This window comes from Camellia sinensis, chromosome 12 (assembly GCF_055761805.1).
Source record: "Camellia sinensis isolate YWXY chromosome 12, ASM5576180v1, whole genome shotgun sequence".
NCBI classification, from domain to species: Eukaryota; Viridiplantae; Streptophyta; class Magnoliopsida; order Ericales; family Theaceae; genus Camellia; species Camellia sinensis.
Window position 1 is genome coordinate 108,889,430 of NC_138972.1, and position 72,089 is coordinate 108,961,518.

A 72,089-nucleotide genomic window follows, 5' to 3' on the forward strand; every position below is an offset into this window, starting at 1 on the left:
ATTTAATTATTAGATTAGAATAGCAATACCTTGGATTATCCTGTCCACGTCCCTGTTGCTCTCTGCCGCCTTCTTTCTCTCTCCTCCTCTGCTTCTCTTTCTTGTACTTTTGGCACCTCTGCACGTAGGGACGGATCTACGATTATAACTTTGGGGGCCAAAGTACGTTTAACCTCTAATCAATAAAATTTGAAATTCAATACCAATTTCTACTAGTATGAAAAAAATCAATAATGTTACGATAAAATATTCAACTATATATTCCTTGTCAACATAGTTGAGTACCAAAAGATGATCATATAATTGAGAATATTTTTTTGCCCATATTCACTTACAAAAGGTAGTAACTATTTATACATGCATTTATTTACTAAAATTAGGCATCTTCAATTGAGCTCGACACTCTTTCATAATATCAAAAGCATCGATGATAAAGTCTACATCAAACCCTCGAGCAATGTGTACGTAATCAAGTAACTAGCCAGAAAACCATCTTCCATCCTATTGTGCAATTTAGACTTAACGAGTTTCATAGCTGAAAATGCACGTTCCGATGTAGCAGTTGAAACAGGTAAAGTCAACACAAGATGGATCAATCTATCAATAAGAGGATAACTTGTCGACTTTTTTGTTTTTGCCAACATTTGACACAACTCAGAAATGGTTGACAGCTTCTGAAACTCGGGAAGTATGGAAATATCAAGCTTATAGTTTTCCAACTGATACTTCAAATGTAATTTTTCTTGCTCGGAGAAATCCATGGGATAAAATTTATTTGCAAGTTTGCAAATATCCTCAATGTTGAATGATCTATAACCATCCCTAGGATCCAAAGCTAAGCTAAGAACAAGCAATTCTATTACATCTTTCTTAAACCTATTGTTTAATTTTTGTAACTGAGAATCAACTGTAACCATAAAAATATCAACTCGAAAATGATGTTCTATGGTGAGCTGATCTCTTTCAAAACGAGACCGACCTCGGCCTCCTTTATAAGGACAACTCATATCAGGAATCTGTATACCATGATCATTAGAAAATAATTTAATTTTCTCTAACAATGGAACCCATCCATCTTCTCTAAATTTTTGAATAAGTATCTTCGTTGTAGACACCAAATGCATTGCATTTAATATATCTTGAGATTTGCTTTGCAAAGCTTGGCAAAGATCATCAGTAATCTCCATGATATCTCTCATAAGATGTAAGATGAAGACAAACTCAAAAGATGTAATGGAATCATAAACTTCATCTGCCTCAGCTCGTTGATTCGATTTGCTTCCATCATTAATTATGTTTCTTAGGACTACACATGTCACGACCCCAAGCCGCCCCTAGTAGTTTGGTGCCGTGATGGCCAGTAATCTGGGATTACCGAAGGCCAATCTTCAAAATCCACACACAATCAGAGTATAATTATATATGGGGCTCACAAGTGCGGAAGCAATAATTTAAAAATACAAGTGATCCATAAGAGCAGTGCGTAAGTTACATGGAATGGCATACAACTCTACATAATATTACAACTTGAATATAATTACAATAAAGTACAAAATACATTGCACATCTTGATCAAAAGGCTTCTTCAGCCGATATGTGTAATTTACAAGCATTATAAGCCGAGAAGCATAGTTTTCAAGACTGCCGACATGTAAACAAGTTAAGCCGACGTAAACAAAAACCCAAAACGAGCTTGCGAGTCACACCTAGGCGTCATCGCCTTCCTGCTCATCACCTACATATATATAGAGAGGGTGAGCTTGAATACTCAGTGAATGGTATAAGAAATAAAGGGGTTTGCATGGCTGGTATTCAAAATCTTTGTTAAACAATACGAAACATAATTAGTGCAAGTCAAAGGATGAATCAAGTCCATCTAGCAAATCTGTCAAGTTTCAAAGGATGCTTACTAACATCATTATAATACAAGTGATGACATCTCGGCAAACAAAACCCACGCGGTAAACCGTCAGTGGCAAACAAGACAAGACATAGCAAGACAAGGGAGATATCTCAATTCAAAGGTGTCGTTGCATTATAGTCCCCGGACACTAAGGACTTGTGCTACTAATGCTTAGAGTCCCCTAGCATGTACGGACTTCCAAACTTTGTGCTACAAACGCTTATAGTCCCTTAGCACGTACGGACTTCCAAACTTTGTGCTACAAACGCTTATAGTCCCTTAGCACGTACGGACTTCCAAACTTTGTGCTACAAACGCTTATAGTCCCTTAGCACGTACGGACTTCCAAGAATGTCATCAAAACAAGAATATATATATATTTTCCAAACTAGGAATAACCATTCATGCTTACAAATACTTTCTCAAAACGGAGCAAAACAAGACTTTATCAAAACATTATAACATAGCTTTATTAAAAATACCACTCACTTAGTTCTTGAGACGTCGGGGTCAAGGCAAGTCCAAACCCTACAAACACATGGCAAAGTCGGTTGAATGCACTTTCAAACAAGTTTCACATGCACGCAGATGATCTCGGCATTCCCCAAGACTAAGTCAAATAAAAACGAACATAATTCTCCATCTCGGAAAACATGCTGGGCAACTACCAGGTCTAGGCCGAGGTTCCACATCCCCTGGCCGAGGTGTTGCCTCGATGGCCACATTCAAAGGAATGAAGTCGGGAAAAATCTGGGTTTCCCCTTTTTGAAGATCATGATGAACATGAAGAACATGAACATGAGAAGATGAATACAAAGATCGTGATTTGCTATTTCAAAATCTGAGATTTCATGCTATGAGTTCAAAAACATGGATCTGAATACCCTTATTCAAGAATCTAGTGAGAACGAACACAAAACACGAAACTTAATGCAAACTTTCAGATCGAACAAGACTTTTCTTTCAAGAATACGTGAACACCATTTTCTCTTTCCAAAACCAACTTTAAATCGATGCATGACATGCAAAACAGGTTCGATCATGCAATGCAGCTAGATGATCAATAAGAATGACAAGAGTAGATTAAGAATCTAACCTCAATACGCGAATCTAATCGTTTGATCTCTAGGAATCAAGCTCAAAACTCACTCTCTCACTCTAAAATTCTTCTTCTTCTTCTAGAGCTTCTCTCTCCTCACAAACAAAGACATATAGCAAATGATACATTTCTAAGCCTGCTGGTTGACTTAACCCTCTACAGAGGCACGTAGCAGCGGCTGGTTGGTGCTACACAGAAAGGTGGCTGAGTGACAAGACAAAACTATGACAAAGTGTGTTCGACAAGCAAGACGGTATGGGCACTCTGGCGAGTAATGATCTCGGCTAAGAGAAATACATCGGCAAGCAGGGAACAATGACCTCGGCTAGGAAGGACAACACTTGACTAAGTTGTGCCACACCTTAGCCTAGATGTGCCACACCTCGGTCTAGGTCATACCTCTCCGGGACAAGATCACTTGGGTGCAAAGGTAACATCTCGGCCTTGGTGATGAACACCTCGGCCTAGATAATGACATCTCGGCCAGTATGTCAAAGCCAAGGTAAAGGTCAAACAAAGTGGTTCCAAGATAACTGAAAATGACCTCGGAGAAACTCACACAGCAAGATACAAAACATGTTGTAACGCTCAAACGAATAGGGACAAGACTCGAAATGCAAGTTTACAAGACGGAATCACATGAATGCATATGAGTATGGTTAGGATAGCATGAGGGTTATTACAACACAAGTAGCACTAAACATGTTTATCAAACCACAAATGGAACCCAAATGAGAACCCCATCAAGTATCTCCAGCCCGTTTCAATGTTCCAATTTGATTTTTTCCTTTACCAGTCTCGAATTCATCATTAATGGCAAGCTTTTCAGCAATATCTGTAGCCTGAGCAGCTCTTAATTAATCATGTCTTTTGCAAGATGAGCCAACCATATTAATTGCTCGAGTCAAGTAAGAGAAAAATTGATTGATAGATATTGTTGGAAATGGTAGAAAAATTCTGGGTAAAACCAGAATTTTTTCTCAAGTTTGGTCTATTTTTAGGTGAGCCCCGAGCGTCGATTTATTCGGGTCAAAGTGGTAACGCGTTCTATGCCGCGTTGTGATTCACGTGGTATATTTGGTTGCTCAAAACCATTATCGAGTGAATGAGAAATTGAAGCCAAAGTGTGCTCCATGGAAATGGAGTTTTTGTGGAAATTCCTTAAGGTTGTAAAATGGCTTGTCCCACATTGATTTGGTGGGAAGTTTTGAAAGGGTTTATAAGGCATGGGTTTGGTACTTGGGGTGTGCCCCAAGGGGTACCCAGGTGTTTTAGAGGGAGAGGTTATGGGCAAAATGGGCTAGACCCATTGGACCCAAAAACCACCACACACGCGCGCGCCGTCGCCGCCGTCCGTTTGGTCGGGTGGGCTGGGCTGGGCTTCGGCGCGGGTGCGTGGTGTGTGGTTAGGTTGGGCTTGTTCGGCCCAATACTAATCTTTTTGGGCCAAAAACATTTGAATTTATTTTTATTTTTTGGTAAAATAAAATCCATAATTCAAATTAACCGGAAATAATCTGGTTCGGTTTTTTCTGTACATTCAAATAGGGCCCTTCCGTTTTGGACCCAACAGCTCTAAATCTGTTTGAATTTCAAACCAAGTAGTGCCTAAACAGTTTTGTATCTGTTTAATTCAAATTGAACAGGTACAGTACCTGTTTAATTCAAAATGGAAAGCCACCAATCTATCTATAAATAGACTAAGCCCCCCCATTTGGAAAAAGACTCCAATTTTCGTACTCCATCTTCTTCTATAAATTTATTCTTCATTTTGCATTAAGTTCTTGTTACAGAGAGTATAAACACTTAGTGTGTTCGACGAACGAATAAATTGTAGTGCTGCTTTTATTCGTTGATAGATCATTTTATCTTGGGAGATAGACGTCCAGATTCTGAAAGCACCGTGGAGAGGACGAATCTGTCTTAAGGATACAGTGTTAAACACTGGACTTGATCAGATAGTTACTCAAAAGAAATTAACCAAGTAAGTTGTTTAATTTTTATTTTGTTTTTTTTTTTGTTTAATTAATCAGATTTTAATTTTGTTTTTGTAACAAAATAAAATCTGTTTTATTTATTTATTTTGTATTTCGAGTTTGATTTTTGTAATCAAAAAAATTCTCTCATTTTCTTTATTTCTTTATATTCTTGTTGTTGTTTTGTACACAACAGAATTTAATCTTTTTAAATACAGTGAAGATTGTCCAACAATCTTAAGACAGAGTCCTTTTTTGGTATCTTCATTGTATTTAATTTTCTGTGTTTTCAAAGTAATATTCTGGTTAGAAAAATAAATAGTGATTTATGCTATTTGACAGATAGTAGTAATATACTGTCTCTTTTCTTTGATAACTAGTAGTTATATACTGGTGTCATTAACAATTGCAGAATATTATTTGGTATTACAGAAAATTATTGTGATATTTTATTTTTCTAGTTTTAGTCACAAGGAAAATAAATTTATTTTGTTGTTATAATTTATTTTCTGGTTTTAGTAACTAGAAAATTAATTTGTGTTTTAATTTTTTCTGATTTTTGTAATCAGAGATTATGGCTACTACAACTGAAACTGCATCTGGCAGTGGTACTCCTATTGTTACACTTACATCGGTCCCTATCCAGAACCATGTTCATGTACCAATCAATCATGGAGAAAAATCGAAAAAATTTAATGGTACCGAGTTTAAGAGATGGCAGCAGAAGATGATGTTCTATCTTACGACTCTTAATTTGGCCCGGTTTCTCCATGAAGAGGCTCCAGCACTTAAAGAGGGTGAAAGTGATCGGCAAGTTGTTGCCACTGTAGATGCTTGGAAACATTCAGATTTCCTGTGCAGAAACTACATCCTAAATGGCCTTGACAATATGCTGTATAATGTATACAGTCCTCTGAAAACAGCAAAAGAATTGTGGGATTCTTTAGAGAAGAAATACAAGACAGAAGATGTCGGCACGAAGAAATTTGTCGTCGGTAAATTTCTTGATTTTGTTATGGTAGACTCCCAAACGGTAATATCTCAAGTTCAAAGTTTTCAAATAATTTTGCATGATATTCATTTAGAAGGTATGTCTCTTAGCGAGTCATTCCAAGTCCCTGCTTTAGTGAAAAAGTTACCACCGGCTTAGAAAGATTTTAAAAATTATTTAAAACATAAATGCAAAGAGATGACCATGGATGAGTTGATTGAAAGATTAAGAATTGAGGAAGATAACCGAAAGGATGAAAAGAGGAATGGGAAAAATCCCATTGAGTCCAAGGCTAATGTGGTTGAACAAGTTCATAAACCACATAACAAAAAGAGGAAGTTTACTGGAGATGGTCCTAAACAAGACGACAACAATGGCAACAAGAAGTTCAAAGGAAAATGCTATAATTGTGGCAAGACTGGACATCGAGCTTCTGACTGCCACCGCCCTAAGAAGGATCATGAAAGTACAAGTAAGAAGACCACCAATCAAGCCAATGCAACAGAATTGGATTACATCTCTGACGGAGTGAATGATATCAACCTCTCTACTGTGGTGTCTGAGGCTAACATGGTTGGAAATCGCAAAGAGTGGTGGGTTGACACTGGAGCAACTCGTCACATTTGTGCGGACAAGAAGATGTTCACTACCTACAATGAGGCTGCAAATGGTGAACAACTTTTCATGGAAAATTCTTCTACTTCTACTGTGGCTGGACAAGGAAAAGTTATCTTGAAGATGACATTAGGGAAAGAACTGACCCTCAACAACGTACTGCATGTACCTGACATCCGGAAGAATTTAGTTTCTGGTTCTTTGTTAAGTAAAAATGGTTTTAGGCTTGTCTTTGAGTCTGATAAATTTGTATTAACAAAGAGTGGTATGTATGTTGGTAAGGGATACATGAGTGATGGTCTCTTTAAGTTGAATGTAATGACAGTTGTACCAAAAATTGCTATGAATAAGAATAACACATCTTTTGTTTATATTCTTGAGTCAAATTTATGGCATGGTAGATTAGAACATGTGAATTTTGATGCTTTGCGTAGATTAATTGGTTTAGATCATATACCAAAGTTTGAAATTAACCCTAATCATAAATGTGAAATTTGTGTAGAAGCAAAACTAACTAAGGCTCCATTTAAATCGGTTGAAAGAAAAACCGAACCTTTAGAATTAATTCATACTGATGTATGTGATTTAAAATTTATTTAAACTAGAGGAGGCAAAAAGTATTTCATAATATTTATCGATGATTGCACAAGATATTGTTATGTTTATTTACTTAGAAGTAAAGATGAAGCCTTAGAAATGTTTAAATTCTACAAAACAGAAGTTGAAAATCAACTTGGTAAAACCATTAAAATGGTCAGAAGTGATAGGGGTGGTGAATATGATGCACCATTAAATGAATTTTGTGTACAACATGGCATTATTCACCAAACTACAACCCCTTATTCTCCACAGCAAAATGGAATTGCTGAAAGGAAAAATGGAACCCTCAAAGAAATGATGAATGCCATGTTACTAAGTTCAGGTTTACCATAGAACTTGTGGGGGCAAGTAATATTGTCTGCTAATTATGTTCTTAATAGAATACCCCACAAGAAAATCAACAGCACTCCTTATGAATTGTGGAAAGGTCGACCGCCTTCCTACAAATACTTAAAAGTGTGGGGGTGTTTGGCGAAAGTTGAAGTTTTTGTTCCTAAAAAGACTAAGATTGGACCAAAAATAGTAGACTGTGTGTTTATTGGTTATGCTCAGAATAGTAGTGCATATCGGTTTCTGACTTATAAATCAGAAATACCTGATATAAATGTGAACACTATTATAGAGTCAATGAATGCTGTGTTTTTTGAACATGTCTTTCCTTATAAGAAAGGACAGGAATTAAGTTCTAAGAAAAGAACTTATGATTGTACACAAAGTCAAGAGACTAATGACAATCAAACGCAAGAGACTAGTAATGGTCTCGACCAACAGGATTTAACTGATGATAAACCAAGACGAAGTAAGAGAGGGAGAACATCAAAATCCTTTGGTTCAGATTTTCTGACATATTTGTTAGAAAATGAACCTCAAAACTTTAAGGCAGCAATGACAGGTCCTGAAGCACCTTTGTGGAAAGAGGCTGTTAATAATGAAATTGAATCCATTATGCAAAATCATACTTGGGAATTGGTGGATCTTCCACCAGGTTCTAAACCTCTTGGATATAAATGGATATTCAAGAGAAAAATGAAAGCAGATGGTTCAATTGACAAGTATAAAGCAAGACTTGTAGTTAAAGGTTACAGACAAAAGGAAGGTCTGGATTATTTTGACACATATTCCCCTGTGACAAGAATAACATCTATTCGCATGCTTATTGTTATAGCAGCATTGCTTAATTTAGAAATACATCAAATGGATGTTAAGACAGCTTTCTTAAACGGTGATCTAAATGAAGAGATCTATATGGAACAACCCAAAGGGTTTGTAGTATCAGGGCAATAAAAGAAAGTTTGTCGACTTGTAAAATTCCTTTATGGATTAAAACAAGCACCTAAGCAATGGCATGAAAAAATTGATCATGCAATGCTTACTAATGGGTTTAAGATAAACGAATGTGACAAATGCGTCTATGTTAAAAAAAACTGACCAAGGATATGTCATAGCTTGTCTTTATGTGCATGACATGCTTATCATTGGAAGCAGTCAAAACATGATCAAATCAACTAAGCAGATGCTTAACAAAAGATTTGATATGAAAGATATGGGGGTTGCAGATGCTATATTAGGAATGAAAATTACTAAAACATCTGACGGATATGCATTATCTCAATCACATTATATTGAGAAAATTCTTGGTAAATTTATCAAGGATGATATGAATTTAGCTAGAACACCTGTAGACGTCAATCTTTATTTATCGAAAAATAAAGGTGATGCAGTGTCTCAGTTAAAATACTTTCAAATCATTGGAAGCCTAATGTACCTAATGAATTGTACTCGTCCTGATATAGCTTATGCTATCAGTAAATTGAGTAGGTACACTAGTAACCCCGGAGAAGACCATTGGAAAGCGATCATTCGAGTTCTTAGATATCTAAGATTCACCCATGATCATGGTTTGAACTTTACTCGATATCCAGCAGTACTTGAAGGTTATTGTGATGCAAATTGGATATCGGATACTAAAGATTCAAAATCCACAAGTGGATATGTCTTTACTCTAGGAGGCGCTGCTGTTTCTTGGAAATCCACAAAACAAACATGCATCGCACGATCCACAATGGAATCCGAGTTCATTACTTTGGACAAAGCAGGAGAAAAAACAGAATGGCTTCGTCATTTCTTAGAAGACATTCCAATGTGGCCAAAACCTGTGCCAGCTATTTGCATTCATTGTGATAGTCAATCTGCAATAGGCAGGGCACAGAATCATATGTATAATGATAAGTCACGACATATTCGTCGTCGACATAATACCGTAAGGCAATTGTTGTCAAACGGAATAATCTCAATAGATTATATAAAATCTAAAGAGAATATTGTGGATCCGTTAACAAAAGGTTTGACAAAAGAGCTAGTGTATAGTTCATCAAAGGGGATGGGATTAAAGCCTATTACATAAGAGTCGTCATAATGGTAACTGTCACGCCCTCAAAATAAACCCATTATATATATCATTGACATGCCATATTTAAAGAAAACAATTCATTATCTCATTCATCAGAGTATCACTAAATAAAAGCATTACATGTAACATCAAATTAAATGCCCTACGGGCTTACATCTTTCCAAGCCAACACTTGGACACAAAAGTATGAGTTCTAACTCAAATACAAGTATAGCCCTAGGCTTGAATGTTTACATGTACTACCAAATAAAAATAACTAACTAAAGATAGTCTTCAAAATCCAAAAAAAAAAGTCCAACCCTTCCAAGCTAAGTCCTTGTAGGTAGCTTATCACCTGAACCTGAAAATGATGTTCCCATAAAGGGTGAGCCACAGCCCAGTAGAAAAATACTAAACCAAATATAAGCATTGAATAAAGCTATAGCATTCAATAGATGGTTAACCAAGATAATCAATTGTATCATTATACAGTCTCATGACACTAATGTCTAAGACACATTTCACTTTCCATTATTATCAACATGGCTCAGAACCTGGCCAAACTTACAACAGTGAACTATATATCATATTCACATTACTTTCAATATCAACAAAAACAAATGAGACTCAGGCTCATATCAAAACACTTCATACTTCTCGTTTGATACACATTGTAGTGCTGTATCAATAACATGTAAAAACACTTCAATATAATAAGCACACATAATAGTGATGCTAATGGAGTCTATCCCCTATCTCCTCCCAAACAAAATCCGGTTTAGAGGTCCATCCCCTATCTTCCCTTAAACCGTGGAGTACATCCCCTATCTCCTCCCAAACAATATGCATATGCAATGCTCAATCAATACATGTAATTTCTGTATTAATTCAATAGTCTAAATTTATGACTTAAACAAATTGATTAGTTTCAATTTTCCCTAATCCACATGCCATGTCTACAACAAACACGACTATCCTCCACCGATAGCCCAAAACAGTTATTTCTAGACTGGAAATAAATATATCAACAATTCAATAGGCGAGTGATTTTAATTATCCAACTACACCATTTAATCAATGAATTCCTCAATTTCATGCATTTAACCAATTTTCCCAATTTCCTTAAATTAATTATACAAATTAATTTATTAATACAACTAGGGTTTTTCCCAAAATTACCAAAGTACTCCCAACATATCAAAATACCAAAACTTAGAACAAAACTTATAGGATGGAGTAGGAAATCCCTACCTCGAAGAAAATAACCCGAATGGAGAAGACGAAGATGAATACCCAAATTCCAAAGTGCTCCAAACCACCAAACGTTCAGATTGAATGAAAGCCCTTGACTCACTCTATCTTTTTAATAAAGGACCAAGGTTAGATACTCACCCTAGGTAGATCAATTCTTAGAGAGAAGGCAGGTTTAGAGAGAGAGAAAGAGAGAGAGACTCTCAAGGGGCGGTTTTCTAAAAGTTAAGAAAGAAAAGTAGGTCAAAAAGTGATCCAAAAAGTGAAATCTCGGACTGATGTAGTCGACTCCCCGCTCGAGCGTCCAAACTCCCGCTCGAGCGTCGAATACGCACTTCCAGTACTTTTGCAGAACCAGGTCCCCGCTCGAGCGACCAACTCCTCGCTCGAGCGGCACTCACGCATTTCTGCTCGAGCGTCCAATCCCACGCTCGAGCGTCCAATCCCACGCTCGAGCGTCCAACACTGCACAGGAAATATTGGATGGGTGATAATCCCGCTCGAGCACCAAAACCCTCGCTCGAGCGTACAAGCAACAAAAGAATCCCCGCTCGAGCGTCAAACTCCCGCTCGAGCGGACAGGTCAAAATCTGGGCAACTAGTTTTGGCATCTAAACTCAACCAACCTGTAACAGACCCGCCCAACACATCCTATAACTCAAATACAAAGAGATTAAAGGACGACAACAACCAATATATACTGACAGGATCCACGGAACCTAAGTCCGGATACAATAATCTAAAGGAAAAAGACCGGGGTTACTATAGTAACCCTACTTATATGACTGGAGATCCCAAGAACTAAGTTCAAAGGGACAACTAAGTTATGTATGGCTCACCAGAAATCACCAAGGGATTAAAAATTCCTTATCTATTCCTATGGTGAGAGTGATATCTGCAACATATGTTGTATGTAGGGGTATAAGGATAAGCTTTGCTTTTAATGATTACTTATATCTTGATTAATGTATAAAATCAAGACGAGTATAAGGAGATACTCACAATAAGAATCACCTATATGAGTGTTGAACTGGGGCCGGTTCTATGAGAATGAAAAGGCTAAATTCTCTAGAAACACTTATGAAAACCAGGCGCGTTCAAGGCCAAAATGAACACAACAGTGAGAATCACGATGTGTTAGAAGATATTTTGTGTGAAATCTATTGTCTTGGCTTACATAAACGGCTGAACAATTCAAGGCATCGCGTCCATTGGTTAGCCAGTAAGTCCAATAGGTTATCACTAGGGAAGGTTCAAGGCCAAAAACTACCTATCCTGATGCAAGATATTTTCGACTTATACTCTTTCGTTAAAGTCTGCATATTGTTGCATTTCCGTTGTCATCAAATTCCATTCATGTGGGGGATTGTTGGAAATGGTAGAAAAATTTTGGATAAAACCAGAATTTTTTCTCAAGTTTGGTCTATTTTTTAGGTGGGCCCCGAGCGTCGATTTACTCGGGTCAAAGTGGTAACGCATTCTATGCCGCATTGTGATTCACATGGTATATTTGGTTGCTCAAAACCATTATCAAGTGAATGAGAAATTGAAGCCAAAGTGTGCTCTATGGAAATGGAGTTTTGGTGGAAATTCCTTAAGGTTGTAAAATGGCTTGTCCCACATTGATTTGGTGGGAAGTTTTGAAAGGGTTTATAAGGCATGGGTTTGGTACTTGGGGTGTGCCCCAAGGGGTACCCAAGTGTTTTAGAGGAGAGGTTATGGGCAAAATGGGCTAGACCCATTGGACCCAAAAATCACCACACACGCGCGCGCGCGCCGCCGCCGCCGTCCATCTGGTCGAGCGGGCTGGGCTTGGGCGCGGGTGCGTGGTGTGTGGTTGGGCTTGTTCAGCCCAATACTAATCTTTTTGGGCCAAAAACATTTGAATTTATTTTTATTTTTTGGTAAAATAAAATCCATAATTCAAATTAACCGGAAATAATCTAGTTCGGTTTTTTCTGTACATCCAAATAGGGCCCTTCCGTTTTTTAAACCCAACAGCTCTAAATCTGTTTGAATTTCAAACCAAGCAGTGCCTAAATAGTTTTGTATCTGTTTAATTCAAATTGAACAGGTACAGTACCTGTTTAATTCAAAATGGAAAGCCACCAATCCATCTATAAATAGGCTAAGCCCCCCCATTTGGAAAAAGACTCCAATTTTCGTACTCCATCTTCTACTATAAATTTATTCTTCATTTTGCATTAAGTTCTTGTTACAGAGAGTATAAACACTTAATGTGTTCGATGAACGAATAAATTGTAGTGCTGCTTTTATTCGTTGATAGATCATTTTATCCTGGGAGATAGACGTCCAGATTCTGAAAGCACCGTGGAGAGGACGAATCTGTCTTAAGGACACAGTGTTAAACACTGGACTTGATCGGATAGTTATTAAAAAGAAATTAACCAAGTAAGTTGTTTAATTTTTATTTTGTTTTTTTTGTTTAATTAATCAGATTTTAATTTTGTTTTTGTAACAAAATAAAATCTGTTTTTATTTATTTATTTTTATTTCGAGTTTGATTTTTGTAATCAAAAAAATTCTCTCATTTTCTTTATTTTTTTATATTCTTGTTGTTGTTTTGTACACAACAGAATTTAATCTTTTTAAATACAGTGAAGATTGTCCAACAGATATAACCTGTTTAGATGCTCTTACTAAAGCCAATTGGAGCCGATGAGCAAAGCAATGAACATAATATGCGAATGGACACTCAGCACAAAATAAATCCTGCAACCCAGTCCATTCTCCAGACATGTTACTGGCACTATCATATCCTTGACCACGAATATTTTGCACACTAAGGTTATGACGAGAAAGGACAATACAAATTTCTTCTTTCAAAGTTGCCGACGTGGTATCTAACACATGAACTATGTCAAAGAAACGCTCTTTTGTAAAACCATATTTATCAACAAATCTCAAAACAATTGCCATTTGCTCTCTTTTCGATTCATCTTCAGATTCATCAACTAGAATGCAAAAATTCCCATCATTAATCTCCTCACGAATGAATTTTTGTATCTTATCAGAGAAAATACTAAGAATCTGCTTTTGAATCCCATGGGAATGATATGAAGCATTTTGAGGAGCATTTTCCAAAACCACTGCTGCTACATCCTCATTATAAGAAGCCAAGAGCTTTATCAACTCAATAACATTCCCTCGGTTATTAGATTCGTGGCATTCATCACGATCTCTGAAAGCGCAGGTTTGGAATGTTAACCATTTAATCACATCTATCGAGGTCTTCAATCGCAAATGATTTCTAGCAATTTGTATGGAAGTTTGTTTTTCAATAATTGCCTCAATATGTTGTGCTTGATTTGTTAAATCACAACAACAACATTTGATAGCAACTCTATGCGATGAGTTAGGATCCTTGCCCATATGCGATAACAAAGGACAATTCTTCCCTTCATTGACTTTCTTCCAAGAAGAAAATCCCTTGACTGTAAAAGCACTAGATCCAGGGCATCCAATTGGCTTAGTAAAAAGAAAACATGGAAGGCAAAACGCACGATTTTTTGTTGGAGAGTATTCCAACCAATCCGGAAATAACTTGTACCAAGAATCTAAAAAACGACACCCATTCTTATCAGTTTCAAAAGGTTGATTGTTCGGAGCCTTGGGTTGATATGGCCCGAATTTGATATAAGCACGTCTGATCTCATTACGTTCAGATACCGAGTAATCCCATATTTGTTGACGCAACCCCGGATCCCTCACCAAAGAAGATGTATCAACATCTTTAGATTCGACTCTTGGAAGTTTAGAAGGACGTTGTTCCAGAGGAGTTGAAGTTTCAACATTATTGGTGGAACTTTAAACGATATTTTCAGAACTTCTTTTCTTAAAGAAGAAATCAATTTTTTTGTTCGCCATGATTAACTTAACAATTGTACCTGAATCACAAACTAGCAGACAATTGGACCACCCATATTCAAACTTCAATCAACAGACATAAATATGAAAACAATCACCTCAAATAAGCCCATTAATTCTTAGACATAAATAATAATTGTATTTGAATAAAAAACTAACAGACAATTGGGGCACCCATGCTCAAATTTACAAAATATCCTACTGAAGTAAAAAACAAGAAAACATATTTCATAAATCCCAATTAATCTCTGACATAAATTATTGAAACTTCAACCAACAAAGACAGAAATATGTGTATATTATAAGCTCAATCCATCACTATCTCACAATTGAGCCAACTGTATGTAAATTTATTTAATACCCTTCACTCTAAGCATCCAAAATCAACAAATTAAAGCAAACCCATTTATGATATAACTTTAATCCCAAAAAGCCACAAAAATCAAAGATGAGAATATTAAACTTGAGAGCAAATTTATTTGATTACCTTATTGAGGACAAGGGCTAGGTGTCGTTGCACTCCGTAACCGTATCACTCGTCTCGTCTCTTTATGCTGCCTCTCAGTTGTTTTGTTTACTTTATTTTAATCTTAGTGCTTCTTTAAAGCTTCTCCAGCAAGTCTTAGCTTATATATATATATATATATGTAAAAGTTTCATTTTTACACTTTGACCCACTAAAGTGTCTAAAATTTTGCTTTCATCTTGACCTAATTTAAAAAATACATATACATGAAATTTAAAATAGATTATTATATATGTTAAATAATTCAAAAAAACAAAAAATCCAAATAGTTTAAAAAATTGGGAGGGCTACTCTATATAATTTTGAAATTATCTAAAAAAAATTTGGGGGTGCGAACTCCTATAATTTTAAATTATTTTAAAATTTCTAGTATAATATATGATATTTTTCAAATTTTTGGGGGTACGGCCGCCCCCCCCCCCGGCGCCCCCCTTAGATCCATCCTTGTCTGCACGCACTCTTGTTTTTGCCCCTGGCCAACTGTTTTTGTTCCCTGCACTTTTGCTTGCATTGTTTCAGCTCTGGGTCTTCTGTACCCAATGTTGCAGTGCCTAACACAAAAAGGAAACACAAAACCAAAACAAGTAAACCCAAATTTTGTGTTTTTATTGCTGCCATTTTTCATTGTTTCCAAGTTGTGTTGTGTATGAAGAATAGATAACTAGTGTGTGTGTATATATATATGCATGAGAGAAGGGCATGCATGAAGACGGGTGTCCCTCTTACGTGCCGATCGTAGGAAGAGAGATATCGCCGCGTAAGTGTACCAACAAAGGCAAAAGAGTACCCTAGATTAGAATGAATGAATGACGACAAAATAGACACTAGTGAAAGATCATGAGGACCTATGAAGCACGGGTACGGGTACGAGTCCAGATTTTTGTTCTTGGCACTCGAGCGTCGTGTTCTCCGCTCGAGCGGGTCATGCGTATATGAGTTATCCGCTGGGTGATTTCAAATCACTTTTTGCTTTTCTTTCTCTCTCCTACTTTTTTCTAAAAGCCATTTTGAGAGCTCCTCTCTCTAAAATCTTGCCTTCTCTCTAGATTTTGATCTAGCTAGGGTGAGTTCCTCACCTTCGGCCTTTGTAAAAGTCGTGTTGATCATCGAGGGCGTCATTTTCATCCGAGAATCTTGGTCTTTGGAGCATTTTGATTTTGGTCTTCATCTCCTTTGGAGCTCAAACTTTGAGGTAGGGATATCCTACTCCTCTCTATGGATTTTGTCCTTAAATTTTAGTATTTTGAGATGTTAGGGTTGGTTTGGTAATTTTGTGAGAGTTTGGGGCTTTTGTGTCATTTTTACAAAAGTTGGGGTTTTATTTATAATAAACCTAGATGTATGTTTGCATAGAGAAATGGAAATTAATGTTGAATCATTGATGAAAATGGGACCTAAGGGTTGAAATGTTAATCATGGAAAGTGACCTAATTACATTGTTTGATTAATTGGGATAATTAATTGTGAGAAATGAGGAAATGAAATGGAATTGTTGAGATTGGGAATGTGTGGGGAAAAAGGGTGTAGTTGAATTATTTATCACTCACCGAATTGAAATGTTGATTTTATATCCATTTGTTGCATTTATTTTCTGTATAGAAATAACTGCTTTGGGCTATCGGTGGAGGATAGTCGTGATTGTTGTAGACAATGTATGATGATTAGGCAAACTGTAACTAATCATTGGAATGTGTCATTGAGATTGACGGTTGAAAGAATACATTAAATTTATGTATTGTGTGATGATGTGTATAATTGTTGTTTATATGCATTGTGTTGTGTTGGAGGAGATAGGGGATGTACTCCACGGTTTAGGGGAAGATAGGGGATGGACCTCTAAACCGGATGTGTTGGGAGGAGATAGGGGATGGACTCCATAGATAGAGCTCATATGCTTATCTAGTGATGTATTGACAGAGCTCATATGCTTGTCATTGGAAGTGTGATAGTGGTCATATGCATATCTGTGGAAGTGATGATATAGCTTGTATGCTTATCTGTTGTTGTGTGATATAGCTAGTATGCTTATCTAATGTGAAATGGGAAGTGTTTGATATGAGTTACTGTCTCATATGAGTTGTTGGCCAGGTTCTGAGCCATGGTTATAAAAATGAGAATTGAAAGGAACTGGAAAATGAATTGTAAATGAAACTGTAAAGTGTGATAAGAGAAAGTATCACTGTTGACCATCTATCAACTGCTAATCTTTTAGTCATTGTTCATATTTGGTTTAGTGTATTTCTACTGGGCTGTGGCTCACCCTATATAGGAATATCATTTTCAGGTACAGGTAGCATGCCACCTCCAAGGACGTAGCTTGGGAGGCTAGAGGCGGACACACTTTTGTTGTCTTATTTTTGATGTATTACATGTAAATTCAAGCCAAGGGCTTAATGTGTAAACGAGTTAGTATTCTTTTGTTGTAACCAAGTGTTAACTTGGAAAGCTGTAAGCCTTTAGGGCATTTGCTTTTGTCGTTAACATGTAATACTTTTGTAATGAAACTCTGTTAAATGGAAGAATGTGGAACTTTTACATATAAATGCATGTCTTTATTGATGGGTTTAATGTTGTTATTTTGAGAGCGTTACAATGAGTACTGGTACTGATACGATACGGGTACATCGATATGGTAAAATTCAAAAAATGTAGGGTACGGGTACGGCTTGGTACGCTTGTAAAAAAATATTTATTTTTAGTTTATAGTAATGCAAAAATTAATTAAATGGTTTAATTTGTTAAGATTCAACCTATAATTAACATTTAATGCCAAAAGTAAAGGCATAAATCAAAATTAAATGTCAATATTTTTTACAAACCATAGTTTAATTTTAAAAACATGCTAAGTATAAAACTAAAAATAAAAAAGAAGTCTAGTTAAAGGAGTTTTATCTCGATAGTAGAAGATTTTATTATTTCAACTGAGGTACGACACGGCTTGAGTATATAGTAGAGACGTCTGGGTACGCCAAAAATTAAGAAGAAAAAATTTGGGTACGTGTTTCGTGTATGCAGAAGTACCATACGAGGTACCATACGCCGGTAAGTACCCGGTACGGGTACGGCATGTTTTTCGAAGTACCCATACTTCATAGATGAGGATAGAATGGTGTCGTGCTGATCTTATTTTGATAATCTGCCTTATTTATTTTATAAAATTATATATATATATATATATATTATTTATATAAAAAATTAATTCAATTTGATATTTATAACTTATTTAATTTATTATACTTATATTATAATAAAAAATAAACAAGTAATATATTTTTAAAAATAAATAATTCATTTTTAATGACAAATATAATAAATTAAATAGATTACAAATATCAAATGGATTTAATTTTTTGTATAGATTATATACACAAAACAGTCGACAAAATAAACTGTTCAAATTATTAAATATGATTCATAATATGCCCTTTAAGCCTAAACAATGCCTTCCAAAATTATTAAATATTTTACATAATAATTACATGAATATGGGTCCAATGTAATATGGATCCTACACCAATACAAGTATTATCTAAAAAATTTAATATTTTTGTCCATTTGATGACAAATGAGTGAACAACAACAAACGTGGTGGTGTGAAAAGTTGGGATGCAAAACAACGCATCGCCGTGAATTGATGCAGGTGTTCACGTGGCAGTGGTAAAGTAGAGGACAAAAGTTCGTGGCGTTCAGAGTTGAAAGATGATCAAATCTGTTGTTTTGTCGTGTTTTCGTGGGTACTATGTAGATATTTGCCATTTGGTGACCCATATGAGATTCAAGTTGAGGTTCCATGGAAGCCTCAAAGGTGTAATGTTTGTAAAACTTTTGGTCATACCACTAATTTGTGCCCTCAGAAGCCAAAGATCTTGAACCCTCAATCTTCCAAACAAGAGTGGAGAGTCAAGGAGACTAACATACAAGTTCCAACTAAGTGGGAAGTGGTGAAGAAAAAAGGGAGAGATAGTGGGCAAGGTTCAACGACAATGATAAACAAAGAGGAAGAGACGCAGCATTTCACCCCATCAATATCTAATGCTTTTGATGTCCTTGAATCACGTGATATGGGAGAGTTAGGGAATGGAGAATTAAATCAAGAGTTGTTGTGTCCAACGAAGAGCCTAAAAAGTAGAGGGAGTCCATCTCCAAGTGATCCCATTAATGGGGAGACTACAAAGGAGGATAACACAAGAAAATTCAAAGCGAAACTTCATTACTTGAAGAGTGCTAGAGGGAAATTTTGAATCCTTTGTTGTGTATGTTGTGTTTGTCGTCTATAGGCTTAGTTTGTTTTTTTTGAGGGAGTAGTTTGTTTTTTGTTTATGTTTATTCTCCTTACAAAAGATGTATATTGAACTTCATTGTATATCTTTCTTTTTTTGTTATAATATGACTTACTTATCCAAAAAAAAAGAGGGACAAGGATATACAGCTAATGTTTGGCTGTGTCTCTCAATAGCAGGAATAGTTGATAAAAATCCAAGGAAAATCCGAACGATAATTTTATTTTTTCATTTGATAATGCCATGATAAAATAATGTAGAGAGAAAAGTTAAACTCTATATGTATTATTGTATTCAATCAAGTACAAGGACTCTTATATTTATAGGAGGAGAGATTGTACACTGAGTAGGAAGGTTACACTAAATAGGAAGGTGTATCGATCACACACACTAAATATGACAGGTACACTAATTACTACCAAGCAACATTATATAACTATATATACATTAACAGCCCCTTGCAAACTCAAGGTGGATATATATCAACCAACATGAGTTTGGAAACTAAGACACTGGAATGACCAGGGGGATGAGCGTTGGTGAAGATAAAAGCAGGCTGATCAGTAGAGGCAATAGAATGGAGTTGGACTGTGCCACGAACAACATGCTGGTATATAAAATGACAGTTGATCTCAATACGTTTAGTGCAATCGTGGAAAACATCAATATGAGCAATTTGAATGGCATTTTGGTTGTCACAATAGAGAGCGGTAGCATCAGTAGAAGAGACGCCCATGTCAGCAATGAGCCATCGGAGCCATAGAAGTTCCTAGATAGTATCTGCAAGAGCTCAATATTTAGCCTCAGTACTAGAGCGAGCAGTGAGACTCTATTTTTTACTGTGCCAAGAAATAAGCGAATCCCCTAGGAAGAAGCAAAAGCCAGTAGTGGAGCGACGATCAATGGGATCCCCAGCCCAATTAGTATCAGAATAAACATGAAACTTGAGAGCAGATAGAGAGGAATAGTGAAGACCATGAATTAGAGTGCCCTTGAGATAACGAAGAATGCGAAGCAGGGCATCATAATGAGGTGTGCAGGAGCCGACATATACTAACTGACAATGTGGACAGCATATGAAAGATCAGGAGAAGTAACTGTAAAGTAGATAAGACTGTCTACCAACTACCGGTAGAGGATAGCATCAGGAAGAAGAGTGTCATCAAGAAGAGCAAGACAAGTTTGAGAAACAATGAGAGTAGAAGCAGTTTTGCAATCAGTCAGTGTAGCTCAAGCGAGAAGATCAGAAGCATATTTGGCCTGAGAGAGAAAATAGCTAAATGAATCATGGGAGATTTCAAGACCTAAGAAATAATTGAGAGTACCAAGATCTTTGATTTCAAAGTGGCTGCTAAGAAACTGTTTGAGGTGAAGAATACCTACCTCATCATCACCGGTGATAATCATATCATCCACATAAAAAAGAAGGAGAGTGGTGCCTTGAGCAGTGGTGCGAATAAATAAAGTCGAGTCATATGAGCTAGAAGTGAAGCCAAAGTAATGTATAGTAGCACTGAACTTAGCAAACCAAGCACGGGGAGCTTGTTTGAGTCCATATAAGGCTTGCTGTAGTTTGCAGACTTTATGGGCCGGGACAGTAGACCTATGAGGAGGTTGCATAGAGACTTCCTCAAAAAGATCACCATTGAGGAAGGCATTTTTCATATCCATCTGAAAAAGGCCCAATTATGAGCAGCAGCAACAGTAATCAAGCTATGAACATAAGTGAAACGAGCAATAGGAGCAAAAGTCTCCTGATAATCAATACCATATTCTTGAGTGCAATCATGAGCAACTAAACGAGCTTTGTAGCACTCAATAGATCCATTAGAATAAGTCTTGATTTTATAGACCCGTTTACACCCGATTGCAGTCTTACCAAGGGGAAGATCAACAACATTCCAAGTATGAGTTTTTCTAATGTCTGCAATTCATCAATTATAGTTTGCTGCCAAAGAGAGTTAGAACAAGCCTCACGATAGGAGGAAGGCTCATAAATTGAAAAGACAATAGAACTAACAATATAATCACGAAGACAAGTATTAGGTTGTGTTACCCTTTGTGGACGACCGGAAGAAGGAGGCTGAATAGGCGAAGGAGCCAAAGAGACATCAGGAGGACCATCAGGGAGAACAGGCTCGATGGAATCAGGCGTAAGCAATGGCGTGTCTGGAGAAGGAAGACCTGCAGCAAAATCATTCAGAAATAAATCTATAGAAGGATCAGTAAAGTGAAGAGTGGAAGCTGGAGAAGATACGTGAAAGGAAGAAACGAGGCAAACATTTTATGTTCACAAAAGACTACGTGGCGAGAGATACGAAGCCGCCTAGAAATCGGATCCCAACACCGATAACCTTTATGTTCAATGCTATATCCTAGAAAACAACACAGATGAGAACGAGGTTCTAGTTTGGTGTGTTCATGAGGTTAGAGAAGAACAAAGCATACAGACCCAAAGACCCGAAGAGCAGTGTAAAAGGGAAAGGTACCATACAATCACTCGTAGAGTGTGTAATTATGAAGGACTGGGGTTGGAACATAATTGATGGTGTAAACAGCAGTAAGAGCAGCTTCTCTCCAGAAAATGTTCAGGTCATGATGAAAAAATGAGAAAAGCCCATGTAGTATTAAGAATATGCCTATGTTTTTGTTCAACACGTCCATTTTGTTGGGATGTGCCAGCACAAGAACGATGAGGCTAAGTACCATAACCTTAAAGAAAAGATAAAAAGTTAGAATCCATGTATTCCATAGCATTATCAGAACATAAGATTTTTATAGTTTTGGAAAATTGGGTTTGAACCATTTTGGCAAAACTGCAATAAAGTTGTTTGAGTTCAGAACGATTTTTCATAAGAAATATCCAAGTACAACGAGAAAAATTATCAACAAAAATAACAAAATAGCGTGCTCTTCCCATGGTGGGTGTAGGAGATGGGCCCCAAATATCATAATGTATAAGATCAAAAGGAGCACAAGAAACAAAAGTACTTTTATTAAAGGACAAAGCCGGTTGTTTGGCAATTTGACAAGAAAAATAATCTAAATCATCTAAAGAGACATGACCTAACTGATCACTAGAAATTAAAGATTTCAATCTATTAATAGAAATATGACCTAATCGACAATGCAAAATATGAAAAAGTGATAATGTAGAGACAGATGAAGTAGATGTAGGGGCAGCCAATGGAATGGAGACTGGGACATGAAAATGAATGAGCTCATAGAGACGTCCATCTTACGGCCGATCCCAAGGGTCTGTCCTATTCAAGGGTCCCGCACCAAACAACCATTAGCAGAAAAGGTGACAGTTAAACCATGTTCACATCATTGACTAATGGAAATAAGGTTTAAAGTGAGACTAGGAATAAGATAGACATGTGATAAGGACAAGTGAGATGTAGAGACAGAACCAATATGACTAACAGACATAAGAGAACCATCAACAGTACGTATGAAAGTGTTATCCCAGGTAGGCAACCCAAGAAGAGGGGTGAATTGGGTTATTAAAAAAAACACAATATTAAATTTTATAAACACAATATTAAGAATTTTAATAAATAAAAAACATAATAATAATTATCAATATAAAAGTAAGAAAGATAAGGAAAGAAAATCAAATACTGAGATTTATAGTGGTTCGGCACGCCAGGCCTACGTCTACTTCCCAAGGAACTTCCTTGAGAATTTCTTTACTATCAAAATGAAATAATACACCACCAAGTCTTCATCAAGCTTGTGGATTTTGCACAGGACTTACTTTTACCTGTTGAGTTTCACTCAGCAATAAATGTCTTACCCTTACAAAAATCTCTTACAAAAATAATGAATAAAAATAAGTGGTACTTAAACCCTCTTTTACAATAATTCTCTCACAAAGAGTAGATATGAAAGTGTAAGAACAAAGGCTACACTTAGATCTGAAATTGAAATAGCAGAATACAATATACTCAAAATTTTGGAGCACACAAAAAAAAATTTGTCTTCAAGTTCTTGATTTTTCTCCACACACAACACTTCTATTTATACCAAAAAATATACCTATTGGAAGAGACAGACACTCCTTAAGACGTCAGCTGAATCAATTTGGAAGAGAATCGTGTGGAAGGAAAATTTTAACACTTTTAGGCTTTAGTCAAAAGTGTACAAAAAGTAAAAAGAAAAGTTAATTGAAATTATGTCATGTATGACTTTCCACGTGCTAATATATATGATACAATCAATGTTGTATAAAAAAAATCTAATTACTCCCATGATGTATGCTATTTGTATTATATGCATTATATATATAATGTTCTAATCAAATATTTGCATACACAGAAAAATCTCTTTAAATAATATTTATGATGGATCTAAAAATATATGCTCTCTTTAAAATATTGTATATGTTGTAGAGATTTTAAACTAAATATATTCTACCACTCCATATCAATTTTGTCAAAACAAGACAACCCATTAATATCAAATTTGTCAAAATAATACAACCAATCAATTTGTCAAAAGATAAATAGTGATCAGCCTAATTTTTCAAAAAGTGAATAGTAAAGTTTTCAAAATATTTCCATTTAAATAATAATTATAAAAAATATATCATACAACTTATATTTTAAACATATAATATTTTGTGTCAAATCATATAGAGTACGTGTATTAAAAATCCAAAGTTTTCAAATAATATTTTATACATCATCAAAATTAAACAATATGATTAACAATCTCCATTTTTTTGATGATAGCAATATTTGTGTAGATTTAACACAAAATAGAAATCAACAAGTTATTTGATAATTTTGCAACATAAGATATTTAGCTATTTAAAGCACATACAGGCACAACAGTTCAAAATCATATTTTTTCTCCGCCTTTGACATCATCAAAATAAAATATGGAGATAGAAAACAAACACATTTGATACAATAATCTGAGATGCCAAAAATATAATAATGGTCCTTAGGTCTTGTCGAGATCATTGTAGGGATTTTGGAGCATCTCTGGCGCACAAAATGTTGACAAACAAAAGATTTGAACAGATATGCATCGAGTATTGGATTGATAAAGTTTATAAAAAGTGACAAGGATGATAGGCAATGATACGAAATTATCAAGTGTTGGAGAAAATTTTGTTTACCTTCTCATGTAATCATGTCATTTCTTACCTTAGCTATCAATGGTTTGGACATGCATGAGGTGCCTGTAATTGTAACGCCTCAAATTTCTAGCCCAAATGATAATACAACAATCATGGCTCTTTTAAGGAAAACCGAATATAAATCTCCAAACTTACATTACATGATACAATAGTTCTTCATACAACAATACATTAATCCAACAACAAGTAAATAAACAAATAAATACCCCCAAGGGTTTACAAGTTTCCAAGGCTTGAGCCTGGTTACACAAAACGGTTATTCAAGCCCACACATATACAACCCTTGGCTTACACATAGAGTCACAATAAAATGAGAGTCCCGTACTCTCAACACACATTTCCTCGCCTTTAGTTAGACGACATCACCACATCTTTTCCTATACAAAAATCCTGTAGGGTGAGCATAAAGCCCAGTAGGAAATCCTTAACAGAGTATATACATTTTATACAAGTCTCAAGAGATGAAATGCACATGCCATGATATGACCCTTTTTGAAAATAAATAACATTTTCATCTTTTGAAAACCATCATGCTTAATGATGTCATGCAATTTCAATTGTTCAAAACTTAACAATTTATTTCAAGGGCGGTAAATACGACTCTAGTAATCCCTAGGTCTGTGTCTGCAAGTAAACTATACAAGTACTACCAAATTATCATTTTTACCGGTATTAACCGGAAGGCTCGGCACCTATCCGCGCGAGTTTTCAGTCTTTCACCCCGGACTCTCAGGCCAACTTATTCAATATCATCTACACCACCTATCAAGACTTACCAACGTATTTACCCTAAAACCATTTCATGAAAACTTATTTCTCAACATTCTTTTCTCAATGCAAGTTTTTAAATCAACTTTTAAAGTTTAATGTAATCAAATGAATTGTTATGCCAATATCACAAGATGAATATGAATATTTTTATTCCAATTCATCATCCAAGGAAAAACACAATTCCCTCTTCTCAAGCATCCTCAACAATTAGTCATTTCAAGACTATTTCAACGTTTTGAACAATAATTTCCAAAATGAACAACAATTCTCATATTCCCTGAAATTCATCATTTATATAAATATAAATAAGAAATTTTCCAAACATCCATTTCTTTTGACACACAAAATAAATACAACAATATCATTCATGGATTTTCAGTTCTTTTTTTTTAAAAAATCCCTAAATTCTAGGTTTTCTCACCAAAATTATACAACTCAAATCTTTTGAAAGAAAACTTTTCAAAATCATCTTTTCTTCAATCAACGAAGATTAAAACCCTTAAGATCATTTTAAAACAACAAGAGACAAACCCACTTTCAAAATCGCTCAACTTCTTGAATTAACAATCATTTTTCAAAGCTATCGAAGGATGATTTAAAAAATCACCTAGATCTTGCAAAAATATATATATAACTCTAAGAAAATCCCTACCTCAAGTTTTGAAGAAGAAATGAGATGAAACCCCAAAATCAATGGTGTCGAAACTCGATCTTCACCGCACACAACGAAGCCCTTGAGATGATAATCAACTTTGGTGAAGAACTTAGGTCTAAATCCCAATGGATTTGGAGAAATCAAAGAGAGAATATGACTTCTAGAGAGAGAAGCTCCCGATCTGGAATTTTGAAGAGTTTTAGAGAGAGAGAGGACTGAAAAAGTGATATGAAATATCAGATTTACGAACTGATATAATATGGTCCGCTTGTGCGTGGAATGCCCCGCTCGAGCACAATTACACTAACCCAGTACTTTTGCAGACAGGTCAAACTTCTAAAACCAAACATTCTCCGCTCGAGCGCATAAACGGCCGCTTGAGCAGACAAGCAACTTTGAATGCATTTTGCATTTTTGCTTCAGGGGCGTTGCCCTTCGACCCTGCCAGGGTGCTGCCCTCCGAGCCGCCAAGGGACGCTGTCCCTTGGACCCCCGCGAGCTGACTGGGCAGCTCGATCCCCGATCGGCCCAGTCGAAGTGGCTAAACATGAAAGAATGATTGAAACCGGGATCGCTACAATAATTCAGGCAAATGAGAGGTTACCAGTGGTACAGGCAGATGTTATTCCTATAAATGAGGGTCCTAGTGTTATTGGTAATCGGAATGATATCAATGCTATTAATAACACTGTGGCTCTAAGTACATAGGCAATGACTGTAGTTTCCACTATGGCTCGACGATTACAAACAAGAATACAAGAAAATTAGCAATGGAGAGATGAGATGTGCTTGTTAAAACAACAACTGGCTAATTCTCGTAAGGAGAAAAGAGAGCTAGAAAAGAAAAATGCGTAGTTGGAGAATTCGGTGCAATATTTTGCAACGGTTATAATGCCAAGACTCATAGAAGTCGAAAATAGAGAGAGAAGCATGTAAAGGAGGCTCATGAAAAGTTGTTGAGAGAAGTGAAACGAAAAAAATCTTTAAAGCCTTCTGAAAACGTATATGTAATCGAGTAATATTTTCTCCTTCTAAAATTGCAAGCATTTCTTCTTTCTTTTCTTTTTTTTTAATTTTTTTTTAATTTCTGTCTTTAAAAAAATAGTTGGTGCAGATAAGAAAACAAAATTATATATACTCCCCCTAAAATTATGCACAGGATATACAAACGCTTTTAATTTTTTTTATTTATTATTAATCTCAAAATATTACATAATATGAGTCTCCCCTTAAATTAATGCACTAAAAATTACATAAATTAAAAGAAACAGATTACCAATCTATAATACTAAGGGCCATTAAGATCCGGCCATAAACAACTGCACCAAGTGCACTAGCATAAAAAGAAAAAATGCAAATAAAAACAATTTCTTCAGACAAGGTAGAAGCAGTCATTATCAAATCCAAGTGAGTTTGAAGCATATACAACAAGATAAAAAATATAACACAGTGCAAAAATAATTTTAACATGTTGATCGGTGATGACCTTGATGATCGGAAAGAATGGAAAAGATCGTGTAGATCGGTGATGAATTTTTGTAGATCAGTAACGGATCTTGGTGGATCAGTAACTGATCTTGACTGATCGATAATTGATCTGGATGAATTGAAAATGATGTTGAAAATCGATGATGGAAGTACCACTATAACAATTTGGGTCTTGAATGATGAATTTTTTTTGTCTTTAAAGAGCTAATTTCGTCACTATAGATATTTGTGAGGAAATATTTTTCTCACCGGTTCTGTCATTGAATGTTTGTCACTAAAAATCACCGTGAGGAAAAATAATTTCGTCACCAATGAAATTAATTTAGTGACGAAAAATTTGGTCACCGATAAGACAACATTTTGTCGCCAAAAAATCCTCATTTTCGTCACCAAATAGTTATTCAGTACCATATTTATAACTTTAGTTGACGAATAAATTTGTCACACATGTTGATCATGGATAAGGAAATAATTTTGTCACAATAAAATGTAAAGTTGACGAAATTTTTCGACTCCAAAAGTCAAACATGGGTGACGAAATATATTTCGTAACAAAAATATGTATACATGATGAAATTTTTAGTCACCAAACAACAAAATCAATGAAAACTTTCATACATAAGTTATGATAAATTTTGTCACAAAAAATATTTATTAGCGACGAATAATCACTGTCATAATAACAAGTATAGATGACCAAAACAATTGTCACTAAACTTATTCCATATTTTATATTTCATTTTAAATTATTATTTTACAAATGTGCCTGCTCATATCCCAATCGTCTTCTAAATGTACTAATAAATTCACTAGCTAAGATACACCACTCCAAACAAAAAATTCGCTAAACAATTTATATTACAAATCAAAATATATCCATGAAAGCCATTATAGAAAATCTCAAAATGAACAAACATGGTGTCCACAAAAAAAAATCACCACTTGATCTTGATTTACAACTAGAACTATGTATCAATTAAAAATAAATTAAATTAAATTAAAAAATAAAAAATTCAACACTTGATCTTGATTTGAAAGTATTCTTCCAAACGTCATCAAAAACCAATCTGCAAAGAAAATAAATAAGGAAAATATTATTGGGGATGTACAAGAAGGATAGCTAGGAGTAGGTCTTACTAGACGTCTAAAAGTAGAAGGTTTATTACAACTGAAAGCTTGCAAGTCTCTAAATTATGCAAGACAAATATGTGATGTCTTTTGGTAACTTGCTGGTAAGGGTGTTCACAGTTTGGATTTGGATGGTTTGCGGATCGGTTTGGACCAGCCCACATCTATGCGGTTTGGGAAAAAGACAACCGGCAACCGTCCGCAATGCAGGTTACGGTTTGTGCGGATAGGGTTCGGATTGGATTTTTTTCTTCAAAAATTTATTTTTGAGCCTTCATTTTTTCCCATTTTATAAATATTTATTTTGGGTCCTTTTCTCTCCATTTTCTAAAATGCTCCAACATTAATAATTAATGAATTAAAACTTATAAAATTAAAAACATAACAAAATCAATTCGTAGCACAAATAAATCATTCAAAATCTTAAATCAAATCATAAACTAACCGAAGCACATATTTCAAAATCCTAAACTAGAACTCCATATTCATTAAGGAATTTAAAATTTCAAATCACACTTCATCCGGGACAAGTTCAGTTATATAACAATAATAATATGATCAATATTTATTCAGTTTTAGTTGATATAATACTATTAGCAAATGTAATGTTAGAGAAAGTTCAAAGAATAAATGGTGTTTTGTTTTGGGCAAAAATATCTAGGTAGGATATAGGAATGAAATCAATGGCTAAGATAAAAAAATAAAAATAATTAAAAAAAAGTGCAAGCGGGTTCTTGCGGGTGCGGGTTAAACCCGCAACCCGCAAACATGCCATATTTCAAACCGCATCCGCCCACATTGTGTTTGCGAAACTGCCCATTTGTATGCGGGTTGGACGGTTTTTGTGGATCGGATAAACTATTGCCCACCCCTGCTGGTATTTAGGGGATCTTGTTTGTATTTAGTTTTTAGGATGAGATCATGCTATTTGTATTTCTCTTTGTAAAGGAAATCTGAATTACTTGAGAATTTAGCTTCAAAACTAATAGTGTATGTATGTTAGAATTTGCAATGTAATTTGTATTCTATAGAATAAGAAACTATAAATCAAGTATAACGCAGCGAGTAAAAATTTCAGATCATACCTTAGGTGATAGAACCTGAAGCGAAGAATCTCGTGGGTAAATCACGTGCTTCAAAAATGCGAACAACGAACACCCAGCAGTGGAGTGATATCACAATATAAGTATCATCCACACAAGTCATAGTGCAAAAAGCTTGATCGTTGTTTTTTAATGGGAGAGAGTCAGTATAGAAAAAACCATACATTGTTTAATTATCTCATATCCCATATATCGTATCAGATATATAGGCTAAGTATATTCTCTATCCATATCAGTTAATATGATAGATATAGATATCATGAGTGGGTTATCCAAATAAGTTTTGAAAATTCAAAACTTACATGGATAAGATTCAAAAGGGTCATGGGCCATGCCACATGGGCGCCCAATTTCTAACATCTCCCACTCGCACATGAGTTGGCATGACACTGCTACATCCCTATCTCAATCTCCCCAAAAAATGAACAATCTGATACTAGCAATGCACCGTGCGACTGCTGAGAATACCTGCATGTGGGAGCTCTATACTAGAAACTCAATATGAATCAACATAGAGACATCAACCCAAAATGAACAGAAATAGTGTCTCATGTACCCAGAGCCATCTAGCTACATCGGTCCAAAAAACATGTCTAATCCCTTAAAGAGCATGTTTGACTCTCCTAGGTCCCGCATTATATTCACACCCAATCAGCATCCCATAGAGAACGATATGAGTTGTCGACAGTGAATATAGAGCAGAGATGTAGAACTAGATGATCTTCCCTTCACCCTCATATCATTTAATTTGAAATTGACTGCTTTCCCAGTAATGTCCCTTAAAGCCGAATCATACATGACCGCAGGCAATATACCAAAGTAGCTAAACATCAACTCTTCATCTTATGACATAGTCAAAGGTCACAAAAAGGCACAAAGTGAAGTCATTTAGGGAAAAATGACTTTTAGGACTCACACGGTGAAGAAGCAATGATCCATTATTTCACCTCGTTAACGGGTCGAAAAGCACATGCAGTACGAATGCATGTTACAGTGGAGTAACTATTCCAAAGAGTGATGTTAAGCTCACACACCATACAGATCTTAGTCTAGTCGCTCTTAAGCGCACAAGTCACTTCCTAGCACGTAACTCGAATTCTCTATTTGCTCACCTCTCAGGAATCAAATGAGATCTCGCATCTGGCTATCCAATGTGCGATTTCTTCTCTCCACCACACCATTTTGCTGCGGAGTCCTAGGAATTGTTAATTGCCTGATAACTCCTTTTTCCTCACAGAGCACTTTAAATTGCTCAGATAGATACTCGCGTCCCTAGTCAGTCCTTAAAGCCTTAGTGCTCTTGTCTAATTGATTCTCAACCTCATTAACATACCGTCTAAAGCAATCCAATGCTTCTGACTTGTGAGAAATCAAATAGACATGGCCAAAACGCGTACAATCATCTATAAATGTGATGAAATAAGGGGCACCATGCATTTCCCTCACATTCATTGGTCCACATATATCAGAATGAATAAGTTGTAATGGGACAGATGCCCTTTTGGCCTTTCCAAATGGCTTCCTTGTTGCGTTTCCAGCAAGACAGTGCTCACAAGTAGGCAAAGTGACTCTAACGAGTGAGCCTAAAAGACCTTCTCTAGCCAATCTAGTCATCATGTCTTGCCCTATGTGGCCTAATCTAGCATACCATCTCATAGAATCATTATTACAAAAAGATGCAATTTTAGAAACAGAGGCGTTGGCATTTTATTAAAACTAGAATCATCCACATCCAAAACTAAAAAACCATCTGAAAGATAACCAAAATCATAAAAAATTGTTCCCAAATAAATGCTAACACCATTATTCTCAAAACAAAAGTTAAAACCAAGGCTCATCATGCTAATAATTAAAACTAAGGTTCGCCGAATATCCGGAGCATAAAGAACATCATGAAGATACAAGGTGCGCCCTCATCGCATTTCCAGCTTGTATGTGCCAATGCCATGCACCTCCACATTGGACTCGTTCCCCATGTAGACTTTTCTGCTCCTATCAGGTACTCGGCGATACTCAACGAACCCTACTCTGTCCCTCGCAATGTGGTCTGTTGCTCCGGAGTCTACAACCCAAAAATGAGGAGAATGAGCAATTAATGCTTGACTAGAAACAAAGCATTGAATGCGAGAAATTAAGTAAGGGAGTACTTTTTTTTGCTCAGGGCAATCTCGAGCGAAGTATCCTTCTTTGTTACAGTTAAAGCATGCCAATTTAGTCTGTACCTTCTTGCCACCTCTCTTGCCCCGACGTTTGAAATTTCTAGCGCCATTGGGCTTTAGCTCAGCTGCTGCTTGCTTTTTAGGGGCACCTTTTGCTTTTCCACGCTTGAACTGAGAAGTCCTACGTGAGCTCGACTCAATCACCATAGCAGAACCATCAGACTTAGCCGCCTCAAGGCGCTCAACCTCTAGCTCCAAATGACGCAATATGTTTTCAAATATTTTCACACTCTTATTATGCATCATGTTCTGCTTCATCTGCTCCCAAGAATTTGGCAAAGAGCGAATCATAGCTTGTACCTACTGCTCTTGAGTCAAATTGTGCCCAGCAGCTGCAAGCTCACGTATCATGGCTGACATGACCCTCAAATGCTGCTTCATCCAGTGATGCGTCCTTTTCTGATAGGAGTCAAACTTCATAGTCAGCCCACGTAGCTTTGCCAAAGAGGTAATACCAAACTTTTTCTCAAATGCAGTCAGGCAATGCTCAAACTCACTAATCAAGTCGTTGTGCATGCTGCTCAATATGGTAAAGTACGCACATCGATCTTTGTTACGCCAAGTTTGAAAGACTTCAAGATCACGACGATGTTAAGCTGTATTGCCTTGCTCTAGCTCAACCATCACTTGTTCAAGTGTGGTCAACACTTTTTGCTCATTGAGGAGGTATTGGATCTTACAGCGCCATATGTCATAATTGTCGCCATCTAATTTCTCTCCCTTAGTTAAGTCTGCCACCACTGTCTTAGCAGCCATTTCTACATACCAAGTAAACAAATGCGCAGGGGATATTAATGATAGCAACACAAAAAAAAAAAATTATTTTGCAGGAAAAGAATCTAAATAAAATAATGATAATATTACACATGTCTCAAGATCGAAAATTTACTATGCTCGTAATCATCTCTTGCGCCTCTAGTGACAATTATCAAAATTTAATTTAATTCCATACGATAAAAAAAAACAATCAATCTCCCACTACTTATGGCATATACAAAGCACGATAAATTCCATACAATAGTGTAGACACCCATTTTTGACCGACCTTAAGACTCGGACGTCACCGATTGAGCGCTCGGTGATTGTGCATGCTGTGCTCATTTCGAGGTTTCGGAGTTCTTGGCTGAGAGCCTCACCTCCGGACCTCGGGACACTTTGTACTTTGACTCGGTCTGCAGACTAAGTCTTGTTTTCTCTTCCCGGAGGAAGGGAAAGGCCTGGTAGACCATCTCTTAGTGGTCGTAGACTACTTTTCGTGGTCGCAGGCCACTGTTCCCGTTTGGAGACCAGTTTTTGATTTTCGGAGCCGTCGGCCGCGCGCTTCGATTTGGAACCGCTTAACATTCTCCGTTTGGCACATTTTTTGGCACACACCTTGTTTCCTCTGTCTATAGGGACACTGCAGCCCAGGAGACCACCTTTGTGGTCGCACGCCACTTTTGGTGCTTAACAGCCTGTTTTCGGGGCACCCGACCGCGTGTTTTGCCCCCCGAACCCTCGTTTTGCATCGGTGTTGGTTCATTTTTGGCATGAACCTTGTTTTCATTGTTTGGAAGGTGGTATAAGGGTGGGAGACCACCTTTTCTCTTGGAGACCACTTCTCTCTCCGCCAGCCAATTTTCTTGTCGGAAAACTAGTCTCCTTGATTTTTGAGCCACATTTGCTGGTCTTCCACCATACCATTAGCTTACATTTAGTTGGGAGACCATCAAATGGGCTGGCCGACCATTTTTCCTTGAGAGAGACCACTCACCCTGGTTGGCCAACCAGGGAAAGTGGTCGGCCAACCAACTTAACTAGCCGACCTGCTCCCTCCAATTTTGTCTCTGTGAGTTGTTGCTAGCTGTGCCAACTGGAAGGCAAAGACTGCATCCTCCATACACGTGTATGGAGGATCTTTGGCCTTGGTTTTTAGCTTCTTTGAGAAACTTTGGCCTCCTTTGTCTATAAAGGAAGGCCTCCCCCTCCTTTGTGAGGGTTCAGATTTTGGTTAAGGCACATATACATATCTCTCTCTTTGTCTCTATATTTAGGCTTAGGAAGTGTATTGTTCTTGACCCTTTTGCACCACACCTCATAGCCTAACACTTCCACCATCAACCCAAGGTTCTTGGAGGTCATTTTCAGAGGTTAAGGAGATGGATTTTTGGTCCAGAGGTTGCTGTCTTTGTTGAGCTTCAAGGGTAACTCATTTTCTCCCTTTTTAAGCATTATTTTGATCCTTCTCTTAGCCTTATTTGCATGCTTATTTGAGGTTTGTTGTCAACTGAAAAAATATTTATTTTTAAGCATTATTCATGTTTGTTTAAGGCCATTTTCCTATTGGAGGTCATCTACCCTCTTGCATGCTTCATTTAGTCTTGTTTTGAGCCATGCCTTAAGGCCTTTGTGTTGACCTTTGCTTGGCCTTTTAGCCATTGAAATCCAATGGATTTTCAGTGGTTGGCATGCTATTCTAAGGGCCAAAATCAGAGAGGGGTGACCCTCTCTCTTTTGGCCTTGTTTGTTTGCATATTTGGCCTTTCCAAGGAGCCTATATTTTCATACTTCCTAGCCTTGGTTCAGGCCATTTTTAGTGACTTTTAGGACCTGCCTAGACTCTGTCTAGGGCTGGTTTGGTCACCTCATGTTTGCCTCTTGCATGGGTAGAATAATCCTCTTCATAGCTTATCAAAGGAGCATGTCATTCTTGCATGTGTTGGTCATGTTTCAGTAGGCTTTTGGTCATTCTTTGGCATATCATAGCTCTGTCTTTGGCTAGTTTAGTGGCTTCTTGAATACTTCACATGCTTGTAGTGTAAACTATGCTCATTAGCTTACATTGCATGTTATTTTGGCCATTGATTCTAGCATATTTTGGCCATACTTCAAACTGATTTTGTTTATATTTTGGGCTGCCTTAGCTCTGTTTTGAGGCCTCTTGGTCGAATGATGCGTGCCATGCATACTTGTAGTGTAATATCCTTGCCTAGCCTTGAGTTTTGGAGCCCCTTGCATGCTTAACTTGAGGTGTTTCCATGTCTTGGCATCATTGAGCATGTTATTTCAGAGCCTATACTTGTGCCATGTTCCCATGTTTTCCATTCTTTAAATGCGTTTGAGAGTTGTGCTTGTATACCTCATTTATGGGCCATTGCATGAGCTTCATTTTTGTGCATTTCAAGCCATCATCTTAGTCCATTTTGCCACTATTTTGGGCCTGCATAGGGACTGTTTGGGGTTGGTTCGTTCATTTGGGCATTGCTTTGCATACCTCTAGTGTAATGCACTTCACTAGTTTCGGTATTTAAGCCATTCAACATGCATGACATGAGTTGTTTGCATGATTCAGGACCATTTTGTATGTCATTTCAGAGCTGGAACATGTGTTATTGTATGCCATATTTCATCATTTCCATGCTTTCATACAGTTGTATCTTGTGCCCTAGGCTTTGGGCCCTTGCATCTTGCATGTTTGCATGTGTTTTGTTGCCTTATTTTCATCATGTATGGCCACTGATTTAGGTGTGGCTGAGGCCCATTCATTTTGGTTTAAGTCTATTTTGCATCGAGTATGCCATTGTAGTTCATAGCATTGAGTATGCCGCGTTGTCGCATGTTTGATCATTGCATTGCGCATGCCTTGTTCACTTCATTGTGTATGATAGTCTTCACATATGCATTGTGTATGACATATAGTATCATGTGCATTGAGTATGCCATTGTTAATTCATAGCATTGCGTATTCTAGTTTGCATGTTTGCACGTCATCCTTTGCATGTTTGCATGACTTGGTTGCATCGCCTTAGGATTGCATGCTTAAGGTCGCATTGTGCATGTCATTCTACTTGTTGCATTGTGTTTGGAATAGGAGTTAGTCCAAACACGGGAAACGAGGGACGTTTCATACTCCAAGTGATGAAACGTGCCTCGATTCTCAGTCGCCGACACTCTTGACTAACACATGACCGAGTTTAGGTATTTATGTGTTTATATGTGCATTCATTTCATATTGAGTCGTGCAATCCGACTCCTCGGCCATCATGCATCGAGATGCATGATTGGTGGTCTGAGGATCAAGGGCTACACTCCCTAGAGCTTATGCAATGTTGGGGAGAGTGGTCGTGCACACATGTGTTGCAAATACCTTGCTTTCTCTCTCTCTTGCCTTTGTTGCAGAAAATGCAGAAACCAGGAGAAGAAACTGGTCGGCCGACCAGGTTTTCTAGCAGGCCGACCACCTTTTCTAGTTTTCACCACCAAGGGTGGTCGGTAGGTGATCTCCAATGTCTATAGCTGGTCGGCAGCCTCCCCCTAGATTCCCAGGGTAGAGTTTCATCTCCTTGGAGCTTTATGCAAGTTTCTGAAATCAATTGCAAACAAAGGGGAGCCGGGGCATCGCAATGGATTTCCTGACAAGGCGACTCGAGCATGCATGCATCCTTTATCATTCAAAGCAGAGCTGAGGCAACCCATTTTATATAGTTTGCATGCTAGTTTAGTTAATCTGTTAATTAGCTAGTGTTGTGTAATAATTAGTTAATTCGATTCTGTATTATTTATTCGGACCCTCCGAGAGAGGGCAATGTTGTAATAAGTGTGCGTGTGTGTGATGTATGTCTTCCAACCCCACGTCTTTCTCCCTTTCATTTACCAGCTTATGATGGTTAGTTTTAGGACACATTTCAATTAGCATCCTTATGCTCGTATGTTTGCATCCATTCATCTGTTTTGCATGCACCGAGCTCGGCGAATCATACTAACTACATCGTATTTCAGTTCCAAGTTGATTACATGTTACCTGTAGCATCTCATATGCCATCTTAGAATAGCCGAGCCTATCTTAGTTGCATTCTTACATGTGTTGCATTAGGCATCTCAGCATAGTTAAGATTCATGCTTGTTTTCTAATTAGCTTCTTTTTTTGGCTCGAAATACTCGGTAAGTGTTTATGCTTTAGCATCCTTGCATGCGTGTGAGTGATTGCCATGATAGCATGCTTACCATGAGGCTAACTGCTTATGTGATATAACTGCCTGAATGCCTGTGGGTGAAGGTTGGATTACTTGAATGGAAACAATTCATCGATGGCGAGTTTTAAGCCCACTTAAGAGTGGCAAATCACCATATTTTCTAAGCCCACTTGAGGGTGGCAAAATCTGCATTTTAGCCTACTTACGAGTAGCAAACCGCTTTCAAAAACAAACACGAAGATGTTTTGTTCCAAATTAGGTGATCCAGTCTATACTTGTATGTTGTACGCATCACGTAGCAATTCTAGGCTAATAAACCGGAATAAGAGCACATATGTTTTCAAAAACAAGATATCATGTTTAGTAGTGACCGATCTTTAATCGGGCGAGCGGGGGTGCTCATTGCCTGACCTTGCCCAATCGTACCCAAGTTCCCGAGCCGAGGCAACTTTCGTGATGACGGACACGTGGCCTTAGGCACGAGTCAGGGTTTCCTAAATTCCCTCCAAAATAAAATATTTAGGTGGCGACTCTGTACCTGGTAAAGCAGTCCATGTTTGGCACTTCTTTCTAAAAATCAAAATTTCAAAACAATTAGCTGGATTTGGACTCTTTGGTGATTTATTATTCTCGTATTGCACTTTGTGAGATCAGATTAAGAACCGTGACATTGAGTCCAAACTGTAGTAAGCCCAATGAACAAAACGGGATTTTTTCCCGAGACGTTCGGGGACATCTACAATTAGCATCTTAATGTAAATTTACACATAATGGAATTTAAATAATAAAAAAAAAACTAAGCATGCTTCTCTAATCACAACATATTACAAACCCTAAAAAAAATAATATGCTGTATTTAATATTCAGATTATGCCATAACAGAATGTACATCATTCTGAATTTTTCTGGAATTTTTCTGGAATTTTAAATAACTAATAAACACACATAAAATTAGAAATAAATATTCCAGAATCTGGTAAACTGAAACAATTATACCAGTAAATAGTAAACCTTTGCAGTAGTCTACAATAAAAATTTCAACTCTAGAAAATTTAGTCATGCAACACCAGAAGCATTTTAAAGCAGAAATAATGAATTATTATCTCAGGAAAATATTTTTTATTTTCATAAAATTTTGAAAATTTTACAGAAGATAAAAAATTCAATTCTAAGTCCAACAGTACCAACCATCTCAAAACAAAGCTATAACAAATTATTTATGACCATTTAACGCGATTCAGAATTTAAAAAAAAAAAAAACAGCGCGTTAGCACCCAGCAGCCAAGCCAGCAAAGCCGACGCAGAAAACGGCGTGGCTCGGCTCGGCGCGGTGCGCGTGATGGCGCGGACAACGCGCGCATGAGAAGCGCCCCTGGCACGTGGAAGCACATGGCCGCCGCTAACGGCATCATCTGGCGCGTACAGCTCACGCACCGCCTTCCGGGGTGTTTTCTGGTCTAATTTTGGTGCTACCAGACTTCATTTTCCAAAATAAAAATATTTGTGGTCTCAAAAATAACGTTTAATGAACATAAATTATGAGGTGTATTACACTCTCTCTCTCTCTCTCTAATGAGAGTGGAAGTGCAGAAACCTGCACTTCTTCTTCCTCTTTAAGCCATCAAGAAATCAAAAACGAACCCAAATTAGGGTTTGATGTATCTCATCAAACGTAAATCCAAATCTAACAAATAATATATGGTTTCGAAGGTCTCGAAACAAGGATTCTAAATATATAAGATTTGCAGACTGAAATTAAAGCATGTAAAACCATCATGCATGTAAAGTTTTGAAAAAATATTAATTTTCATGCATATATCGTGTATATATTTATATAAAATTATATACATATTTTAATGCATAAAATAAGCACAAAAATATCCATTAATGCTCTGATACCAATGTAAATCAAGTATAACGCAGCAAGTAAAAATTTCAGATCATACCTTAGGTGATAGAACCTGAAGTGAAGTATCTCGTGGGTAAATCACGTGCTTCAAAAATGCGAACAACGAATACCCAACAGTGGAGTGATACCACAATATAAGTATCACCCACACAAGTCACAATGCAAAAGGCTTGATCGTTGTTTTTTAATTGGGAGAGAGTCAGTATGGGAAAAAACATACGTTGTTTCATTATCCCATATCCCATATATCGTATCAGATATATAAGCTAAGTATATCATCTATCCATATCAGTTGATATGATAGATATAGATATCATGAGTGGGTTATCCAAATAAGTTTTGAATTTGAATTCAAAACTTACATGGATAAGGTTCAAAAGGGTCATGGGTCATGCCACATGGGCGCCCAATTTCTAACAGAAACGAATTTGTAATGATGTTTAGAATTGGATAGAGTATGTAAAATATTACAAGAGACATAGAAATAACATGAGTATATATATTATTTAATACACTAACCTTCTACGATATGTAAATGTATGCTATGAAAAAACAGAGAATGAGGGAAAAAATACTACCAACTGAAAATTGCAAGTAATGATCAATGTCTATATTTTTATGATGCCTTCTGGGATCCCTACCCAAGTGTGAAACCAATAATTAGCTAGCCAAACTCCCACCATCTGGAGGTATTGTCATTAACTTAAATAACCAAAATTTCTAGGACCCCATTGGAAGGTTCGTCCCTTGTAGGTATGCTAAGTGATTTCTATTAATATGAAATGGGACCAGACCACAGTAGGTATGCTAAGTGATTTCTATTAATATGATCCATCTTCAACATACAAAAAAAACAAAAAAACAAAACAATGTTCAATGTTGCAATACTGCAATTTTGATGCTAAAAATCTTGGATTAGATGATGTTATAGGCTCACACATTAGCTTGTTACTGTTGATTCCAATTGGATCTATAGCATTTGACATGACTACAACTATAAGTGGATATGAGAGGTTTGTAACTTTCTTAAACTGCTATGCTTTAACTAGTATATACTAACACTACAAGAAAACTGGGTATATGAGACGGAACTATTTGCGACGGCACACTTGCCGTCTCAAAAAGTCACTTTTTGAGACGGCAGAAAATGCCGTCTCAAAAAAGCAGAGTATTTGCGACGGCACCATTTGCCGTCTCAAAAAAGCAGAGCATTTGCGACGGCACTACTCTCATTTTTTGAGACGGCAAGTAGTGCCGTCGCAAATGCTCTGCTTTTTTGAGACGGCAAATGTGCCGTCGCAAATACTCTGCTTTTTTGAGACGGCATTTTCTGCCGTCACAAAAAGTGGCTTTCATGTTTTTTTTTAGTGAATATTTTTTAAATTTTAAATATTTTTTTTAGATGTACCTTACTTAGATGTATCTAAAAAATAAAAAATTTATGAAAAAATATTTTTAAAAATTAATAAATACATAAAAATACAAAAAAAAAAATGTATTGAATTATGGTAATTTTTTTTATATTTTTGGTACTTAGTGAATTTTTAAAAGATTTTGGTGATTGTGGTTTTGAGATAGCTTCATATATATACAGTCACAAAATGATTTGAATAAATTCAACGGTATTTTTCTGTCGCAAAAAAAAATTAAAAAAAACAATGTCGTCTTACTCTTTTGATATAACATTTCTCTTTTCATTCATTTTTTCATTTTCCTGTCTCTCTGTCTCTATCTCTCTCTCTTCTCTTTATCTCTTTTCATTCATTTCTCTCTATCTCTATCTCTCTCTCTTTCTATGTCTGCCTGTTTCTCTCTCTCTCATTTTCTCTCTGTGTCTCTCGCCTATCTCTCTTCTCTCTATCTCTCTCATCTGTTTTCTCTCTCTGTCTTTCTCGCTCATCTCTCTTATCTTTATCTCTCTCATTTCTTTTTTTTTTCTCTTTCTTTCTCTCTCTCTTATCTTTCTATCTCTCTCTATCTCTCTCGCTCATTTCCCTTCTCCTTCTGTCTCTCTCTTTTTCTGTGTCTCTCTCTCGCTCATCTCTTTTCGCTCTATTTCTCTCTTTTTTTGTCTATCTCTCGCTCATCTCTTGTTTCTCTCTCTTTTTCTATCTTTCCATCTCTCTCTTTCTTTCTCTCTCTATTTCTTTTTCTGTCTATCTCTCTCTCCCTGTCTCTCTCTCACTCATCACTCTTTTCTCTCTCTGTGTCTACTTGTCTATTTGTCTATTTCTCCCTCACTATGTTCGACTTGCTCACTCTCTTACTCCTATCTTCTCTATTTATCGAGCTCCTTCTCGATTTATCGATCCACTATAAGAAAATACACTTTTGGCAACCACTTTGTCTATCTCTCTCTCGCTCATCACTCTATCTTTGTGTCTCTCTCTCTCTATCTCTCTTCTTTATCTATCTCTCACAAAATTAAAATATTTTTAAAATATTTAAATATTTAAAATATTTAAAAAATTGATTTGAATTAAGTTTTGAACAGAGTTTTGAATTATCTGTCTTCTTTATTTATTGAGCTCCCTATCGATTTATCGATCCACTACAAGAAAATGCACTTTTAGCGACCACTTTGTCTCTTTCTCACTCATCACTCTGTCTCTCTATCTCTTTTTTCTATTCATCTCTCACTCATCTTTCTCTCTCACTGCCCATCTTCTCTACCACATTTACCACTACTGCAAATGCCATTCAACTACCACCACTCTTCTCTTTCTCTCTTTCACTCATCACTCTTATTTCTCTGTCTGTTTGTCTGTTTATCTGTGTGTCTTTCGTTCATCTTTCTTCTCTCTATCTCTCTCATTTGTCTTCTCTCTATGTCTCCCTCGCTCATCTCTCTTCTCTCTATCTCTCTCATCTCTTTTCTCTCTCTGTCTCTCTCGCTCATCTCTTTTCTCTCTATCTCTCTATTTTTCTATTCTCTTTATCGTTCATCTCTTTTCGCTCTCTTTCTATATGTCTCTCTCATCTCTTGTTTATCTCTATTTTTCTATATGTCTCTCTCTATCGATTTCTCTCTCTGCCTCTCTATCTCTCTCTATATCTATTTCTCTCTTTATCTCTCTCTCACTCATCACTCTGTCTTTCTCTCTCTTCTCTATCTGTCTCTCACTCATTTCTCTCTCTCACCACCCATCTCCTCTATCACCTTCACCACTACTACAAACACCATTCCACCACCACCATTACTTCTACTGTAGCCACTTCACCTCTACGACTACCATTACTACTACTATCGCCACCACTCCACTACCACCACTACCACTACTACTACCATTACCTCTCTTTCACCCCTGTCACTCCATTTACACTACCACTACCACAACTTCACCACTAATCTGTTTCGCCATCACCATCACCGCCGCCACCACCATCATCTCTTATCCACCACCTTCACTACTGCTGCCGCTCCTTTTCCTTTACTACAAAAAATTAGTTCATGATTTTTAGTAATAAAAAAAATAGACCGCAGAAAAATATTTTTCATTGACTACAGAAAATTAACTTTTATTTTAGTGAAAATATTTTTCATTAAAATATATATGAAACAAATCAACTTTAATAACGGAAAGAAAATAAAAATTATTATTTATTTATTTTTATTATTTAAATATTTATTTATGATTTATTTATTTATTTATTTTTTTTTTCACCCCGTCCGCTCGTCCGCTCGGTTCCCCTCATTTTTTCCATTCCCGCACCCCAAAATCCCCAATCTCTTTAGAACAAAAAAAAACCCTAAATCTAATCGTCTCCCTTACATCACTCTCTCAGTTGCCTCTCTCTCTCTCTCTCACCCTCTCGTTTATCTCTGCACTGATCTCGTTCATCTCTGCACCGATCACTCTCTTACTCTCTCGTTGCTCATCTCATCGATTCGCATCGATCATCGCACCGCCGATCTACTCACAGGTAAACTCTCTCTCTCTCAATCTGTCTCTCTCTCGGCCCGATGGTTGTTTTATATATATATATATATCAGATATATCTCTGATTTATAGCAATACCTCTTTGGAACTGTGTAGCGATTTGTGAAATCCTGCAACAAATGTAGAAACAGTGTTATCAGGGCTTGATAAACTAATTCATGGATATTTCTTTCTTCTTCATGTATCAACAATAGATTCAAACACAATCATGCCACCAAATGATGAATGAAGCAGAGGACTATAAGAAAATATCTGAATGAATCACTGAAAGTACGGAAACAACGAAGGTGCTCATCATATGTAACAAAAAACTTAGATGAGTTTTCTTAATAAACCCCCTTTGCTAATTTCACCACTATAAACTGATGATGTTTACAGGCTTCATATCTGGAATTCTTAGTGGAAGCACAGGACAGTGCATCTGGTGGTATGTTTGTCTTTACTTTCAAGGTTAGATATGTACATGCTTATATAACATGCAGATGCAGCTATGGTTTATAACTAACTTTGGGAGTTCATGTGGCATGGATTCTCCAGCTACTGATTTATTTGCAAGTGTTGTACCTAGTCCAGGAACTGACGCTTATTATAAATTTATAATTATCATATCTGTTTCTTATTTTTCATTTCAATAATAAGACAACGGGACAAGAAAATTATGTGTTACAAATATAATTCAATTACTAAATAGTACCAGAATCAGCTTGACCTATGATATTAAGTTCATTGAAATTCTAAGAAAGAACACAAATGAAAATTAATTACCAAGAGACAAGGGATGAGCATCATATGATTCTTTTAATGAAATTTTTGCTTATTTTCAAATTGCAGTTTGCAAAACATCCATTCCTGATCTCTTACACACATTTGAGAAACCAGACCCCTGCCACACTGCGAGGATTTTCAAGGTGAGTATAAGGCATTTACAAAGTTTGGTATTATTTTTTTTTTTTTTTGGAGTATTACAGTATTACTCATTGGATTGAAATTTGGTAGTATGGAAAGGAATCTGGTAGTATAAGGCATTTGAGTTTTCTTATTATTTTTTAGTACCCATCATGTTCTGTTAGCATCCTAAACAGAATAAATTATTATTTTTCAACATGGTATTAGATTCCAACACATGGATATATAATCATGAATATATATATATATATATATTGTATTTGTGTGTATATTCTTCTCATTTGTTTTTGTTCTCTCTAATAAACCAGCCTGGATTTCAATAGATTACCCATAATTCTATTATGCAACTGTTTTGGTTCAAAGTTGAATATTGTTTTTCAATTTAAAGATCGACATAAGAAGAACAAGAAGAATCAAAACCCAATAATTTTTACCTCGAAAGGTATCCCAAAAGTGAAGGAGTATAATGTAAATTTAAATTTGTGTAACATGAACTACATCTAAAATGATGTATTCCGCACATTTTCTAAGTAATTTTCCGAATAATTTTTCTAGGCATGTATTGTTGTTGAATTTGAAATGCGTTGGATCTATCTCTCAGGAATTAATGGAGGCATGGAACCACCTGAGGAACCACCTGCTGTCAATTTTGCATTTGTCAGTGTAAGTTCATATGTTGCATTTTTAATTCTAGTATGTACATGTAATTTCTTTTTTTGAGGAACTATTAATTTATGTGCTATGTAGGTGTGCAATGGAAGTTTGCTAATGAGTTTTGTGTTTTTTGAAGTCTGTGTTGCTTCCTGATGGAACACCGGATGTGCACTTTCGAGTAGCTTGTGGTGGGCAGAAACTTAGGGACATTATGTTGGATTCTAATATTGAATTGTATGGACCATATGTAAGTAAGGCCCCCCTCTCTCTTTTCACATTCTGCAACTACATTAACAAGTTTGAAAGTGAAGAAAGGCTCAATTGTTTTGTTTTGAAAGTGAAAAAAAAATGATTAATTATACCCACTGTTCCTATAATTTGGCTCGTGTCCATTTTGTCTTTTTAGTTCATTATATCAATTTTGCTTGTCAATTTATTCAAAGTGATACACTGAAAGTGCAGTATTTGAGCTAATGAATAGCTGAAATATGGTTTATGTGTTTTGAATTTTCAGTCCAGACCTCTGCTAAATTGTGGGGGAGGAGGAACTTGTGGGACATGCATTGTAGAGGTGAGTTATTGATTTCGAATTTATTATTACTAACCAAGAAAGAGGATAGTTAGAAGGAGAGAGAGAAGGGAAAAAAAGTAGAGAATAAAAAAGAAAAAGGGGGAAGGCATGGAGGAAATTTGGTCAAAAGTCACTTCTTCCATAGCCCACACATACACACACATACAAAAAAAAAAAAAAAAAAAAAAAAAAAAAAAAAAAAGGAGCTTTGTAATTGTTGGAGCATAACATAATGTGGTAAATACCTCCCCTGTTACCTTGAGAATGACAATTGCACCTGTACTCTTAATGCAATGTATGTAAGAATGCCATTCTATAATTTTTCTTTTTGAATAGATAAAATACTATTCTATAAATAATTTTGATAAATAGCTCGGGTTATGTTATATTCTGTACTCTCTAGTCCATGAAGCATTGGTAGCTAAATGTTTAAATATAATTTCTTGAAAACACATCCAGTTTATATTGAGTTATTAGTATTCTTATCTAGTGCATGTTTCCCTTCATTTAATTGTTTTGCAATAATATAGAGGTATATTGAAGATGACAAAAATGCTTTTTATTTCCGTATCTCACGAAGAATGGAATTTATGACTTTTGGAATTGGTTGGATGATCGGACCTGGTAATTGTGACCCTAGTGGTGGTTTTCATATAGCAAAACTCTTGTTTATTTCTCTACTATAGGTTGTTATGTAATGAATGCAAAGTGACACTGTATATTTGATCTGTTCTAAGGTATCCTCTTGGACGTGTGATTGGTGGAACTGTTTACCCTGGATTGACATTGACAGCTGGCACCATGTGGTGGTGTGTATTTGAGATTGAGACTAGAGATTAAGAACATTAATTTTCTGTGTTCCTTGTTACCAGATTAGTGAACTCTGTATATCTGGTTTTCCTTTATTATAAAACAATTAGAAGGGTGAATTTGAGTGAGTCCTGCTGCATTAGTTATTGCTGAGACTTTACTTTCTGATGACAGGATACTGAATTCTTTGAATATTCCTGTCTGTGGAAACTGTTTGTGTATTTACGGCTCCAGTATTCTCTGCTATTGCTGTATGGGCAACCTACCTTCTCACAAAGGTTCATGTTCTATTTTTATTTTTGTTTTGGAACATGTATTTCTAGAACCTAGGACTCGTTATGTATTATGTTTAATGTGAGTTTTCTGCAAACTGAGATTTCTCAATCTTGTCCAATACCCCAACACGCAGGAAGTTAAGGGTGCCGGTGCTGGACTGACTGCAGCAGTTCTTTTAGCCATGGTAAATTATATACAGGGTAGTTGTACCTTTATTTTCTATTCATTTTATGAAATTTTAAAACTTTGAGCAGCATTCTAACATGTAAAATGCAACTTCTGTTATATCGAATCACGTGGTTATGTTTCATTAGTTCAGACTTTGATTTGATAAAAAACAATTTATCATTATTTCACCAGGACTGTCTTTCTTTTTCCTTTCTTAACTTTTTTTATTATTGCTTTCTAAAATAGATATTTTTTGTCACACTTCTTTCCTAATATATAGAATGTGGCGTGGTTCCCATTAGTCACTGAATTCCAGACTAGGTTGCTATTCAACCAAGCTTTCAGCCGAGGGCTTCAGATTCAACGCATTCTCGCTGGTGGGAAGAAGCAGAAGCAGAAATAATTAAGTACAAGTAAAATACTTTCTGCACACAATTTGATTTGTGGAGAGAAAGAGAGAGAGATGCATGATTGCAATGTCAAGTTTACTCAATTGTATATTGATCTCAGTATCACTATACTTTTCATATAATAGACATATTTTTATAAGTCAATTTGATTTGGGTGAATTTTATAATTTAAATATGCTTTTATGAACATGTACAGTTTAATTATTCTTTGTAAAATATTGAATTTGATGGTTTGATCAATTTTTATTTTTATTTTCTGTTATGATGTTTTTGTGAATGGAATGTAAATAATCAGCTCTTAGAGAGTGAGAGACGGCACCACTGTCGGAAAAAATAGAAAATTTTAATATTTTTATTAATTTTGTTATAGGTTTTACTTTTTGCGACGACATTATACTGTCGCAAAAAATAGAAATTTTATTATTTAAAATAAAAATTTTATTATTTTTTAATATTTTTTGCGACGGCATTACACTGTCGCAAAAAATAGAAAATTTCATATTTTTTATACATTTTGCGACGGCACTACACCGTCGCAAAAATAGTGTTTTTTTTAAAAAAAAGACTATTAGCGACAGTATTTTTTGCCGTCTCAAATAATATTTTTAGCGACGGTAAAATAGGGCCGTCGCAAAAAAGTCAAGAAATTTCAAGTGTTATTAGCGACTGCACGGTGCCGTCGCAAAAAGGTAAAAAATGCCGTCGCAAAACATTAGCGACGGCACTTACCGTCGCAAAAACTCTTTTGCAACCCCTGCAGTTGCGACCCCCCTCTTGCCGTCGCAAAAAGTCATTTTGCCGTCGCAAAAAGTATTAGCGACGGCATTAAGAGTATTAGCGACGGTATTTTACCGTCGCAAAAAGTCAATTTTTTTGTAGTGTAACCAATATGAGAAAAATGAAAAGATAAAATAAGATAGACTTACCAAAAATGTGATCTATAAGTTCATGGGATGCCTCCTCCTCTAAATTGTTTATTGAAACCTTGTTTTTTAAGAAACTCCATGATGCTTGATGTCATCTTCAAATGCTCCTCACTCGCCTCATTCATCTTCGCTATCACATTGTTTTGTGCTTGAATTTTCTCTTTTTGTGCTTGAATTTTCTCTTTTTGTGCTTGAATTTCATGTTTCTGTGCTATAAGAGATGATTGCGCCAATCGTTTTGGTGGCATTGATAAGCCATGAAAAACATAATACAAAAGCATAAATAACAAATACATAACAATGGATATGTAGAGATATGTACATGGATATATAAAGATAGAATTAACAAAGCATCATTAATGAGTATATAGTTACGAGACATAATAACAAAAATTAGATATCATACATATAGTACCTCATCCTCAACACTTTTAAAGGACTCATCAGTATCATCCATATGATCTGATAGTATGTAGTCATCGTAATCTACGTCAACCCTAATATTATTTCCCTTCTTATTGACATGATTGGGCTGGCTAGAACCCATCAAAAAAGCTGCTATACGCTTCACTTGTACATCATTGATTTTCTTATTATTCTTCTTTATTGTATTATTTCTTTCCTTTTCGTACTCTATTAGCTTCCGTTTCGCTAGAAAACCTAGTTTGATCCATTGTTTCTCCCCTTTGGCCATTTTGGTAACTAAAAAGCATAAATTGATATAAAACATAAAATATAAAGCATAATATTTACTTGAAAAGACAAAGTAAAATATAACATAAGCATGTAATGCATAAAAAACATGTCCATATAGAAAACACAAAACAAAAACTACATATCATAATCTATATTAGGATCCATATCATCATCAAGTATGTCAAGTTCTTCATCTTCTTCGCCATCTTTACCCTCTCGCATCGTTTCATTTGAAAAATATTTCAAAGTGTTAGCAATATGTGTTGTTTATTTGAGTCATGACTCTTGTCTATGATTGCCAGTATATTATTTGCTCAAAAAATCCCAATCACTAATTTGTTTTCTTGAATAAGTAATATATTCCATTCAAATGTTTACATAGATAAAATACATGTAATGTCCAACAAATTGTATTGAAGTCCACAACATACTATGAGAAAGAGAATCTTCCAAGTTCATTATAAACCATTTTGTGATATATGGACAAACAAATAATATAAAACAAGTTAGAAAACTTCAAAACGCCTCATTCAATTTAATTTTTGGAAGTCTCAAATATTGTGGCCAAGAGGTAGAAGCATAATTAAGGCAAATGATAGAGAATACAATGATCAATCAAAATAATAAACTATGAACAGAAGCAAATACAGTATTCAAAATTTTCCTCTGGCGCAAGTATGGATTTGGGACTATTATGGCCGCTGAAAACATGCCTTGATAAATGATTTGGACAAAGCGCTTGATGATGCCAACATACAAATGGATCAAGATGTGAGTATTTTTCTGTTATGCCACTTATCATCTTTTTAATTTAATAATTCTGTGTCTACTATAGGAAAATTAGTTTAGCATCTGAAATTAGGTTTACATTGATACGCTTTGGTTGACAAATTATGGATATAGCTGTTGTGCGTATATTTATTTGATGTAAAAAATCATGCTTTATGCTTTTAAGCTTATGCCCTCTGTTAATATTGAGCACTTCTCTAGCTGTTAGTCATACAAGCATCTATTATTGTCTAAAAACAAATTCCAATTGTTTAAGAAACAAATCCTTCATGTTCCCCTGTATTTGGTTTTTGGTTTGAGCCAAGTTTGATAAATGAAGCTCTTCAGTTGTTTGGTCTCTTATTTTTGGCAACATCAAATTGTTAAGAGTTTCTGGTGTTTACGTTCTATTTTCTTTAAGGTACTAAAGTTTGTTGAAAAGTACCATAATTATGTATTATTGTATTTATATTAATGTTTATCAATGTTAACAAGGCAACACCTACATTAGGATCAACTGTCCATCCTTATCACATCGTAAGCTGCACATTGACATGATGCACTTACTGACCATTTGATGTATGAAGTATGAGCAGGGCAGAGGCAAATTTCAACTATTCTGATGCCAAAAAAATTGATGTTGGGTAATGATGAGAAATTTTTTTTAGAGACTAATTATGCTAAGATTTTGTTGCAACTAGTAGACAAAACAATAGAGTTTAAGGATATACAAGAGAAGGGGAAGAGTTTAGGGCTATGATTTTACAAAGAGAGGCAAGGGTTTGGAGCTGTGATGATACGACTGTGAATATTAATAAGCAGTTGATTTCAATGATATGTAGTGGTTAGAGTTGAAGGATTTAAAAGGAAAGGTTTAAGGTTGGTAAAATATGATTTTGGGTTAGGAGAAATGCTGAAGTAGATATGGTTTTGGGGCTTTAAATGCTAATTCAGTGCAGTAGAGAAGTAGAAGTATAAATTGGGTAGCACACATAGATTTACGTAGGATTTCGTCCAATTATACATGGACTTTTAAGAGCTCCTAAGCTATTCCTATTTGGAAACTAAGAATTTGACGAGCATAATCTATCTGAATTTACTAAAACTTGGACTGAAGACCCAAAAAAGTGTGTTTGAGCCATCATGACCACTACAAATATAATGCATTTCATTGCTAATAGGACAAATTTCAAAAAACAGTTGTATAGTTGACCATTCTTCATGATTATGCGAATCAATAACTAATGAGCATAGATGACAAGATGTTCTAAGCTATAAAAGAACCAATATTCATTGCTTCAATTCATAGTAGTAGTTTCAAAATTATTAGCAATTTGTCCAAAGCAGGGATCTTGAAATCCATATATGCAATGTGTAACTGGTAACAACAATAAACACTAGTATTAATCCATAAAATAGAAAAGACAGCTTCTCATAAATCAGTACACAAGAATAAAATGTTGGTTGCCAACCAAAAGCTGTAGCAATTTGATGTAAATTACATTAATGTATGCATATAGATATTATATGCATTGCAAAGAAGAAGATAGATTACTAAACACAGGCGATACTGAAATTTTGGTAGCCAAGGAAGATCAGAAAGGTCTCAGTAGTCATTGCTTCTTCCAATCAAAATAATGATTTAACAAGAATAAAATTAAATGCACAAAATTCTAGTTAGATAGCATGGAGAAACAATTTGGCCTTAACTACTCATACACAATAATTAAATTTTAGTAGTGAGTACAAAAATTGAGAGGGTTAAGGGAATATAGTAGAGTACGAAAACAACAATATGAATTTATTATCCATAAATTGGAAGAAAAGAAAAAGAAAGCATGAAATCAAAAAGGTATTGTTATTCTAGTTTTGTATTTTGTTTAACGTACAATACAACATCATGTAATTTATTTTAAATTTTTTGTTTCAAGATTTTCTTCTCAAATGCATAATTTTAGATTTGATTGCAGTCAATATGCAAGAAATTGATTAAATTGAATAGTTAGATCAATATGTGCTTTGTTAGATTGGATTTTGTCATAGTGAATTATAGTCTTAAAGAGTCCAATATACAAGAGGCAGGAGCAGTATGATAGTTCTGATTTCAGCTTAACTCATGTTATGTTCTCTGTTCATGTAATCATGTTAATGGAGCTCTGACTACTATTTGAAATAACTAGCCTATCTTCCCAAAAATGGAAGAACATTGAGATGGTTACTTGACCCATTGCTGGACAACAGAACAAGAGGGGACTAGAGAGAAATGAAGTACATGTCCAGCATAAAAGGGCTTTAACCACAAGAGCTTTAACCAGTCTTACTTTCAACTACTGCTGCAACGACAAATAATGCACATGGTACTTATTTGATTTCATTCATGTGAAGATGTTTCATGCTCTTGTTTTCAAATTTTCATACAAAGGCCAATTAGACAATGATTTATAATTTGTATGATACTAAGAAAGCTCTAACATCATGCACAAGTTTTGTAATAGAGTGCCTAAGGGTATGTATAGCGATCCCGGGTTTACCCTTGTTGTACAGTGATCCGGACATGTGTCCGTGGATGTTGGTAGTTGTTTATTATCTTGTTTGCATCCTCTTTACTGGTATATTGAGTTATAGGATGTGTTGGGCAGGTCTGTTTCAGGTTGGTTGTGTTTGGGAGCCTAGTGTTGCTGCCCAGATTTTTGGACCTTCGCTCGAGCGAGGAGTTTGTCGCTCGAGCGAGAGTTGAGTTCGTGTCTGGTGGGTCGAGCCAGAGTGGCTTCGCTCGAGCGAGCGATGGCGTCTGGTTCTGGACCTGAGAGTTGTATTTCTTGGCTCGAGCGAGCTTTTCTTGGCTCGAGCGGTCTGGTTTGTTCTTCGCTCGAGCGAGAGGTCTGTCGCTCGAGCGTGCTTCTGGTTGCAGACCTGAGGGTTTGAGTTGTTGGCTCGAGCGAGCGTTCTTTTGCTCGAGCGCACTTTTGAGTTTTTGGCTCGAGCGAGAGTTTTCTGTGTCTGGTCGCTTGAGCGACAAAGGCTTCGCTTGAGCGAGCATGTTTTATATCAGCGGACAGTAGCATTTTTGAACATCACTTTTTCACTTTCTTTTTCTTTTAAACCCTAGATCCGAGACTCTCTCTCTCTCTAAACTTACATTCTCTCTAAGAATTGATCTCCCTAGAGTGTGAATCTAGCCTAGGGCCTTTGTTAATAAGATAGAGGGCGTTGAGAGCTTCGATTTAATCTGAGAAAGTTTGGATTTGGAGCACGTTGATCTTCGAGTCTTCATCTCCTTTTTGGCTTAAACTTCGAGGTAGGGATATCCTACTCCTCTCTATGGATTTTGTCTTTAAATTTTAGCATTTTGAGATGTTGGGATTGGTTTGGTAATTTGGTAAAAGTTTGGGGGCTTTTGTGTTATTTTACAAAAGTTGGGGTTTTATTCATAATAAACCTAGATGCATGTTTGGCATAGAGAAATGGAATGAATGTTAAATCATTGATGAAAATGGGACCTAAGGGTTGAAATGTTAATTATGGGAATTGACCTAATTACATTGTTTAATTAATTGGGATAATTAATTGTGAGGAATGAGGGAATGAAATGTTGATTGAATATCCATTGTGCATTTATTTTCTGTATAGAAATAACTGCTTTGGGCTATCGGTGGAGGACAGTCGTGATTGTTGTAGATAATGCATGATGATTAGGCAAACGGAAACTAATCAATGGAATGTGTCATGGAATTTGACGGTTGATAGAATACATTAATTATATATATTGAGTGAATGTATATAGAACCATTGTGTTTGTATACATTATGTGTAGAGGAGGAGATGGGGGATATACTCCGCGGTTTAGGGGAAGATAGGGGATGTACCTCTAAACCGGATAGTGTTGGGAGAAGATAGGGGATGAACTCCGTAGATACAGCTCATATGCTTGTCTAGAGAAGTGAAGATAGAGCTCATATGCTTATCTTTGTGAAGTGTGGATATAGCTTATATGCTTATCTGTGAATGTGGATATTGTTGTTATACATATCTGTTGAGAATGTGGATATAGCTTATATGCTTATCTGTGAATGTGGGATATAGTTTTTATACATATCTGTTGAGATGATGATAGAGCTAATACGTCTATCTGTTGAAAAAGGGAAAATGAAAAGTAACTTGGACTCATAAGTCGTATGACATAAATATGTGATTTATGTGAATGTATCAGTGTTGGCCATCTATCAATTGCTAATCTTTTAGTCATTGTTCATGGTTGGTTTAGTATATTTCTACTGGGCTGTGGCTCACCTTATATGGGAATATCATATTCAGGTACAGGCGGCATGCCACCTCCAAGGACATAGCTTGGGAGGCTAGAGGCGGACATACTTTTGTCGTTTTACTTTTTGATGTATTACATGTAAATTCAGGCCAAGGGCTTAATGTGTATGAGTTAGTACTCTTTTGTTGTAACCAAGTGTTAACTTGGAAAGCTGTAAGCCCTTAGGGCATTTGCTTTTGTTGTTAACATGTAATACTTATGTAATGGGATTCTGATAAATGGTAGAATGTGGAACTTTTACATATCAATGCATGTCTTATTTGTTGGGTTTAATGTTATTATTTTGAGGGCGTTACAATATGTGTTCTTTACAAATTTTAAATGGCATTGCTGGGTAAAAAAAATTTGTTTAATGGGCTAGTAGTTATAATTCGTTGCCGTTGCGCAAAGTTATAATTTGAAGTTTATTATCTTTTCATTAAAAGAATAATCTTTTCATTAAGATAATTATGCTGCAATCATTAAGAAAATTTTGATAAGTTATGTGGCCATAAGCCCTTTCAATAATTGATCAATGAATATAGTGTTTGTGGTATTTTAGAGAGCACTGGATGGGTTTCCTTTGTTTCTTTCACTTTCTGAGTTCTTTTCAATGTTCTTGGCATGCATCAACTTTGCAAAGGGTCGGGTTCCAATGAAATTCTTCCATTGTTGTTTCAAATATTACCCATAATGAAGTGTGTATTTACTTCTTTTTTAAGATGTTCAAAGTTTGTAATTCTGATGAAAATTGATGAATGCGGATGTTCAATAAGCAAGGGAAATTAGCAACAAGATTTTTTCAAAACAAGCTTTGGTCATTATTTTGGGAGAGAGGGATGAGAGGAAAATTGATAAGCACAACAAAACAAAACAAAACAAAACAAAAAAAAGGAAAAGGAGGGGGGGAATTAGTCAACTATTTTTTTTTTCATTATCGCCAATATCTCCAAAATTGGTAATAAAATAATTTTCTCACCAAAAATCACAAAATATTAAAATCCTTGTTTTTTTGTTTAGTCTTGTCTCATTGCCTTAAACCTTTGTGTCTACAACATAAAGAGTGGCAAGAATCAAACTTCTTTTTTTTTTTTTAAATTAGCAAGAATCAAACTGTTTTGACAGCATAGATAATTAGTGATAACCAGCTATTGGTTAAATGCCTTTTTCGTTTTGCTTTTCCCTTCTCCGTGTTTTTGATGTCATTTTGTGAAATTTTTATGGTAAGCTTTTGTATTGATTTGCCCTATCTAGAAATTTGTATCATGCCTTCTCTGGATTTACTAGGTTTCTCTGTCTTTGTATTGATTGAGGTTTGGCAAGATGAAGAAAGATGCAAATATGGGAACTTGTTAGCGTGTGGTCAAGATAGGTTAATCCTGTTGATTATCTGAGTTGTTCTATCCTGTTACAAATGATTCGTTGACACATTCATCAAACTTTTTAATATACAAACCCCTTCATTGTTTCTGGTTTGGTTTTCACAAGATTAGGTTAGATTATATTTTTTTTATGAGAGTGTAGCAAAGCAGTATTAATGGTTAGATAAGTTTTAAGAAATTATTAACAGTGTTTCTTTATCTAACAACAAAGTAGTTTATTACTTTATGGAGGATAAAGCAGGGGTTGACCCTTCCCTTCGTTCCACTCATTCAGTAACAACAATTCAATATGAAAAATCACTTAAATTATTGTTTAAACATCATTCAACATACAAAATACTATTTCATCAATCATAAACTATTATATCACAAATATCAAAAGCATTTATGTTCAATAACAAATACAGACAACTAATCCAAATCATATAAAATATTCACATTTAACACTATATCACAAGGAAAATGCTATAGCCCCAATTTTTTACCAAATAAATGACTAAATATCTCACATGGCATTTGCCCAAATACAGAATGAGTCAATAAGAAATATATCATAAACACATATACATACAACAACAAAACAAAACAAAACTGAGAGTAATCAAAGATCAAACAATTATCATATAATAGAGAGAGAGAGAGGGGGGAAACCTGGCCCTTGACTTTGAGATTGATGTGAGCAGATTGATTGGTGGGTTTGTTGTCTTCTTCCTGGTTCGTCACGCTTGGCATTTTTTCACAGTTGAAGCCTCACTCACTCTAATTCTTATTCTTCGCTACAAACAACAATGATGACTCTCTCTCTCTCTCTCACTACTCTCTCTCTCCACTCTGTCATTGATTTATCTCCACTGAGATTTTGTATTTTTTATTTATTAAAAAAATGTCAAAGAGATTGTGGTAGGAAGTATAATCAACAGTTCGAATGCTTTTGTACCTTACTAATCGACAAAAAGGGGGTAAAGTTAGTAGTCTTTTTTTTCATTGTCGCCCAATGTCAAAATTTTTCTTTCAAAATTAGCGACAAAATAATTTCCTCACTAAAAGATTTTAAAATATTAAAAATTATTAGTGATAAAAATACATTTTTCACTAAATGGTCTTAAACTATTTAAAATCAAATTTCTCAAAAAAAAATATATATATAAAATTATTAGTGACGAAAATATATTCATCACTAATAATTTTACAATTGGTGACAAATTGTTTTCTCACCAAAAGTCTCAAAATTTTGGCGCGGGAAAACTTTTGGTGACGAAACTTAATTTTTTCTCCCCTAAAAATAAGTATTTATTGACGAAAATAAATTTCGTCACCTATTATTTTTATTTTTTTATTATATGTGACAAAATTTTATAATTCGTCACGGATTATTCTTATTTAGTGAGGAAATTTATTTTCTTCACTATTTTTCGTCATTACAAGTTACTTTTGTTGTAGTGAGCTGTGATGAATCTTGGTAAGTCGGTGAGGAATTTGAGAGGATGATAGTAGTGATGAAGGTGATGGATGATGTTGTGGATGGTGGAGCTAATTGTGAACGATGGTGAGGATGAAGATGGTGTCGTCTAAGGATGAGAGGAAGAAATGGAGAGTGAGAGAGCGAGAAAAAGAGAAAACAAAGAGTGAAAGAGAAAGATAGAGACAGAGTAGGTGAGAGAGAGAGAGAGAGGAAGAGAGAAAGAATATATATATATGTATATAATTTATTTATTTTTATTATTATTATTTTTTATTTAATTATTTTTTATTTATTTATAAAAAAAAAAATTTAATATAAACATTATATTGGAGTATTCATCATACTAAGTTCAGTTCTAATATAACAAATTTGTTCTTCATTTAAAGGCTTGGTAAATATGTCAGCTATTTAACGATTTGTAGGCACAAATTCAAGTTCAATGTTACCTTTGAGTACATGATCTCTTAGAAAATGATACCTTATTTCAATGTGTTTAGTGCATGAGTGCTGAATAGGATTTTTGAAAGTTTAATGGCACTTGTGTTGTCACATTTTATAGGAATATTATAGCGACCCCGGTCTTTTCCCATTTGATTATTGTATCCGGACTTAGGTTCCGTAGATTCCGTCATTGTATAATTGTTGTTGTCATTCATTATTTTCTTATTTTGAGTTTTGGAGCAGGTTGGTTGAGCTTAGGAACCAAGTCTAGTTGCCCAGATTTTGGCTTGTCCGCTCGAGCGGGGGTTTGGACGCTCGAGCGGGGAATACACCCATCCAGTATGTCCTGTGTAGTGTTGGCCGCTCGAGCGGGGGATTAGACGCTCGAGCGGGAAGTCGTGAGTGACGCTCGAGCGGGGAGTTGGGCGCTCGAGCGGGGACCTGTCTGCAAAAACTTCTGGGAGAGTGCATTCGCCGCTCGAGCGGGAGCTTGGCCGCTCGAGCGGGAGTCTGTGCGTGGCGCTCGAGCGGGGGTTTCCACGCTCGAGCGGGGCGACTGGTATAAAAATCCGAGATCCGACTTTCAGGATCATTTCTCATCTCCTTTTTGATTTTAAAACCCTAGAACCGTCTTCTCCCTCTCCCTACACACATTCTCTCTTAGGTTTGATCTACTTAGAGTGTATTTCTATCCTAAGTCCTTTGTTAAAAAGATAGAGTGAGTCGAGGGCTTCCATTTAATCTGAACGTTTGGTGGTTTGGAGCACTTTGGAATTTGGGTCTTCATCTTCATCTTATCCATTCGAGTTCTTCACTTCAAGGTAGGGATTTCCTACTCCATTCTATAAGTTTTGTTCTAAGTTTTGGTATTTTGATATGTTGGGAGTACTTTGGTAATTTTGGGAAAAATCATAGTTGTATTAATAAATTAATTTGTATAATTAATTTAAGGAAATTGGGGAAATTGGTGAAATGCATGAACTTGAGGAATTCATTGATTAAATTGTGTAGTTGGATAATTTAAACCACTCACCTATTGAATTGTTGTTATATTTATTTTCAGTCTAGAAATAACTGTTTTGGGCTATCGGTGGAGGATAGTCGTGATTGTTGTAGACATTGCATGTGGATTAGGAATAACTGAAACTAATCACATTGGTTAAGTCATTAATTTTGACTATGGCATTGATACAGAAAATATGTGTATTGATTGAGCATTGCATTTGCATACATTGTTTTGTGTGTGGGAGGAGATAGGGGATGTACTCCACGGTTTAGGGGAAGATAGGGGATGGACCTCTAAACCGGATTTTGTTTGGGAGGAGATAGGGGATGGACTCCATTAGCATCACTTTTATGTGTGCTTATTTATATAGAAGTGTTTTATTGATACAGCACTAAAATGTGTATCAATCTGGAAGTATGAAGTGTTTGATTTGAGCTTGAGTCTCATTTGTTTGTTGATATTGGAAGGATGTGAATATGATATATGTGATTCACTGTTATAAGTTTGGCCAAGTTCTGAGCCATGTTGATAAAATTGGAAAGTAAAACGTATCTTTGGCAATAGTGTCATGAGACTGTAAAATGAAGTAATTGATTATTTTGGTTAACCATCTGTTGAATGCTATTGCTTTATTCATTGCTTATATGTGGTTTAGTATATTTCTATTGGGCTGTGGCTCACCCTTTATGGGAACATCATTTTCAGGTTCAGGTGATAAACTACCTCCAAGGACTTAGCTTGGGAGGGTTTGGCTTCTGGATTGAAGAAGACTACCTTTAATTAATAGTTTTGCATGTAAACATTCAAGCCTAGGGCTTTTCTTGTATTGAGATTAGAACTCATATTTTTTAATCCAAGTGCTGGCTTGGAAAGATGTAAGCCTGTACGGCATTTTATTCGATGTTACATGTAATGCTTTATTTAGTAATACTCTGATGAATGAATTAATAAATTGTCTTCTTTAAATAATGCATGTCAATGATATATATAATGGGTTAATTTTGAGGGCGTTACAACTTGGTATCAGAGCGTACCGGGTTTGAATACTTTGGGTACGTGGGACGTGATTAGCATCACATTGGGTTCGTCTCGTTTGATAGAGACTTAGTGTAATGTTATATGCTTGTGTGATAACATGTTTATGTGATTATGTGGGTATGGAATGTAGTTTCTGGGATGTTGATTGGACCCTTGAGTTTCTAGTAGTCTTGTTGGAAAGGCACTTGATCACTGCTGCTTCCAACCGGAACTATAGTAACGCATTGGGACTATCATTATCCGGGAATGAAATTCGTAGGTGCTTATGTGATTATGTGCTTACGTGGAATGTATTATTGTTGTCCATTGCATTAGGACGCGAGTGTTTAGCTTCGGCACATTTATTAATGTGCTAATGTCTCTGTTTCCTTGATTAGGATGTCAGGACGAGGACGAGGACGCGGTAGGCGTGGTAGGCCGGGTAGGCAGGAGGTGCCTGTGCCAGAGGAGATTCCGGCAGTTCAGGAGGGAATTGGCCAGGCCAATGTGGCCGAGCCAGTAGGCCAGCAGGCTATGGGCGCTTTAGCTCGAGAGATAGCAGGGGCATTCAGGGAGTCAGTAGGCATTCTTAGGGCTGAGAATCAAGCTCAGGCTGTTATTGCGGATGCAGGACCTTCCTTTCTGAAGAGGGAGTTCTTCCGGTCTAATCCGGATGAATTTGTGGGTGATCCTAAAGAGCCGCTTAAGGCAGATGAATGGCTCGAACAGACAACGAAGACGTTTGAGATGCTTGGCATCGAAGACGAGGGGTTGAAGGTGACCTTGGCATCATTCCAGTTGAAGGGGGATGCGGGTCAGTGGTGGAAGTTCACTAAGGGGCGTATAGGAGGTACGTGGGAGGCTTTTGTGAATGCTTTCCAGGAGAAGTTCTTATCTCCAGCTGTCAGGGAGAAGCTGCGAGACCAGTTTTGTCAGCTTAAGCAGTCGAGTTCTTCAGTGGCCGAGTTTGAGGCTGCATTTACTAGTTTGTCCAGGTTTGCACCTGAGTTGATGGCGTCTGAGGAACGCCGTTGTATTGAGTTTGAGAAGAAGTTGAGGCGTGGCCTCAAGCTGAGAGTTGGGGGAACTATGATTCGGGATTATGGGCGTATGGTTGATGCTGCAGCCCACATGGAAATTATGATGCAGGAGGAGGAGGAAGGACAGAAGGGCTCCAAGAGGAGTCAGGATGGTCAGAATGATGGTAGGAGACAGAAGGGTTTTAATCCCCAGCAGTCTCAGGGTAGCTTTTCTAGATCGACTTTTCCTGTACCGAGTGCTAGTTCGAGGAAAGGCAGTCAGGGAGACATTACCTGTTTCAAGTGTGGCCAGCTGGGCCACAAGTCTCCAGTTTGTCCTCAGAGGGGAGGAGTGCAGAGAGCAGCATCTTCTTCTGCTCGATCTCAGAGCCAGAGTCAGGGTAGAGGTCAGCCACTCTCGTGTTATCAGTGTGGTCAGCCAGGGCATATGAAGAGGTATTGCCCGCAGCTGGGTGGCACACCTGGTGCATCTGGTTTGAGGCAGACTCAGGGTCAACAGCCAGCTCAGTCGGGTCAGGCCTCGAGGGCCAATCAGGGGGCTTCATCGTCTCAGTCGGTGCAGCAATCTTATGCTCCTAGGGGTGAGCAGGTTGATCAGAGGTCTTCTGGGCGCGTGTATGCTGTTACCGCGCAGGATCTTGTACCGGCTCCATCTGTTGTGAGAGGTACTTTCTTGTTTTGCAACTCGGTTGCTAATGTTTTGATTGATACGGGTGCATCTCATTCCTTTGTGTCTGCTGCATTTGCATCTGTTTTGGAGTTGGAGTTAGCACAGTTAGCATCTCCTATTTGTGTAGTGTCGCCTCTTGGGGGTGAATTGATTTTGAAACACGGTGTTAGGGGTTGTGATATAGAGGTTGATTACCATAGAATCCCATTTTCCTTTGTAGTTATGCCTATGAGGGGTTTCGATGTTATTTTGGGTATGGACTGGTTATCGTCATACCGGGCAGTTATTGATTGCTACCGCCAGAGGGTCACTTGTTGTACCGTGAGCGGAGAGTATTTTCATTTTCTGGGGGACCGGGTTGGTGATGTGTTGCCACCGGGGTATGTTCCGCGAGGACGGAGTGAGCTTAGTGGTCTACTTGCTAACCTTTCGATTAGTGAGGACGGTAAGACTCAGATTGTGTTGCCAAGGGTGGTGTGTGAGTACTCGGACGTTTTTCCCGAGGATCTTGTTGGTTTGCCACCGCATCGAGAGATTGAATTCTCTATTGACTTAGTGCCCGGCACGGCGCCGATTTCTATGGCACCTTATCGTTTTGCCCTAGCTGAGTTAGTTAAGTTGAAGGTCCAACTCCAGGAGTTGTTAGATAAAGGCTTTATACGTCCTAGTGTTTCGCCTTGGGGAGCACCGGCCCTCTTTGTTAAAAAGAAAGGTGGTGCTTTGAGACTTTGTATAGATTACCGGAAATTGAATCGGGCTACGGTTAAGAATAAGTACCCTATGCCCCGTATAGATGATCTGTTCGATCAGTTGAAAGGTTCCCGTTGTTTCTCGAAGATAGACTTGAGATCAGGTTATCATCAGTTGAGAGTCAGGGAGGAGGATATTCCAAAGACGGCATTCCGTACGAGGTATGGCCACTATGAGTTTTTGGTGATGCCATTTGGGCTCACCAATGCACCGGCAGTATTTATGGATTTGATGAACTGGATAATCCAGGAATTTTTAGATCGTTTTGTAGTCGTCTTCGTGGACGACATGCTTATCTATTCACCTTCAGAGGAAGAGCACGAGGAACACTTGAGGGTGGTGCATGATTTACTTAGAGCCCATCAGCTTTATGCTAAGTTTGGGAAGTGTGAGTTCTGGCTAGAGGAGGTGAAGTTCTTAGGCCATGTAGTTTCTAGGGAAGGGGTGTCTGTTGATACATCCAAGACAGAGGCAGTGCAAGATTGGGTACAGCCTAAGAGTGTGTTTGAGATCCGCAGTTTTCTGGGATTAGCTGGGTATTATCGCCGGTTTGTAAGAGATTTCTCCAGATTAGCTTCGCCTTTGACTAGATTGACTCGGAAGGGAGTCAAATTTGTTTGGAGTGAGACTTGTGAAAAGTCGTTCCAAGAGTTGAAAGTTAGACTGACCACTGCTCCAGTCTTGATTATTCCGGAGAGAGGGTTGGGTTATGCAGTCTATTGTGACGCCTCACGAGAGGGTCTTGGTTGTGTGTTGATGCAAGAGGGGAAAGTAGTTGCCTATGGCTCACGTCAGTTGAAAATTCACGAGAAGAATTACCCTACGCATGATTTAGAGTTAGCAGCTGTGATATTTGCCTTGAAGATTTGGAGACATTATCTTTACGGTGAGAGGTTCGAGGTATTCTCGGATCATAAGAGTCTGAAATATCTGTTCACACAGAAAGACTTGAACTTGAGGTAGAGGAGGTGGATGGAATTTATTGAGGATTATGACTTTGAATTGCAGTATCATCCGGGAAAGACCAATGTGGTGGCCGACGCCCTTAGCAGGAAACCTGTTGGTGACATAGCTAGTATAGCCATCCGAGAGTGGGAGATGTTAGGTGCACTTGGAGAGTTTGATTTGCTTCTGGGCGAATTCGTTGAGGCTGCGGCCTTGTTTTCTGTTGTTGCGCAACCTACACTTGTGATTCGAGTGTTAGAGGCTCAGAGGGGCGACCTTGAGGTAGAATCCCTCCGTGAGAAGATTTCTGGTGGGAAGGTTGAGAAAGGTTTAACGGTGTATCCCGACCTGAGTGTGAGATACCGAGACCGTCTGTTTGTGCCGGAGTCTCATCGAGAGGAGGTACTCCGAGAGTTTCATCATTCCCGCCTTGCGGTGCATCCGGGAGGTACTAAGATGTATCGGGATTTGGGTCGCCAGTTTTGGTGGCGGGGTATGAAGAGAGATGTGGCAGCTTTCGTGTCTAAGTGCCTTACTTGTCAGCAAGTGAAGGCCGAACATCAAAGGCCAGCGGGTTTGTTGCAACCCTTGCCTATTGCCGAGTGGAAGTGGGAGCATGTCACTATGGACTTCGTTGTAGGTCTTCCGAGGACTCAGCGGGGCAGTGATGCTATTTGGGTGGTTGTAGACCGGCTGACTAAGTCGGCGCACTTCATTCCTATGCGCGTTAGAGATTCAGCAGATCATCTTGCCGACTTGTATATTCGGGACATAGTGAGGTTGCACGGGGTTCCAGTGATGATCGTCTCCGATAGGGACCCTCGTTTTACTGCCAGATTATGGCAGAGCTTGCAGAGCGCCTTAGGTACTAAGTTGACCTTTAGCACAGCTTATCATCCTCAGACTGATGGGCAGTCCGAGCGTACTATTCAGATCCTTGAAGATATGCTTCGGGGTTGTGTTCTTGACTTTAGCGGGTCATGGGAGAGGCACTTGCCATTAGTGGAGTTTGCCTACAACAACAGCTTCCAGTCTAGTATCGGTATGGCACCGTTTGAGGCCTTATACGGCCGACCGTGTAGGTCTCCTGTTTGTTGGGCCGAGGTGGGTGATGCACCTCTGTTGGGTCCGGAGTTAGTAAGGGAAACGACAGAGAAGGTTGAGCTTATCCGTAAGAGGCTTGTTACAGCCCAGAGTCGTCAGAAATCTTATGCCGACCGTAGGAGGAGACCTTTGGTGTTTGAGGTGAGTGATCATGTCTTTTTGAAGATATCACCAAGACGGGGATTGATGAGGTTTGGGAAGAGCGGGAAGTTGTCCCCTCGATTCATTGGTCCTTTTGAGATCCTTGAGAGGATTGGCGAGACTGCTTATCGTTTAGCTTTGCCGCCGCAGTTGTCCGGAGTACATGACGTGTTTCATGTGAGTATGCTTCGGAAGTATGAGCCGGATCCATCACATGTATTGGATTGGACCGATTTAGTGGTTGATGAGGATGTTTCGTATGAGGAGAGACCGGTTCGGGTCTTGGATAGGCGGGATCAAGTTTTGCGAGGCAAAACCATCCCTTTGGTCAAAGTTTTGTGGAAACATCACGGAGTGGAGGAAGCCACTTGGGAACGTGAGTTGGAAGTCCGCGAAAAATACCCGGACATGTTCGTCGATTTGTAATCTAGTATTTAGATTTTGTAATATTGTTAAACTTAAGAGCTTTACATATGTCTTAAGTTGTAAAACGTGAGTATGTTTTGATAAATTGGTGTATCTTGAAACTTGCTTCATTGTAGAAGTTTAGTGTAACATTGCATCTATTGAGTACATCGTTGAATATGTTGTTTATATCATGCGATTGAATATGATATGGGAATTGTTAACATTAAAGGGAATAATCCATAATAATGATACAGGTTGAAATATATGTTGTTTTATATATATTGTGAGATACCCTTTGATAAAGAGATGAAGTGACCAGTATTGGGTCAAGATATTTATTGTTGTTATACAATATCTTTGAGAATTGAGAAAATTTTGTTTTTATTTACAAACTTATGCTTAATTTCGGGGACGAAATTCTTTTAAGGGGGGGAGGTTATAGCGACCCCGGTCTTTTCCCATTTGATTATTGTATCCGGACTTAGGTTCCGTAGATTCCGTCATTGTATAATTGTTGTTGTCATTCATTATTTTCTTATTTTGAGTTTTGGAGCAGGTTGGTTGAGCTTAGGAACCAAGTCTAGTTGCCCAGATTTTGGCTTGTCCGCTCGAGCGAGGGTTTGGACGCTCGAGCGGGGAATACACCCATCCAGTATGTCCTGTGTAGTGTTGGCCGCTCGAGCGGGGGATTGGACGCTCAAGCGGGAAGTCGTGAGTGACGCTCGAGCGGGGAGTTGGGCGCTCGAGCGGGGACCTGTCTGCAAAAACTTCTGGGAGAGTGCATTCGCCGCTCGAGCGGGAGCTTGGCCACTCGAGCGGGAGTCTGTGCGTGGCGCTCGAGCGGGGGTTTCCACGCTCGAGCGGGGCGACTGGTATAAAAATCCGAGATCCGACTTTCAGGATCATTTTTCATCTCCTTTTTGATTTTAAAACCCTAGAACCGTCTTCTCCCTCTCCCTACACACCTTCTCTCTTAGGTTTGATCTACTTAGAGTGTATTTCTACCCTAAGTCCTTTGTTAAAAAGATAGAGTGAGTCGAGGGCTTCCATTTAATCTGAACGTTTGGTGGTTTGGAGCACTTTGGAATTTGGGTCTTCATCTTCATCTTATCCATTCGAGTTCTTCACTTCAAGGTAGGGATTTCCTACTCCATTCTATAAGTTTTGTTCTAAGTTTTGGTATTTTGATATGTTGGGAGTACTTTGGTAATTTTGGGAAAAATCATAGTTGTATTAATAAATTAATTTGTATAATTAATTTAAGGAAATTGGGGAAATTGGTGAAATACATGAACTTGAGGAATTCATTGATTAAATTGTGTAGTTGGATAATTTAAACCACTCACCTATTGAATTGTTGTTATATTTATTTTCAGTCTAGAAATAACTGTTTTGGGCTATCGGTGGAGGATAGTCGTGATTGTTGTAGACATTGCATGTGGATTAGGAATAACTGAAACTAATCACATTGGTTAAGTCATTAATTTTGACTATGGCATTGATACAGAAAATATGTGTATTGATTGAGCATTGCATTTGCATACATTGTTTTGTGTGTGGGAGGAGATAGGGGATGTACTCCACGGTTTAGGGGAAGATAGGGGATGGACCTCTAAACCGGATTTTGTTTGGGAGGAGATAGGGGATGGACTCCATTAGCATCACTTTTATGTGTGCTTATTTATATAGAAGTGTTTTATTGATACAGCACTAAAATGTGTATCAATCTGGAAGTATGAAGTGTTTGATTTGAGCTTGAGTCTCATTTGTTTGTTGATATTGGAAGGATGTGAATATGATATATGTGATTCACTGTTATAAGTTTGGCCAAGTTCTGAGCCATGTTGATAAAATTGGAAAGTAAAACGTATCTTTGGCAATAGTGTCATGAGACTGTAAAATGAAGTAATTGATTATTTTGGTTAACCATCTGTTGAATGCTATTGCTTTATTCATTGCTTATATGTGGTTTAGTATATTTCTATTGGGCTGTGGCTCACCCTTTATGGGAACATCATTTTCAGGTTCAGGTGATAAACTACCTCCAAGGACTTAGCTTGGGAGGGTTTGGCTTCTGGATTGAAGAAGACTACCTTTAGTTAATAGTTTTGCATGTAAACATTCAAGCCTAGGGCTTTTCTTGTATTGAGATTAGAACTCATATTTTTGAATCCAAGTGCTGGCTTGGAAAGATGTAAGCCTGTAGGGCATTTTATTCGATGTTACATGTAATGCTTTATTTAGTAATACTTTGATGAATGAATTAATAAATTGTCTTCTTTAAATAATGCATGTCAATGATATATATAGTGGGTTAATTTTGAGGGCGTTACAAATATAATCATAGTGAAGTCCAAAATCTTGAAGTTATTGTTTCACTCAAAACAATTGTGCACAACACCCAACGGCAGCAATGTATTCTGCTTCAGCAGTTGACAGAGCCACTGAGTCTTGTTTTTTGCAAAACCAAGAAATGAGTGAGTGTCTAAGAAAATGAGAAGTGCTACTAGTGCTTTTTCGATCAAGTCTACATCCCGCAAAGTCAGCATCTAAGTGACCAAAAAGTTCAAAGGTGGTTCCCTTATGATACCATAATCCCAAATTTGGAGTGCCAATAAGATATCTAAAAATCCATTTAACGGCGGTGATGTGTGACTCTTTCGGTGCGGACTGAAAACGTGCACACATACAAACACTAAACATTATATCGGGTCTACTTGTAGTAAGATAGAGTAGGGAACCAATCATACCTTGATATTTCTTTTCATCTACAGGTTTACCTTTCTCATCTTTGTCGATTTTTATTTATGTGCTCATTGGAGTTACTGCAGGTTTTGATGATTCCATTTCAAACCTTTTAAGTAGATCCTTAATATATTTTGTTTGATTTAAATAGATCCCATTATTAGTTTGTTTAATTTGTAGACCAAGGAAGTAATTTAACTCCCCTATCATACTCATTTCAAATTCACCCTGCATATCTTTAACAAACTCTTTGCACAAATTTTCATAAGTAGCACCAAAAATGATATCATCAACATAAATTTGAACAATTAGCATATCTTTCTTTTTTTATTTTTATAAAAAGTGTTATATCAATTTTTCTTCTACAAAAACCTTTGTCAAGTAGAAAATTACTCATTCTTTCATACCAAGCTCTAGGAGCTTGTTTTAAGCCATATAAGGCTTTTGAAAGTTTGAGAATGTGATCCGAGTAGTTATGATTTTCAAAACCACGAGGTTGTTCAAAATAAACTTCCTTTGAAATGTACCCATTTAAAAAAGCACTTTTAACATCCATTTGATATAATTTAAAATCTTTAAAACATGTAAAAGCAAGTAACATTTTAATAACTTCAAGTCTAGCAACTGGTGCAAAAGTTTCATCAAAATCAATGCCCTCTTCTTGATTATAACATTGAGCTACTAAACTAGTTTTATTTCTAGTAATAACTCCGGATTCATCCATTGTATTTCGAAAAATCCATTTTATACCAATAATGGAATGATCCTTAGGTCAAGGAATTAAAAACCAAACTCCATTCCTTTCAAATTGATTTAATTCTTCTTGCATTGCTAAAATCCAGTTTTCATCATTTTTAGCTTCTAAAAATGATTTTGGTTCAATTTGCGAGACAAACGCTAAGTTACTACAAACATTTTCAACAGAAGAACGAGTTTTTATGCCTTCCGCCGCATCACCTATGATGAGGTCTTTGGGGTGACCATGAGCATACTTCCATTCTTTTGGTAGATTTGAGTTATTTTCTGAAAGAGCATATATTTCTTAAAGTTTCTCCATTGTCATTTCTTCTTCATGTTCGCATAATGGATTTTCTTCATTTTCTTTTATGTAAATGCTCTCCATGCTTGGTTGATTTTCTACAATATCATTACTTACAAGATTCTTAGAAATAATGCTGTTAGATTCATCAAAAATAACATGCACAGATTCTTCAACAAGTAGAGTTCTTTTATTGAATATTCTATAAGCTTTACTGGAAATTGAATAACCAAGAAATCTAGCTTCATCTGATTTAGCATTAAATTTTCCTAAGTTATTTTCATTGTTATTTAATACAAAGCATTTACAACCAAATGCACGCAAATGAATATTAGGTTTTCTACCTTTCCAAATTTCATAAGGTGTTTTCTTAAGAATAGGTCTAATCATAGCTCGGTTTACAACATAGCATGCAGTGTTAATGGCTTCCGCCCAAAAATATTTAGGCAAACTATTTTCACAAAAACATAGTATGGGCCATTTCTTCAAGAGTTCTATTTTTTCTTTCAACTACACCATTTTGTTAAGGAGTTCTAGGGTTTAAGAAATTATGATCTATTCCTAAGTTGTCACAAAACATAATAAAATTATCATTTTCAAATTCTCTACCATGATCACTTCTAATACTACAAATATTAAGACTTTTTTCATTTTGAATTCTTTTACACAACTTTGAAAATAATAAAAAGTTTCATTTTTGTGTGCTAAAAATAATACATATGTATATCTAGTATACTCATCAACACAAACAAGAGCATACGATTTTTCTCTTAAACTTAATATTCTAGATGGTCCGAATAAATCAATATGCAAAAGTTGAAGCGGTTTAGTAGTTGAAACAATATTTTTGGATTTAAAAGAAATTGTAATTTGTTTTCCAAATTGACATGCATTACAAAATTTGTCTTTTTCAAAAATAATTTTTGGTAAACCAATGACTAACTCATTTTTTGAAAGTTTGGAAATTAAATCAAAATGAGCATGTCATAATCTTCTATGTCAAAGCCAACCATTATCATTTATAGCAGATAAACATTTAATATTAAAATGAGAAGACAAATCATACAAATCAAGAACATATACATTCTCATGTCTATAACCTACAAATAAAGTTTTGTTTTCTAAGGTGTTCTCAATAGTGTAATGAGTTTTCTCAAAAATAACTCCATAACCTTTATCACATAATTGATTAATGCTAAACAAGTTATGTTTTAAACCTTTAACAAGTAAAACATTTTCAATAACAGGAGAAGGATTTTTACTAATACTTCCTACACCAATGATTTTATCCTCACTATTGTCACCAAAAGTCACATATCCACCATCCTTTGGTTGGAGTGTGGTGAACATAGTTTTATTATCGGTCATGTGCCTCAAACATGCACTATCAAGATACCATCTATCGTTACTGAATTTTGTCTTTAAGCATACCTACAAAAATTTGAGTTTTCTATTGATACCCATATTTTCTTGGGTCCATAAAAGTTAGAATTTGATACTCTTGAAATGTCCTTAAGAACCCACATCTTTTTTATTTTAGCAAAAGGATTTCTTTTAACAGGACATGAAGGTGAAATATGACCTTTTGTACCACAAAAATGACATGTGAGATGAGAGTGATTGGAAGATGCATACACAAAACCATTTTTGACAGTTTTTACTTTTGAAAAAGGTTTATATCCAATTCCGGCTCTACCAAAAGTACGATTTTGATTTTTAAGAATTTTATCTAAAGTCTCTCTACCTTGAATGAATTTTGAAAGAGTATTTTCAAGTCTTTAATATTTTCTTTCAAAATAATTTGCTCCTTTTTTAAAGACTCATTTTCTTTTTGCAATACAACTAAATGTTTCTCAGAAATTAAAGACTATTTTCGGGTTAAAATCTCATTTTCTTTTTTTCATTTTCATGGCTTCATTTTCTAAAACATTTATCATGGAAGTTAATGATTCATTTTCTTTTGATAAACTTGAAATCACTTTCTTTTGACAGTTACTTTTCAAACTAAGTTTCTTAAATTCAGCATGTAATTCATCAAAAACTAATTGTAATTCATCAAATGAAAAGGGTTCGTCATTTACCTTATCTTCGTTTCCAAGTGTCATTAAGCATAGGTTAGTAACCTCATTTTTGCAAACTTCGATTTCTGTGTCGCTTTCATCGCTATCTTCTCCCCATGCTGCTATCATGGCTTTCTTCTTGTCCTTCTTGAATTGTTTCTTAAGTTCCGGACATTCTAATTTGTAGTGTCCAGGTTTGTTGCATTCGTAACAGGTAACTTCAGATTTTTTGTGATTTTCTCCTCTTTGAAAATCCTTGTTGTTGAAGTCTTTTCTAAAAAAATTTTGTGCACCTTGTTTCTTTCTCACAAACCTTTGGAACTTTCTAGTAATGAATGTCATTTCATCATCCTCATCTAAGTCATCTTTCTTATCCTCTTGATGTTTCGAGGTGGATTTGAAGGCTATTCATTTCTTCTTGTTGTTGTCCTCCTTTTCCTTTCCTTCTTGCATTATGAGCTCATGAGTTAAGAGAGATCCCATTAACTCATCTAGACTTAGCGTTGATAAATCCTTGACTTCGGTAGTGGTAATGGCTTTTGTCTCCCAACTTTTTGGCAATGACCTAAGCACTTTTCTTACAATTTCAGCATTAGTATATATTTTGCCAAGAGAATTTAAACCATTAATAATATCAGTAAAGTGAGTAAACATTTGAGGAATAGTTTCATCAGGTTTCATTTTAGAAAGTTCATAATTATGAACTAGCAAACTGACTCTAGATTCTTTAACTTATTCGGTTCCCTCATAAGTCACTATAAGCTTATCCCAAATTTCTTTTGCGGTTTTATATGTGAAAATTCTATTGAATTCGTTGGTATCTAGGGTGCAATACAACATGTTTGTGGTTCTAACATTAATTTGGGCCATTGTAGTATCTGATTCATTCCACTCATCTTCAGGTTTTGGTACCTTGAGGCCATCTACGGTTTTTGTAGGAATTTTCAAACCATTGCAGATAATTTTCCAACATTCATAATCATTAGATTGAACATATATGGTCATCCTAGTTTTTCAATAGCTAAAATTTGTGCTGCTAAACAGTGTTGGCCTATTGGATGCTTGTCCTTCAGATAAGGAATAACTATGGGTTGCCATGATCTACTCTAAGACGGTTAAGTCACACAAACTAGAGTCTAGGCTCTGATACCAATTGTTATCGTAGGTAGGCAACCCAAGAGGAGGTGAATTGGGTTATTAAAAAAAAATTACAATATTAAATTTTATAAACACAATATTAAGAATTTTAACAAATAAAAAATAGAATAATAATTATCAATATAAAAGTAAGAGAGATAGAGAGAGAAAATCAAACACTGAGATTTATAGTGGTTTGGCACGCCAGGCCTACGTCCACTCCCCAAGGAACCTCCTTGAGAATTTCTTTACTATCAAAATGAAATAATACACCACCAAGTCTTCACCAAGCTTGTAGATTTTGCACAGGACTTATTCTTATTTATTGAGTCTCACTCAACAATAAATACCTTATCCTTACAAAAATCTCTTACAAAAATAATGAATAAAAATAAGTGGTACTTAAACCCTCTTTTACAATAATTCTCTCACAAAGAGTAGATATGAAAGTGTAAGAACAAAGGCTACACTTAGATCTGAAAGTAAAATAGCATAATACAATATACTCAAAATTTTAGAGCACACAGAAATTTTTTTCTCTTAAAATTCTTGATTTTTCTCCACACACAACACTTCTATTTATACCAAAAAATATATCTATTGGAAGAGACAGATGCTCCTCAAGACGTCAGCTGAATCAATTTGGAAGAAAATCGCGTGGAAGGAAAATTTGCAATCTTGCAAATTTGAACACTTTTAGGCTTTAGTCAAAAGTGTACAAAAAAGTAAAAAGAAAAGTTAATTAAAATTATGTCATGTATGACTTTCCACATCTAATATATATGACACAATCAATGTTTCCACATGCTAATATATATGATACAATCAATGTTGTGCAAAAAAAATCTAATTGCTTCTGTGATGTATGCTATTTGTATTATATGCATTATATATATAATGTTCTAATCAAATATTACATACACATAAAAAATATCTTTAAATAATATTTATGATGGATCTGAAAATATATGCCCTCTTTAAAATATTGTATATGTTGTAGAGATTTTAAACTAAATATATCTTACCGCTCCATATCAATTTTGTCAAAACAAGACAACACATCAATATCAAATTTGTCAAAATAATACAACCAATCAATTTGTCAAAAGATGAATAGTGATCAGCCTAATTTTTCAAAAAGTGAATAGTAAAATTTTCAAAATATTTTCATTTGAAAAATAGTTATAAAAAATATATCACACAACTTATATTTTAAACAGATAATATTTTGTGTCAAATAATATAAATACGTGTATTAAAAATCCAAAGTTTTCAAATAATATTTTAGACATCATCAAAATTAAACAATATGATTAACAAAAAGGAATATGAAGAGAAGAAGATGTGGAAGTAACAATAGCAGAGTCAGAAGTCATATGGTTACAGCATGTAGAATCAAAGTACCAGGAAGATGTACCTGA

At 36.3% G+C, this 72,089-nt stretch overlaps 1 protein-coding gene across 1 annotated transcript; it reads left to right on the forward strand.

The window, feature by feature from the left end:
• The first annotated feature begins 26,648 nt into the window (after positions 1 to 26,648).
• On the forward strand, positions 26,649 to 46,913 carry LOC114309418 (uncharacterized). The gene is made up of 10 exons (XM_082897157.1): positions 26,649 to 26,793; positions 43,212 to 43,283; positions 43,665 to 43,741; positions 44,295 to 44,402; positions 44,530 to 44,640; positions 44,908 to 44,964; positions 45,702 to 45,773; positions 45,949 to 46,025; positions 46,184 to 46,234; positions 46,499 to 46,913. Exons 1-9 carry the CDS (start codon positions 26,649 to 26,651, stop codon positions 46,209 to 46,211), a joined length of 747 nt encoding a protein of 248 aa, XP_082753283.1. The 3' UTR covers positions 46,212 to 46,234; positions 46,499 to 46,913.
• The last annotated feature ends 25,176 nt before the right edge of the window (positions 46,914 to 72,089 follow it).

Bases quoted from the DNA above. Each gene is read 5' to 3' on its own strand.
- LOC114309418 (XM_082897157.1), top strand. From the start codon at position 26,649: ATGATTGAAACCGGGATCGCTACAATAATTCAGGCAAATGAGAGGTTA. The intron at 43,284-43,664 runs GTTAGATATGTA...TTCAAATTGCAG, and splicing joins TGTTTGTCTTTACTTTCAAG to TTTGCAAAACATCCATTCCT. The intron at 45,774-45,948 runs GTGTGTATTTGA...TTCTGATGACAG, and splicing joins ACAGCTGGCACCATGTGGTG to GATACTGAATTCTTTGAATA.